Below are 72,089 nucleotides of genomic sequence, written 5' to 3'. Positions count from 1 at the left end.
CTTTACAGACGAATGGAAAAACTGTTAGAAGCCGACCTCGGGGAAGATCAGTTTGGATTCCGTAGAAATACTGGAATACGTGAGGCAATACTGACCTTACGACTTCTCTTAGAAGAAAGATTAATGAAAGGCAAACGAACGTGTCTAGCCTTTGTAGACTTAGAGAAAGCTTTAGACAATGTTGACTGGAATACTCTCTTTCAAATTCTACAGGTGGCAGGGGTAAAATACAGGGAGCGAAAGGGTACTTACAATTTGTACAGAAACCAAATGGCAGTTATAAGAGTCGAGTTCCATGAAAAGGAAGCAGTGGTTGGGAAGGGAGTGAGACAGGGTTGTAGCCTATCCCCGATGTTATTCAATCTGTATATTGAGCAAGCAGTAAAGGAAACAAAAGAAATATTCGGAATATTAAAATCCATGGAGAAGAAATAAAACTTTGAGGTTCGCCGATGACATTGTAATTCTATCAGAGACAGCACAGGACTTGGAAGAACAGTTAAATGGAATGGACAGTGTCTTGAAAGGAGGATATAAGATGAACATCAACAAAAGCAATACGAGGATAATGGAATGTAGTCGAATTAAGTCTGGTGATGCTGAGGGAATTAGATTAGGAAATGAGACACTTAAAGTAGTAAAGGAGTTTTGCTATTTGGGGAGCAAAATAACTGATGATGGTCGAAGTAGAGAGGATATAAAATGTAGATTGGCAATGGCAAGGAAAGCGTTTCTGAAGAAGAGAAATTTGTTAACATCGAGTATAGATTTAAGTGTCAGGAAGTCGTTTCTGAAAATATTTGTATGGAGTTTAGCTATGTATGGAAGTGAAACATGGACGATAAATAGTTTGGACAAGAAGAGAATAGAAGCTTTCGAAATGTGGTGCTACATAAGAATGCTGAAGATTAGATGGGTAGAACACATAACTAATGAGGAGGTGTTGAATCGGACTGGGGAGAATGGTCCGAGGCATCAAGGGATCACGAATTTAGCATTGGAAGCTAGCGTGGAGGGTAAAAATCATAGAGGTAGACCAAGAGATGAATACACTAAGCAGATTCAGAAGGATGTGGGTTGCAGTAAGTAATGGGATATGAAGAAGCTTGCACAGGATAAGGTAGCATGGAGAGCTGCATCAAACCAGTCTCAGGACTGAAGGCCTCAACAACAACAACAGATCCTGAGAAATCAGTACCCAGAATGACCGCCTGTGGCCGTAATAACGGCCTTGATACGCCTGGGCATTCAGTCAAACAGAGCTTGGAATGGCGTGTACAGGTACAGCTGCCCATGCATCTTCAACAGGATACCACGGGTCATCAAGAGTAGTGACTGGAGTGTTGTGGCGAGCCAGTTGCTCGGCTACCATTGACCAGACGTTTTCTATTGGTGAGAGATGTGGAGAATGTGCTGGCCAGGGCAGCAGTCGAACATTTTCTGTATCCAGAATGGCCCGTACACGACCTGCAACATGCGGTCGTGCATTATCCTGCTGAAATGTAGGGTTTCGCAGGGATCGAATGAAGGGTAGAGCCACGGGTCGTGACACATCTGAAATGCAACGTCCACTGGTAAAAGTGCCATCAATGCGAACAAGAGGTGACCGAGACGTGTAACCAATGGCACCCCATACCATCACGGTGGGTGATAAGCCAGTATGGCGATGACGAGTACACGCTTCCAATGTGCGTTCACCGCGATGTCGACAAACACGGATGCGACCATCATGATGCTGTAAACAGAACTTGGATTCATCCGAAAGTTTTGCAATTCGTGCACCCAGGTTCGTCGCTGAGTACACTATCTGAGGCGCTCCTGCCTGTGATGCAGCGTCAAGGTTAACCGCAGCCATGGTCTCCGAGCTGATAGTCCATGCTGCTGCAAACGTCTTCGAACTGTTCGTGCAGATGGTTGTTGTCTTGCAAACGTGCCCATCTGTTGACTCAGGAATCGAGACGTGGCTGAACGATCTGTTGCAGCTATGCGGATAAGATACCTGTAATCTCGACTGCTAGTGGTACGAGGCCGTTGGGATCCAGCAGGGCGTTCCGTATTACCCTCCTGAACACACCGATTCCATATTCTGCTAACGGTAATTGGATCTCGACCACCGTGAGCAGCAATGTCACGATACGATAAACCGCAATCGCTATGGGCTACAATCCGACCTTCATCAAATTCGGAAACGTGATGCTACGCATTTCTCCTCCTTACACGAGGCATCACAACAACGCTTCACCAGGCAACGCCGGTCAACTGCTGTTTGTGTATGAGAAATCGGTTGGTAACTTTCCTCACGTCAGCACGTCGTACGTGTCGCCACCGGCGCCAACCTTGTGTGAATGATGTGAAAAGCTAATCATTAGCACATCACAGCATCTTCCTCCTGTCGGTTTAATTTCGCGTATGTAGCTGGTCATCTTTGTGGTGTTGCAATTTTAATGGCCAGTAGTGTATATTAATTGATTAACAATGCAAGATCAGAGGTTAATGTAAGTGCTAGGTACGCCATAGCAAACGGGAAACTCCGGTACGTTAATGACCTGTATAGCCCCCAGAATATCGAATGAAAGCATGCGAACATTCAAGCAATGTGTGGTAAGGGTGCCGGATGTCAGTCTGTGGGATGGAGTTCCATGCATGTTGCACGTGGTCGCTGGGTATAGGGACGATTACTACTGCAGTGGATCATATTGGAGTTGTTGTCCGATGATATCCGATATTTGCTTCACTGGAGACTACTCTGGTCATCGAGCAGGCCAAAGCAACTTGTAGACACTCTTTACAGCATGTTGGAATACAACAGCGGTATGTTGGCGAGCGTTATCCATTTGGATACTATCACCTGTAATGCGGTTCCTGAATGGCAGCACGTTAAGTCGCGCCACCAGACTGACGTACAGTCTTGCACTCACGGTACGTGGGATAACCACGAGACTGCGCTGCTCTCGCATGAAATCACACCCCAGACCATAGCTCCTGATGTAGGTAACGTGTGTCTAGCACCCAGAAAGGTTGGCTGCAGGTCCTCAACGGGCCGCCTTCTACCCACCACACAAGTGCATCTTGGTGCTTTGCCACATTACACATCTGGCCATGAGCTTTTATTATGCGCAGTATGAATCGAATCTGAATTTCACAATTGGCGGCCTCCCCTTGTAAGTGATTGTAGGTGCTTTTCATTTCCGCGGACGGTTATCTGAACATCTGCCATTTCGACGTACGCACATCTCGTGCCTTCTTTCCGAAGTTTTGAGAAACCTAATGATAGTTTGGTTACGTTCTGAATTAAAAAAGGTGCAAACAGATTGCTCGTTAAAACTTCTGCAGAAATGACTACGCAAACTTCTGGTAGTTTTTAACTTACACATCGATACTGGAAGTTTACGTCGGGGCCAGTTGTAAACTGATGGCTTATCCCGTTGCCACTAGCAAGTGCACGGCACAGCTCGCCTGCTCGTTCACAATCGAGTGGGCGTCTACTGGAGATGAGGGTAACACAGTAGGACAAGGCGTCTGGCGATCTCCCTTTCGGCAATTGTGTTTCTGTGCATAACTGAGCAGCGTACTTCATGTCAAGCGTGTGGCACTGTACCTTTTATATATAAAAGAATTTGGCGTTTGAGTTAATAGACTGCGTTCTACTTGTCATGTCAGCCGGAAGTTGGCCATTATTCACGTGTCTGTCTGGCGTGTTTCACTGAGATGGGTATCTTCCAGGCTATACAGCTTTCGGTGCCTACTAGATTCAAATGGCAGTGACGGGCAATAACGTGTAGAACTTAGTGAATTCATTCTGATCTTGGAGATGGATGATATCAGTTTGGTTTCACATTTAGTATTCAGTGATTACTGATTACTACACGTTCGTTATAAGTGTTTAAGTGAACCGCCTCTATGCAAGCGTATCGCGAACTCAGCAGCCACAAACCATTGTCGAACACGGCAGACACTCTTCGTAGCATCATGAATTTACCATCTCTTCTGAGACTAGATTGACGGCCCATTCTTTTTAGATGCAAAGGTGCTTACAGGAATCATGTACATGGATACGTTCGAGATCTGTCTTTGTCACAGATTTTATGGCGTGGGTATAGCTGCTTTTTAGCCACTTTTACTCTAAACTACAAACACACAGTGGTTGTTGTGTTGTCGTCCAAAGAGTGAAGTTCCACTGTAAGGTTGGTACCTTACGAGGAAACCACAAGGCAAAGCCAGTCACTGCCAGACGCCGGCAGGAAAGAGAGACGTTGACGTAATTACGCCCTCAAGAAGTTCCGTATGCAGCCATGGTATAAAAGTCCACTCACATCAGAACACACTTCAGCTCGCCCCGTATGATAGCAGCCTGATCGTAGTTTATATCCAGAAGCGAGCTAATGTCGTTAGTCAGAACAGTGTACCAAAGTTCAGAGTTGAAAGTAACAAGTGACATCTGACTGTAATTTCAGGCTAAGAACATTTCCCATAGAACAGTTATTCAGCATAACAACTATAAATAGCAGCGACAACAGCAGTACTACTGTCCGATGTAATGAACTTTTTACCTTTAAGTATATTCTGAGACTGTATTATGAATTATTGTCCCACATTTAGACACTAATGTCTTCTAAATGTAAGTCTTCTAAATATAAGTGTTTGTTATTAAATTGCTTTACTGAAAGTTTTCTGATGTCTTAAAATGTTATAAAAGTTTGTCTACCTATTCCAGCAGTTAAATCCGTAGAACTGCCGTCTTGGCTTGTTACGACGCATAATAGTTACTAAGCCCCATATAAAATTCCCCGTTCGAAACTTAGTAAGAACCACATAAATTAATATAAACCAATCTGACTATCCTCAGGTGCGTTTCTTCGGGCATCCGTACTCGAATAGCACAACTGACGTTATATGACGTTATATTTGATACCTGAAATAATTTAATACTGTCTATTAATCAACTTTCTCTTTACTGAAACCAAACTGAATCTTTGTAACCACATTCAATTCTCTTCCGATGAACAAGATATGGACCCAAATTTGTATGTTCATGTATAAAGTGGTTATATTTCGTCGTGGTCAGCTTGCAATACCCCAGTATTACAAAACACATACGAGGAACCAAGATGGGGTACAGTCCCGTGTCTAAGATCTTGAGGCAAACTTACCTTCCGTGATCGGAAAGTAACATCCTAATGGAAAGAGTGGCTTATATCTGTATATTCATTACTAGCAGAGGGATGCTGAGCTAAACATTGATTGAATTAGATGAGAAAATATTTAGTTTCTTCCACATAAGCCATTCGTGCAAGGTCTTATGGTTGCTAACATCTGTTAGCTCACAAAACGTATAATTAATTTAACTGAATTTGTAAAATTAATGGTTTTTTCTTTAAAAAAGAAGCTATAATATTGCCGATAACCTTGCAGTCATTATTATTGTGCCTCAGCTATACAAAAGCTCTGCAGAGACCAAACCGATTAGAGTTACATGAGACACGTGCTGTTGTCAACAAAAGATCAGTTCCTCAACGTATATTTGAAAATAAAATGTGGCGACTGAAATACCGACTTGCTATGCCCGAGCACGATATAATTTCAGTTCGTAAACAAAACGGACAGCTCCCCTTTGAATCGCATTTTTGAGAACCACTTTGCCAAATCAATCGATATGTGAGCCAGATAAATCTCGACAAGCCAACAGGGTTCCATCCGCATTCAGTAACGCAGAATATGTTACCTTTTGTCCAGATTCGTCGTATGAGATGCGCTTTATTTTAATGGAATCTCTCTCACACACACAAAGCACAACTTCTTTCACATACCTGTAGCTTTCTATCTGTGTCTTCTTCAGATTGTATAAATGCAGCGGCTTTCCACAGCACTCCATTGCACACCAATAGATGTCAAATCATATCCCTGTCACAGTCCCGAACAGGACAGAATGTAGACAATGCTTTGCTCTCCTTCGAAACTTGCAAAGCATATCAACATCTGCGCGCCTCTGCACCTCATTGGCTCAGGCCATTAACACCCCAAATAATGTTAGCAGATACATTATCGTAGGAGACGTAGCGAAAGTCGACCAGTGAGTTAAGAGATAAGAAAGAAAGTTTCTCGCTCGTAATGGAGAAGGAATGAACTAAATCTAAGGCAGCTGGCAAGTATACAGACGAAACTCACTACTTTCAAGTTGCGAGAATGAGAAGGAAATTTCATTTTTGAGCAGGACGGAGCACCACCACAAAGGCACCGGTATGTTAGACAACGAGGTGCTTCAGAAATAGATCGGTCACAATGGGCATACATACATCGTATTTCGCCATAAACCTTTAACGGCGCCTCATCTATAAGAAAGAGATTCTCCTTTTTTTTGTGAGGGTTAGTAGAAGACTTCGTATAAGAGACCCGCCGTCCGACAACGTTTGATAAAATATGATGCCGTGAAGCAACAGTTGTGAATACAGTAAGACCTCACATGGTCCAAAGGTATGGGAAAAGTTAACAAACCAACTCGATGTTTGTCGGGCGTCTTGTGGAGAGCAATTGAACAAATTTTGAAATGTGAATGTGACCTTCGACCCTAAACAGAATTGTAAAAAGTACCACAACTTGTATTTGAATGCATACTAAAGATACCGCTTTGTGAATTCGGATGGTTCTCTTGAAAATAGGTATTTGTAATGCTGTGCCCAAGTTGAGATGTATCCCAAGCCTGTATCTTCCTTCATATGAAGTAACTGAAAAATTATAGCATTGTGACATCGGTTGAATCTTTTTGAAATATCCTGTGTTACCCGTAGTTGCAGATTTACAGATAGAGTAATTTAAATATCAGAGTGTTGACCCCGAATCAGCCACCAAGATTTGTATCTACGACCAGATACAATGAAATCAGCGTCGTGCGTGAAATGATGGGACTATGGTTAAGTCTCTTTGAAGAAGTTATTTGTCTGTTGTAATAGGGTGTTAAGATTTCCAGTATAAAAGTGAGGGTTCGTAGTTCCAATTAAGAACTTTCTTTGACTGAATTGACTTTTTGAATTTGGTTTTTGTTTCTGTTATCTATATTTCGGAATATTATGCCACCTTCAATCAAGAAAGAAGGTACTGAGATTACACGTTTGGAACACAGCACTGTACGGCAGCGAATATTAAACTGTGAGCAAACCGGGAAAGAAGAGAATCACGTGTTTGAGAAGCGGTTTTACAAAAGAATGCAGAAATGCAAAATTAAAAGGATTGATGAGTTGTGGTGCGTACACTATTATTATAGGAGAAGGCAAAAGTTGGAATCCGTTCAGCTAATTACGTTAGCTGTTAGTGTCACTTTGAGATAAAAGAATTGAAACATTGAAGGAAACCACAGCGGGCGGATTCAGATAACTGAGTACTTAGGGAAGAGTGAATGCTTTGTGCCATGTGTGACAAACGGTTAATACGGCAACAGCAACTGCAAATATTGCTGACTGGGAAGTTCTTGGTCCGCTCACAAAAGACATTTCTCTCTTTCTACGCAGACAACCACCTTGAAATCGCAGAATTTTTTGGAAAGAAAAATCCTATGACTGATAGGATTTGTGAGACAATCTTGTGTCACGAAACATTAGTGGCAGATTATAACTGTGTGACGGACCGAGACTCGAACTCGGGACCTTCGCCCGCGAAAGGCAAAGATCCCGAGTTTCAGTCTCGGTCCGGCACTCAGTTTTAATGTGCAAGGAAAGTTTCATATCAGTGCACACTCCGCTGCAGAGTGAAAATCTCATACTGAATCTCTTGTCATGTGCCACGATGGATTCAGTGACGCGCAAATAACGGCAAATAGTAGACCTTTATGATTCAGCGATGAAATACTTGGATCAACAGATAAAATGTTCCATTTCTCGTCCTAGAAGTGATCGTTGCGTTGCACAAAAGTCTCCGTTGCGGCTGCTCTTAGAAAGCGCGTACTCTTTGCGAAGTGCGACGCGCGACATGGGAAACTTTTATTGACAGGCCGAAATCAGTTTCCCGTATTACTGTACGAGGGATGCGGGAGAGGTAACGTACAATCAGTCGTGAAATGGAAACCACAGTGAAAATTCGATGATGCTTTGCACAGATATGTTGGACAGTGTCTCTAGTATGCCCGAAAAATCACGTCACGTAACTCTTATCAGGTCTGAGTGCACAGAGAGCATGTAGAGATGCTTGGAAAATATTGTTTCTCGCGAAGAATGAATGCCTGTGATAGATTTCGTCTGATTTCGTGCAGCCCACATAACGTAACAGTCGTGCGTTTCCTTCTTCATGGGAATTCTCGACCACACACTACAGAGGAGGAGGAGGAGGAGATTAGTGTTTAACGTCCCGTCGACAACGAGGTCATTAGAGACGGAGCGCAAGCTCGGGTGAGGGAAGGATGGAGAAGGAAATCGGCCGTGCCCTTTCAAAGGAACCACCCCGGCATTTGCCTGAAGCGATTTAGGGAAATCACGGAAAACCTAAATCAGGATGGCCGGAGACGGGATTGAACTGTCGTCCTCCCGAATGCGAGTTCAGTGTGCTAACCACTGCGCCTCCTCGCTCGGTACACATTATAGATCAGTGAGGACTCGCCAGCAGCGTTTTTGATGGGAAGAGCTGGATCATCCACCTTACAACCCGGACTTGGCTCCCTCTCACGTCAGTCTGTTCTCAAAAGAGCCTGTGGCTATGAAGAAAACGTTCAGGCACAGGCAACAAGGTGTAGATCAGCGTAGAGAACTGGCAGCGGCGACCATGTAGAGAAGTAGCTGGAAGGTGTATCTAACTGTTGCAAATAATACGTATTTGATTTCCGTTGCGGTTTCCATTTCGCGACCGATGGGACCTTATTTTCCCAACAGCTCTCGTACATATAGATCCTGAGGAAAAATTGCCATCCCAGTTTTGAGCCGTGAAACGAGTGTTAAAGTGTCAGTAATCATTTAATAATATCTGAAGGTAGTATCTGTTACCAAAAAAACAGTTACCGTTGATGACCATGCAGCTTTGCTAGACATGAAATGGTAATTAAATGGACACCCTAGTTGCAAACAGGCGTTGATATACTTCATTGGGGACATGTTGAAAATTTGTGCCCCGACCAGGACTCCAACCCGGGATCTCCAGCTTACGTGGCAGACACTCTATCTATCTGAACCACCGAGGGCACGGAGGATAGTGCGCCTGCAGGGACTTATCCCTTGCACGCTCCACGTTAGACCCCCCCATTCTCAACATGCCCACACCACTATATTCGTAGTGTGCCTAATAGATGTTTGCCCATCATACTCATTACTCGTGGCACATTAATCTAGCAAGTCCCGCACGAGTTCGGGCATAGCGTGTGCGTTCGCACAAGAAGGTCAATGGCCTGGAAGCCATATTTTAACTATTTATGAAGGTAGTATCAGTTCCCGAAAGAACAGTTACCGTTGATGACCATGCAGCTTTGCCGGAAATGAAATGATAATTAAATGGACACACATTTTCAACATGTCCCCAACGAAGTATATCAACGCCTGTTTGCAGCTAGGGTGTCCATTTAATTATCATTTCAATCATTTAATACTGTTAAACGCACTGAAATAGGATTTGAATTGCTAAGCAAAAGATTCCGGGATCCGAATACTGGACTGGAACATGTACATCGATAAAAGGTTATACATCACACTCCCTGACATATTAAAACTGTGTCCTGAAAGGAGACTCGAGCTCGAGACCTTTACCTTTCGCAGGCAAGTGCTCTACCGACTGAGCTACCCATGTGTAACTCACGAGCCGTCCTTACAGTTTTACTTCCGACAGTACCTCGGCTCCTATCTTCCAGACTTCACAGTAGAAGCTCTCCTGCTTACCTTGCAAGACTAGCATTCCTGTAAGAAAGGATATTTTGGAGATATGGCTTAGCCGCAACCTGATGGATGTTTCCTGAATGAAATTATCGCTCTCCATCGGAGTATGCGCTGATATGAAACTTCCTGGCAAGCTAAGCTGTATGGATGAGTTTTGACTTGTGCTTGGGTAACTCAGTCGGTAGGGAACTTTCCCGCGAAAAGCAAAGGTCCCTATTTCGAGTCTCGGTCCGGTACATAGTTGTCAGCCGGACACTCTGCTGCAGAGTGAAAATTTCATTCATCTTATACGTCGATAACACGTTACTCCAGTACCATCCTGCTCTAATCTCTACCATAAACGAAACAAGGAATAGTTCGCAGTCATTTGGGAAAAATCACATGAAAAAGTAACCAACGTAATTTACTGGTTGTGTTGATCCTCGACGGGTCAGTCTCGTTCAAGGAACACCACAGGTCAGCTAGCTGATGGCTAAATGTTCTAATATGAGGTCTCTCCTTCCGAGCATGTAGACACTCATTAAACTCCAGCACTCACCTAGGAACCAGCAAAGTAACTAAGAACAATTCCACACTAGCACACTTGCACGCACTGTCGAACTCTTGTAGGCTTCCCACGTACCCCAAACCATAATCCATGTGTAGGTCCAGTGTGCCTAGCAAGTACGCTGGTTTGTTGCAGGCCCTGAACTGGCCTCCTTCTAACCAAAACACGACCATCTGGTGTGGCCGACCGGGCTCTCACCAGAAAACACTACGGACCTCCACCCTGTCCGCAAATGGCGGTGGTTTGGGTTCAGTGGAATGCAAGCTTCCGAGCGTCTGTCATGGAGTTGTCCGTGATTTGAGTCAGTTCGTTGGATCGCTGTGGCCCCAAATGCTGCTCATATTACTGCTGCAGATACAGTACGCTGCGCCAGAGCCATACGCCGTACACGATGGTCTTAACTCTCGGTAGTGCCACATGGCCGGCGGGATACCGGTCTTCTTGCGACAGCACATTCTCTTGACCACCGCTGCCGGCAGTCATGCACAGTTGCTATATTCCTACCAAGTCTTTCTGCTGTATCGCAGAGGCCATATCCAGGTTCTCTTATTACACGACCTCGTTAAAACTCAGTGAGGCATTGATAACGGCGTCTTTGTCGCAGTACAGGCATTCTTGACTGTCGTAGACTCACCACATTCAATCTCAAAGGAAATTAATGCTCACGACCGTTACAGCGTGTATATAAAGCAAACCTGATTTGCATCCTCATAGAGGCGTTACTAGCGCCACTCTTACGCGACACGCGCGAAATTGGAATAGACGTAGTCTTTCATATGTAGAATAACACATACCAACTGTCGATTATGTCGCACAGCTCTTTGGTGTTGCGATTTCCTTTTTCTGTGAGTGAAATAAGGAGATGAATTTTTCATGCAGATATAATGTATTGTACACGAGTCATATTTTTCACTATTAATCTTACAATTATCGACATAGTCACTAAAAATTCATTGTTACATAGTAAAAATTCACAGCTATAAATTTCCAGGACTGTCTGTACGGTCTCAGCAATCTGTATGGGGCTAGGAAAGTTTATTTTATACCCTTGTAAGTAGGCTGTTTATGTTTTCTTATTGGCAACGTTACGTAGCGCTCTGTATGAAAATCCCTGGCTGTGCTGTGTGCAGTCTGTGGCTAGTTTGCATTGTTGTCTGCCATTGTAGTGTTGGGCAGCGGCAGCTGGATGTGAACAGTGCGTAGCGTTGCGCAGTTGGAGGTGAGCCGCCAGCAGTGGTGGATGTGGGGAGAGAGATGGCAGAGTTTTGAAATTTGTAAGACTGGATGTCATGAACTGCTATGAGTTTTCAACACTATTAAGGTAATTTTAAAACTCCGCCATCTATTATATATATATAATTCTTCAGGAAATTTAAAATCAATTGAGATATATCACACAGACAATATAAAAATACAGAAAATAATTATTTAAACATTAAAATATTTGTGGACTATATATATATATATATATATATATATATATATATATATATATATATATAGTCCACAAATATTTTAATGTTTAAATAATTAATAATTAATAATTTATATATATATATATATATATATATATATATATATATATTAGATTTTTACATAGATTTATATATATATATATATATATATATATATATATATATATATATATAAATCTATGTAAAAATCTAATATATATATATATATATATATATATTACTTTCTTACCCACAACTTCACCTACGTTTGTGTATGTCACACATTTTGTATACACATCTCTCTTCCTTCCACTCTCCCCCTCTTCATCTTCTCTTCCAACCTTTCTCTGCTCAGCGTTGTCCGATCACTCACCTGCAACCTTGAATGCGTTCCGACACTACCTACACCACACACTGGTCCTGCACGACAGTCGAGAGGTCAGACATTACCGAAGTTCATCACCCCTGTCCTTACCCCTACCGGACAGGGTGACAAGAAAGCAAGTTAATATTGCACTGCCATCCACTTCTGAGACTTGGTTAAAGTCTCATGTCGCTCACTCATGGGAACGTAGTTTAAAATCGATTGTAAAATTTACACCGAAGAGACAGACAGACAGGAAAACTATTTATTAACAATGAAGTAAAATCGCTGGTCTTTTGCTGCTGCACCTTACACAATTCCCCTGGAGAGTTCTGCTTCAGGGACTGATGACCTCAGATGTTAAGTCCCATAGTACTTAGAACCATTTCAACCATTTGAGTTCTGTTTCCTGCCTCTACTTTTGAAAATATTGTTGCCTCCGGGTACTGGCAAACATCAGCTTTGATCTCAAAGTCACCAGCCATTAAGCTTGTCTAGTAGGTCGCTATTAGAACCATCTTAGGATTACATAAATAACTGATCATTATCTCCAGGTTGGACAAAGCCCTCACCCCCCAGGTAACAGAATTCTGCACTCCTTATAACAGCCTAGATGAACCACTATACCATACGCCTTAGTATTAGAGACCTATGAGACCCCATTCCTTACACAAAGTCTCTGAGAGGAATTACAGTTAACAATAGCAAAATTTCTGGAAGGTAAGGACTTATCTTTTATCACTCTTGTCACAGTTTGTAACTGGAGACTAAATTCTTATTTCACTAGTTTCAAATCTATACTTCCAGAGCTCCCAACGCATCGCTTACATCTGTAAGTCTCGTAAGAATTTGTGGCAGATTTCCCTGACCAGTATAGAGAGACGTACCATTAATGTAGCCAACACGACACAGTGCGACGATAGCTACCTACACAGAGAGGACTTTCGTAGGACCATCTTAGACTGGTTTCCAAACAGAACTATCCTTCTCGCTCTGCTCACAGATATCCAACAACGCCGTGGACACCCTCTGGTCAACAGTGTCACCAGCGAAGACGTCCTCACAAATTGCGTTTCGTCATTTTTAGTTCCACTGAACGTCCCTATTGTAACGGCAGTGTTGTCCCTTATCAACGACCGGTAGACACGTGCTTTATATTATCAGACAGAACTTGTTTCCTTATACCCTCCAGCCATGTGAAATGGCTAATAGCCAATATTACTGCATGACTTTGAACAGAAGTTCAGCCTTTGTTGAGTAAAAGGACATTACGCAATTAGCGAATACGAAAACTCACGAAAGAGAGATTCGTCATAGTTGAAGTTGAGCTGTCAGTTCTACTTCTTTCCCACAAGTCTTCTGACTTCCTCTCCCTTGCCAACCTCTTCTTGTCAGAATGGAATTTGCACCAATCTCATTTATGCTACCCTTCATTAGTTTGGTCTTTCTTTGAATTACAATCAGTTCCTTGCGCGTACTCACCACACTGTACATTTCATTCAAAACGATCAGTCTCTCACTGGGAACAGCAGTGTCTTCAGCGAATCTATTCATTGTAAACTTACACCGCAAATTTTAAACCCACTCCGGCAGGGGCGGTGGCAAAAGGGGGGGGGGGGGGAGGCTATGGGGGCTATAGCCCCTGCCCTAATGGAGTACCATTTTATACTAGATAAAATAACTTCAGAAATCAGCGAATGTATTACTTCAACAGATTCAATCATTTTTTTATAATTATGTAGCAATATGGTTTGCAATGTATTTCAAACACATTTTAACAAAAGAATAAGAGCGGCAAACAGCTCACTATCTAAACCAATAAATATAACTTAACTTAAAATGGGGATCTTATTATTTATTGATATACACTGGATGTATATTAATGTATCACTTACAATAATCATGAAAGCTAAATATGCCAGATATGTGTACCAACACTTAAATTGCAAACCCCAGACCAAAACTTCGAAATCGCCGGACATCTGAGTCAAGTCGTATTATTATCCCGGGCACACACATTCTGTAGACGCGTTGCAGTGCTGGCAACGCCAGCGGGGGCGCGGCACCTACCGACCAGTAGATATAAACTACACACGAGAGTTACAGGAATTTGTGAAAGCGCATTATAGAGATGTTCCTTTTGAGACGTAGTACGCGGTTTGTATTAAGGATTATGAACGTAACTTAAGTCCGTTTTAATACAGCTCAAGAGTAGAAGGCAAATGATATTTAAATTATTCAGTTGTCTGGCGACCGGGGCGACGTCGCAGTGTATACGATCGCCGATTGTTGACGGCTTCTCATTGTCTCAATAAAGAAGTAAGGAAAATACGACCTGTTCCAAAAAGGTCTTTACAGCTTTGATCCTAGATATTTCAGAAACGTGTTAAAAATGGCTCTGAGCACTATGGGACTCAACCGCTGAGGTCATAAGTCCCCTAGAACTTAGAACTAGTTAAACCTAACTAACCCAAGGACATCACACGCATCCATGCCCGAGGCAGGATTCGAACCTGCGACCGTAGCGGTCTCGCGGTTCCAGACTGCAGCGCCAGAACCGCGCGGCCACTTCGGCCGGCTAAAACGTGTTAAAAGGTGATGGTTGATTTATACATACATAAATTTACAGGGCAGCATCTGATATTAAATTTAAAAAACCAACCAAAAATTGATATGATAACCGAAAAGTCCGAAAGAGAATGTAAATAAAATTACTCAAACCCGAGAACTGAGTGTATAATTCATATAACGGCTGCAACCGAGTGAAGAAATCGAGTGGACGAAAACACAATCGACTGACCAATCGACTGTTAAAAACAATCGGTTGTCCTCCCAACTCTCCCAAGTGCTGTCAGCGAACGCTTGTTTTCCGAATACGATTATTGATATTACTGAAGTGTGTGAGTAGTGTGATCGAATCGTGCGTCGTGAAGTGTCAGTTTTTTCTGAAATAATAGTGTATTAGAGACTGGAGTGAGTGATTAAAGACGTTGCTGCAATGAATCGCAAGCTAACGGATTATTTTGGAAAACCTGATCCTGAGCCAAAAACTCTCGTAAGAAATCTGAAGCTTGCACTACAGAATTGGGACCGTCACAGGCTTGTGCATCTAGAGCCTACAATTTCGACAACACAAAACAATTGGTGAAGGTCATTTCTTCTTAATTTTAAATAGTACTTCCTTGATGTTACTGTAGTTTTTACTAGTAGTTATTAGTGTAATTAAGTAAGATTAGCGCTATTATGTTTAATCTATAACTAATGGTAAGAATACAACTGGTTGAAAACATAAAAAGTGAGGTAAATTTTTAAAGACGCCTTCCGTCTGTAAGGAGGTAAAATATTTTCTGCGCAGACCAGTATTATTTAATTAATTTGCACTGAAAAATAACACTTTATTGTTGTATTTTTTTACTACAGCTTGCCATACGTATTTTTGGTATTAATAATATCGACAAAATTTCTGAGATGGTGGTTGCTTATTCTATGACTGAGGACACAACTGAGAATGCTGTAACGACATTTCTTTAATGTTGCAAACTTTTCACAGATATACATGCTTTTACCCAGTAAACAATGTGACAATGTTAAGACAGTTGTGAAAATGACGCATCTTGTCTTCTTAAATTTAACTAATCCTAAACACAAAGATATTAAATTTTAACTACAAGTTTCTTTACAAAATTATTCTTACAATTATGTTATGATGTTGGTTAGTACTACAGTAAATCATCTAATTACAGTTCAAAGCTCAGTACTATTTAGCATGACAGTGAAGTCTACGAAGGATGTTAGTTTTGCAACAAGTTGAGCAAAAGATTACCCAAGGTCGTTCGAGTTTACAGTGGACGCAAGCTGGTGAACCAACAAGTTTACACCTCTGCACGCATTATTTACCATGGCTGTGATGAGCTATCATATACATGGCCGCTCTCGTCCTCTGAAATTCCTATAAACACTTATTAAACCTTTGCTGAATTTTCTAGCAGAAACTCTCCCTATCTTTCTCGTTATGCGAGAAAACAAGTACTCATCCCTAGGCTTGGAACATGGCGATATACACGCACATGGCTGGAGTAGTACGCATATTATAATACCCTCTCAGTTCTCTCAAGAAAAATTAACTAACTGGCTGACTCGTTGCTCCGCTCTTGGAGCTAAACGACGATACAGCTAATTTCCAGCTGGACGTCAGCCGCTGTGAATGCAGTGTTCACATAAATTTCTCCTCAGCGTCGTACAGAGCATTGTACGCCCCATTGTCCACTTGACGACTGTTCAGAGAAGAGACTTCGAAAATATCCGCCTTGTCTTTCTCGTAGCCGAGCTGTCTACCCACCTGGGATCATTCGTTATCTGTGTGATGGCTTTTTCCGACCAATAGAGTCTGAGTCACCTGGTCGGTCAGTCATTGACTCCCGCCTTGGGACATGTACTGAGTGATTTCCGTGGTACCTCCTGTGGTGTGGCCTTCACCTCCCCTCGCGATTGCTTCCAAATCAAAACATTTCCTCTCGCTGCTTGTCTCACCTTCTGCTCACAGACATGCATTATATGATCGGTGTGTTGATACCATCGATTGAGTGTCATCCCTATTGAATTACATACTTATAGGCAAATTTGCTCATTACCACCGAATTAGGTTAGGTGTCATATTCACCTTCCTGTTACGATGTATAAAGCTCTTATGTAAGAAGCGAAATTGACCTTCATTTATTCTGTCTTGCAGCGGTCTCTCCGCGATATTTTCAGAAATTTTATAAATTATATAACTCAGTATATATCTCGAAATATCTCTTCTTATCTTACCGATTATCAATGCAAAGTAGTTTCAAGCCCAATTATTCCTTGGAGCGTCCATTTACTCCATGGAATAGCTTCTCTGCTATCTATGTTTTCTCGTATGGAAAGAGGGATTCGGAATCCTTGCCGATTAGCCGTGAAAGAAAGGAGGATGTATATGTATGTATTGTTGAGCTAGTCGCCATCTTGATGAGATTCTGTATGAGAAGGAATTTAATACATGAACTAAACTAAAGTAAGTGTGTTCGCGTATAATTTAACTGATTATTGACAGTGTCTGCTTACTACGCTGTGTTGCACGGGATCAGTGGGGAACGTCTGATTTACACTGGACGAACCTGCCGTTTTGTATGCTCAAGATATCCAGTTACTTCAAATAAATAGGCTAACACGGTCTTACCAGCAGATCTCCGGTCTTCCCCATGTGATCACCGAAAGTTAATAATTATTACAAATGTTTCCAGGAGATCGACTGACAATTTTCGTCGCACCGAGACTTCGAAATTGCTTCACTGCCTTATGGAATTTAAGTTAAGCTCAATTTAATCAGGATAGAGAAGTATTGAACTGTGTGAATGTGATAAGCCTGCCTTGTGAATGAAAATTCCCTTAACATACGCAAGTTTTTACTATCCTGATCAGTGAAGCTAAATCAGGCCTTACAAATTATTCAAAGCTTTCTTTCTCAACAATATATACCAACTTTCAGTAATAGTCTATAAACATGTGAGAGCATTTCAGAAGTTTCTGAAAGCTTTCAAACTACTAGAAGAAAGCTTATAGGCCTGCAGTGATAATGTGATGCGGAATCTTTCCTGGTTTTGCTGTTATTAATCTGACTGCGACCAACTAATGACACAGGGCGGAACCAAGCAACGACTTTCACTGACACAGATCGATAACGTCATGCTAAAGTTCGAAGCCTATCTGTAGGAACATTTGCAAACAAAACTTCCAGGCAAAGGCCACTACACTGAGAGAAACTTAGATTTTATGTATCTTTGAACTCATAAATACCGTTCACAGACAGGATTCACAAACAAATAAGAGATACAGTGTGTAAACTGCATCTTAACAGTCCTGAATTGGTAGAAGGCAGGTGATGACAGTCACTTGTTCCGGGCTGCTAGTAACATTACGTAGCTGAAACACCATCTGAAGTAGCCATTGTTGTCTGATTTCTTGCTTTTTACTGCTTCACTGTTCTGAGTCTCTTTTCCTTGTGATTACTCTATGGAATTGCTGAAGTTAGTAACTTCATTAATTATGTCAATACACAAGACCATTTCAGTAGTGTTCCATTAAGTTTCGGGTGTGCAGCCGCAAGAAATCCCCTTCTTCTAATATTTCGGCTGTAAAACGTTCAGCCATCTTCAGAGTGAGCCGCAAGACAGCCGCTCCAGTTTTTTTTTTTTTTACTTTATTGTTATTTTAAATCCTGTACAACAGGCAGGCTGTCAGCAGCACACTACGCTGCTCTTCAGCCATAGAATATACAAGCAGCAAAAACAGGAGAAGACACAGAAGTTACAGAACGGTGGAGCCGCTCCAGTACTTGCTTCGTCCCTTTATACTGTTGTACCGGGCGACTGTGCATGCGGCCACAGATGCAAATGCGCCAGAGACGTTGGTCGGCGGCAGAGACGTGCATAATGCGCGAGTTGTATCTATGACTCCGCAGTTGATCTTTGTTGGCATATCGATATAGCATTGTGAGCTGCACTGTGACGACGTCTTTGCGAGTTTATTACAGCAAGTGCCGGATTCCAGGATTTATCAAGATTGAAAACACTATCTCTATTAATTAAGTTCGCCGTCAAGCAAATTTCAATTGCCTCCTTTACTATCGAGTCCCAAAATGACGATGTAGTTGCCAAAATTTCGACGTTGTCATACAACATACTGTGACCATTATCAATACAGTGCTCTGCCACGGCCGACTTGTTAGGTTGTAAAAGTCGTGTGTACCTCTGGTATTCTGTACATCTTTCTTGGACAGTACGAGTTGTTTGTCCGATGTAAGAGAGGCCTCATTCACATGGAATTTTATAAACTCCAGATTTTCGGAGCAGCAAATCATCTTTGACAGTGCCCACGAGTGCAGCTGTCTTAGGTGGAGGACGAAAAATCACTTTTATTTTGTGTCTGCCGAGAATGCGTCCTAATTTTGATGAGAGGCTACCCACACATGGCAGAAAGGCCATGGATTTAAATGATTCTTCATCTTCTTCTGCTTTCTTTGTGAAATTTTGGCAACTACATCGTCATTTTGGGACTCGATAGTAAAGGAGGCAATTGAAAATCGCTTGACGACGAACTTAATTAATAGAGATAGTGGTCTCAATATTGATAAATCCTGGAATCTGGCACTTGCTGTAATAAACTCGCAAAGACGTCGTCACAGTGCAGCTCACAATGCTATATCGATATGCCAACAAAGATCAACTGCGGAGTCATAGATACAACTCCCGCATTATGCATGTCTCTGCCACCGACCAACGTCTCTGGCGCATTTGCATCTGTGGCCGCATGCGCAGTCGCCCGGTACAACATTATAAAGGGACGAAGCAAGCACTGGAGCGGCAGTCTTGCGGCTCACTCTGAAGATGGCTGAACGTTTTACAGCCGAAATATTAGAAGAAGAAGGAGATTTCTTGCGGCTGCACACCCGAAACTTAATGGAACAGTCTTTGCGCCGCCAAAACCTGAAGATTCACATTTCATTACTGTTTACCAAGGGCGCTCATACGAATGTTTGTAGGGGGAGGGGGCAAGACCGAGGGATATGGGGTAATGTTAATGTTTTGGAAGAGAAATTGTGACTTTTTAGTGGTCATAATGAATTAAAATTATTTATATGTGTAAATAACGCTATATACTTTTGTGTTGAGCCACTTGTACGTAATACTGACATTTAAAGCATATTTAATTCACGGGAAGAAAGACCAGAAAGGGCTGAAAAATATTATGACCCATATGATATAGCAAGAGCTGTTAAAGGCGCCTTAAGTGATAATGAGAAGCTTAAATTTTAAAGAATACTTGGGAGCCTCCTGCAAACTTTTCTTTTCCTACTCAATTAGAAGGGAAGCAGAACCGAAGATTGAAGCATGAGTGGATGAGCCAGTACAACTGGCTTTCATACAGTAAAATGTTATGTGGTGGATTTTGCACTGCATATGTTCTGTTTTCTCCTTCAGGTGCCGGAATCTGCTCCCAGGAACTTATTACAGCTTTCCATTATTCTAAATAATTGAAAGCCTTAACTGGCTTGGTGAAAAACATAAATAACTTGGAGGTGTCGTTTTTAATTGGAAGCACTTCAGATACAAAAACATAATTATTCAAATAGTTTTCAGGCTTGGCTTTTCAGCAAAAATTTCTGTGTTACTAACATTTCGAGTGCTTACAAGATTTGGTGTTTGCACTATTTTTCCTTTACTTAATTCTTTACCTAAGGCATTTTTAATTTATTTTTATATGCGTTGAAAACACTGGTGAAAGAACCATTGGTCTAATACAAAAAGGCTACGGAAGATCTTCATCATCATGAAAACACAAAATATCACAAATTTTCCATGGAGAAGGCTATAGAGTTCACCAAGTGTACGGAATCAGGTGAAAAACGTATGGCCGTTGTCCTCGATGCCAAGAAATCTTCAGTTATTGTAGAAAACCGGAAACGCTTGAGGCCTTCTATGAAGACTATAGTCCTGTGTGCTAGAAATAACCTACCTTCACGAGGACATCGTGATCATGGTTTAATTCGTCAGCTAAAAGAAGAGAAAACTGATGATCTTCTAGAGGTAACATATGGACTGTATCAGGGTCTTTTGGCTCTTTGTGTGGATGCTGGAAATGAAGATTTAAAACATCATTTCAGTACATGTGGCCGAAATAGTTCTATGATAAGTAACAAAGTCCAAAACGAGGTCATACATTGCAATGGTGACGCTATTCGCTCCTCAATATAGAGGGGTGTGAAAAAAGTTAAATTTTTTATCATTATGTGTGATGAAACAACTGGTGTCACTACTAAGGAACAGATGACATTTTGTATTAGGTACATTGACACAGAGACCTTTGGTACCGAAGAAGACTTTCTTGGTTTTACTGAGCTTAAATTAACTACTGGCACTTCGATTGCAGAAGCCATCGATGAAGAACTCAAAACACTGGGGCCGAGCTATCAATATCTTTGTGGACAGGGCTATGATGGCGGCTCAAGTATGGCTGCGAATTTAAAGGAGTTCAAGCTCTTATTTTAAGTAAACAACCGTTGGCTATTTATACCCACTGTTTTGTCCACTCTTTGAACTTGTCCATTTCTAAGTCTTGTCATACTCCAATAGTTAGAAATACGATGGAAATTGTAAGATCAGTTTCAGCATTCTTGTCTGCCTCTGAAAACAGAAAGAGTTCCATAGAGGTAGCTATATCACGTCTACCGTTCACAGAAGCCAAGAAAACAAATTTGAAGGCAATGTTTCCAACAAGATGGGTGAAAAGACACCATATCCTTATTACTTTCAAGGAGCTATTTGTCCTGGTCGTGACCTTGCTTGAAGAACTTTCAAGTAGTCGTGAAACCAACGCAGAAATGGCTAGTAAAGCTTGTATGTTTAGTTCTGCTGTCCGAAGAGGAGACTTCGTAGTAGCTTTAGCAACTGCAGCATATTGCTTCTCTTTAACTCTTAAGACTAAGCGAATAGCTGCAACGTCCTCAAATGGATATAACTACTGCCTTAAATCATGTCAGTGTTGTGCTTGAGGTGTTCAACAATATAAGGACGGATTCGGAAATAGAATTTGGAAGTATTTTTGAAGACGCTGTTAAACTGGCAGAAGATATTGGATGTGTAGTAGCAATGCCAAGAAATATTTCAACACAAACCAAAAGAGACAACGTTCCTGCTTCAAACGCCGAGGAATACTTCAGGCGAAAAATTTGCATGTTGTGGATCGTTTTATTGCCGAGCTATAAACAAGATCTCCCGAAGATTTTCGCTCCATATTACCACTTGAAGGTCTTATTGGTGCATACTGTTTAAAATACAGTGAAGATGAAGTGATCCAGGCACCCGAGAAATATGAGCAGTTTTTGGAGAGTTCTTCGCTTTTAATGAAAGGAGAGCTGAAACTATGGAGGAAAAAATGGGCTAATGAAAGTAAAGGGCCCGAAACAGTAACTGAAGCTTTAAAGAACTGCGACAAGCAGTTTTCTCAAATGTATATGTTTTACTTCAAATATTTGGGACTATTCCTGTCACCACAAGCACTCATAAACGAAGCTTCTCTGCTTTGAGACGAATAAAGACTAATTTGCGTAACACAATGGGGCACGTGAGACTAAATGGTTCTTGCAAATATCCATAAAGAAACAGATATGGACATTGAAAATATCATTGACATATTCAGCAAAAAGAAACAGAGGCCAATGAGAATGACAAATTGTGCAGAAGACGGAAATATACAACGAATTTTCTTACAGAATTTTCTTATATTCATATCAAGTTCAAGGTTTTACATTCATGTCACCTTTATATCCAGAATATTAACGAAAACTTATTTGTTGTAAGTTGAACTTTTTCATGGTTTTTGTAATGTATGAAATCTCCCTTGTGAAAATAAGTTTCTTTTACCCTGAACTCCAAAACAGTTACCAAAAACTACATTAAGCAACACCAAATTTTACCAATTTGTCGGCGGAGGACCCCAACTCCGGGACCTGTATTTAATTTCTATCATTGCTCCTTCTGTGTGAGTGTTAAATAGTAGTGACGAAAGACTATATCCGTGTCTTACCCCGTTTCTAATTCGAGCGATTTGTGATGATCCTATTCCCTTCCACATCAGAAGACTTCCTACAGTTGTGATAAATTCTGTGAGCTTATTCGTTAGCAACAGTGCTGATTTTGCTTAGTGTTAATGTGGTGTCACCGCCAGACACCACACTTGCTAGGTGGTAGCCTTTAAATCGGCCGCGGTCCGTTAGTATACGTCGGACCCACGTGTCGCCACTGTCAGTGATTGCAGACCGAGCGCCGCCACACGGCAGGTCTAGAGAGACGTCCTAGCACTCGCCCCAGTTGTACAGCCGACTTTGCTAGCGATGGTTCACTGACAAATTGCGTTCTCATTTGCCGAGACGATAGTTAGCATAGCCTTCAGCTACTTCATTTGCTACGACCTAGCAAGGCGCCATTATCAATTGCTATTTATCTTGTGATGCATGTACCGTCAGACCGATGTTCACCAATTATGGATTAAAGTTACGTATTTCAGAAGCAACATACTTTTTGTAATAGACTCAACTCCTTTAACTGTTCCAGACCTCACGCCAGCCTGCGTGAACTTAAACGCGTGCCTTTCGGCTACCCGTCACAGTGGATTGGCTGTCTTGCCAGTCCACAACAGTTAATCCAACTACCGCTGGTTCAGCAGTTTCCAACTGAAAAGAACAGTATCTGCGACCTGACAATGCTGTTTGATACAGTGACTGTTGCTTTCTGCGTGCGCTTTGCGTGACAGAGCAGCAGCGGGTAGACATATAAGATACTGAGTCGGCATTGATCGCCCGCGTTCGCTAATGTGTTCGGCCTAATTATTCACGCCGCAATCTGTCTTAAGGCTTCTGTGTGAGGTGATTAATGTATTGTGGTGTACAGGACTGTAATTAGAACTGTTCTGGAATGAGTAATAATGTCAGCAACAAATCTTAGAGTCTGTGATTCGCCATTAACTGTTCTGAGCTGATCCTCCGAGTGTCCGCTTCCTAATGGTTACTACCTAAATAAAGCACATGATTCCTTGTTGGGTCAGAGATTTTCTCTGCTCAGGGACTGGGTGTTGTGTTGTATTCATCAACATCTCATCCAGATCGACACGCCAGTCACCGATGAGGCGTCAACTCAAAAGACTTGCACCAGGATACCGGTCTACCCGACGGACAGCCTTAGCCACACGACATTTCATTTCATTCTTGCGGCGAAGAGAAGAGAGTCAACAGCGACAGTTATAGCATATCTGCTGGTCGTGTCAAAGCTTCTTTCTTCGTCCACCGTTACTAAGCCGGCCGCGGTGGTCTCGCGGTTCTAGGCGCTCAGCCCGGAACCGCGCGACTGCTACGGTCGCAGGTGCGAATCCTGCGTCGGGCATGGATGTGTCTGAGATCCTTAGGTTAGTTAGGTTTAAGTAGTTCTGAGTTCTAGGGGACTGATGACCACAGATGTTAAGTCCCATAGTGCTCAGAGCCAATTGAACCGTTCCTAATCTATACAGTTGGGTCTTGTATACTATCCTTCTGTCCCCAAAACTCACATGTGTTTTCTGCGAATTTAGAGCACCTTGTGCAGTTTTAGTTCCTCGACAGATTTTCTTAGATCGACAAATCTTATGAATATGTGAGAATATTTATTAAGTCTTGTTATCAAGTTCGACGTAAGAACTGCCTCTCTGGTTCCTACACCTATCCTAGATCCAAACTGATCGCAATCTAACGTATACTTAAAGTTCTTGCTCATTATTTTGCACGTTAGTTTTCTCACAAAAATGGATACATAGGATATTAACATCATTTTGTGACAGTTTTCGCACTAATTTGCCGTTGTTATCTTCTTGATTTTGAGTATGATATTTTTTCTGAATGTCTGTCCAGACGTATAGATTCTACACACCAACTTGATTAGCTGTTTGACGGCCATTTCTCCCAATGATTTCAAGCCTATCGAAGATAATCTTACAGTTCTACACCCTACAACGTAGGTCCAGAAATCGGCAGCCAACTCTGTCAAAGAATCGGCGGAGCCTATGGTTCAGACTCTCTAAGTGACTCCAAACCAATGTACACACACATATTCTGAGTACCATGGCACAATATCTTAAACTCTTCTCGCATCCTGTGTGCTTGGTCAATAATCTTTACCATTTTCGACAGCTTTCTGAAGTAACTGCCGATAGGCTCAGAAGTCGATCGGCGGATGTTATTGTTACCGCCATAGGCCTCAACCTGCATGTGTCTGAATTCTACTACCTAAAGAGTCGCAGGCAGGATCTCCCCCACTTATCGAATTAGGGAGTCCCAGAAGACATACACAGTGCACACTCGACTTCATTCCAGCCCAGGGAGCTATTGCCCCAAAGGGCTGCATATCTAATCTAAAATTGCAACTCCCAGTACCAAATACACATTTCGCCCCCTGTGCGTGCTCGGACCCTGCCGAAGAAAGTGACCAATTATCCACTTGTAGGACGAATGGACGAGTCCACATGGCCTGTCTCCACATCGGGTCTTGCACATCGAGCCACGCGGACGGGTTACAGCCTGTCTCTTACCCAGAGGTGAGCGCTGTTGCCCTGCATCGGTCCCTCTTCGAGGTGCTTTGGCGTCAGAGCACTTGGGCGAAACAAGCGATACTTCATACATCCGGTGTGATGTGCCAGTCTCTCGGCCGCTGCTACACCCCGACTCAGCAGTCTGCAGACGGCTGACCGTTGGTAATAGCATCTGCAGACTGATAGTCAACTACGGTCAGCTCCTCCTGCGTCTGCACACAGCAAGCATACTCCCTATACATCCTAATATCTCAATCAGAATGAATACAATAAACAAACACGAGCCTTGCCTTTTAGACGTAAATTTGCGCTACAAAATCTCGTAGAATCACTTACGACAAGACAGTGGTGTTATAACTGCATTAGTTGAGTGCACGACCGCTGACAAGAGAATGCAAGGTCGGATGGTAATGCTACTACACTGCTCGACAAAAGTGTGGAGTATTGTCGTATAATGTAGTCTACAATACTAGAGGTCTCACTGACCTAGGCACTTCATGTATTATCCAGTTAGAGACGATATATGGGTGGTGTTTACTACTGGCATACTTTGTGGGCGTTTCCCAGTCATGTAAATACACTCCTGGAAATGGAAAAAAGAACACATTGACACCGGTGTGTCAGACCCACCATACTTGCTCCGGACACTGCGAGAGGGCTGTACAAGCAATGATCACACGCACGGCACAGCGGACACACCAGGAACCGCGGTGTTGGCCGTCGAATGGCGCTAGCTGCGCAGCATTTGTGCACCGCCGCCGTCAGTGTCAGCCAGTTTGCCGTGGCATACGGAGCTCCATTGCAGTCTTTAACACTGGTAGCATGCCGCGACAGCGTGGACGTGAACCGTATGTGCAGTTGACGGACTTTGAGCGAGGGCGTATAGTGGGCATGCGGGAGGCCGGGTGGACGTACCGCCGAATTGCTCAACACGTGGGGCGTGAGGTCTCCACAGTACATCGATGTTGTCGCCAGTGGTCGGCGGAAGGTGCACGTGCCCGTCGACCTGGGACCGGACCGCAGCGACGCACGGATGCACGCCAAGACCGTAGGATCCTACGCAGTGCCGTAGGGGACCGCACCACCACTTCCCAGCAATTTAGGGACACTGTTGCTCCTGGAGTATCGGCGAGGACCATTCGCAACCGTCTCCATGAAGCTGGGCTACGGTCCCACACACCGTTAGGCCGTCTTCCGCTCACGCCCCAACATCGTGCAGCCCGCCTCCAGTGGTGTCGCGACAGGCGTGAATGGAAGGACGAATGGAGACGTGTCGTCTTCAGCGATGAGAGTCGCTTCTGCCTTGGTGCCAATGATGGTCGTATGCGTGTTTGGCGCTGTGCAGGTGAGCGCCACAATCAGGACTGCATACGACCGAGGCACACAGGGCCAACACCCGGCATCATGGTGTGGGGAGCGATCTCCTACACTGGCCGTACACCACTGGTGATCGTCGAGGGGACACTGAATAGTGCACGGTACATCCAAACCGTCATCGAACCCATCGTTCTACCATTCCTAGACCGGCAAGGGAACTTGCTGTTCCAACAGGACAATGCACGTCCGCATGTATCCCGTGCCACCAAACGTGCTCTAGAAGGTGTAAGTCAACTACCCTGGCCAGCAAGATCTCCGGATCTGTCCCCCATTGAGCATGTTTGGGACTGGATGAAGCGTCGTCTCACGCGGTCTGCACGTCCAGCACGAACGCTGGTCCAACTGAGGCGCCAGGTGGAAATGGCATGGCAAGCCGTTCCACAGGACTACATCCAGCATCTCTACGATCGTCTCCATGGGAGAATAGCAGCCTGCATTGCTGCGAAAGGTGGATATACACTGTACTAGTGCCGTCATTGTGCATGCTCTGTTGCCTGTGTCTATGTGCCTGTGGTTCTGTCAGTGTGATCATGTGATGTATCTGACCCCAGGAATGTGTCAATAAAGTTTCCCCTTCCTGGGACAATGAATTAACGGTGTTCTTATTTCAATTTCCATGAGTGTATGCCGCTGCCACAAGGGCAGTCCAGTATCAACAACGCTTGATTCAGTTTGCGTTCAGTACTGCAGTAACATTCCACATAGAGGGATACTACACTTTGACAGGGTCACGATAGTGGATTTACCTTCAGCAGGTCATACGCTGCAAGATGGTGCCCATCGGTTACATGTCACTTAAAGTAGTGTGTTTAAGATGTGGAGGAAATAGAGAGAGATGGTAAACGTCAACGAAACACCTCGCAGTGGTCGTCCTCGTATGACAACATCAATGTAGGATCGTTTCCTCTAACTGACTGCTCCTGGGCAACCAACATCAAATGTCATAAATAGTGGAAATGCCTTTTCCTGGGAAACAGGGATTCGTATCTAAGACCGAAGCATACAAGATTGCATCAGAGTGGTCTTCATTACAGAAGACCAATGAAAACTTGGAGTGAACCAACGGAACCGACGCAACCGACGAATCTCGGCTCTTGTACATCAACAGTAGACTATTTTAGAATAGAGTAACGCCATGTTTGCTGACGAGATCAGGATTGGTTTGCGAGCGGACAATAGACGTGTTAGAGTTTGTAGAAGTGCTAGACGACACCAGAAATGCTGATACGTTAAGGAAGTTCATCCGTTTCGAGGTGGAAGTGTAATGTTCTGGGCGGCAGTAATGATGGGACTGCGGGCCCCTCTAATTTCCATATACAGCAATTCGATGGTCCCCGATACCCCAAAGAGGTCCTACAAATGGTTGTAATTCTCTAAAGACGTGAAGTCGGAGACGACGTGGTCCCAGTCGATGACAATGCAAGACCGAACCGTACCTGCTAGTGTCTCGGTATCTTCAAAGCTCCAAAATCAACCGAATGCACTGGCCAGCACTGTCCCCAGACATGCATGCCCTCGAGAGCACATGCGACCTGTTGATAATGGGTGTTCACAGCGTCCAAATATACCTGACTATCTTCAGGACCTCACTGGAGTTACCATTGAGGAGTTAGACCTCATACCTGAAGATATACTTGATGGTCTCATTCAGAGCACGCCTGACAGAAAGGAAAACCTCACCTGTGTGTGGAGGACATACTAACTACCAAAGAGTGATAATAGTCATTGTGAGACAAAGATTTCCACTGTTTTTGTTTTCAAGATGTACACTTCAGAGAGAGTCTGCTTCGTTTTGCAATGATATTTTTGTAACTAACCTAAATTGTTCTTGTTTTCAGAAGGAACTGTGTTTATTTCGTTAATAATATATTGTGTAAAACTCAATGAGTGCATTATAACAAGTCATTGTAGTACACTGTCTTGCAATTCTAAAGTTTTGTTCAGGTGTGTATATTCAAAACATTGCGACCGTATCACTGCAGATGGTGCAATGCTACATTATAAAGATACGATCTACAAAGAAGGATATCAATAAATGAAGGATCCATGTCATCACCGCTTGTTAGTAACACAAGTAATTGTTATGCCCATTTAGAAATACTTCGTTTCACTGGTCCGATATTTCATGTGTCTGTTCTTGTCATTTGTAGGGTAACGGCAATACAGCTAAACTCACTCAAAGTAGGATATGTAGTGGAAGCTATATGTGTATGGTTTCTATATTACTACATTTCTTCATATTCGTTTATTCTGGTAGGGTCCCTATTCTCCAAATTCTCAAGCTCTCACTGTGACGTTAACAGTATTTTTGAGTCAGCTGCCGTCGAGAACACTCAGGGACTCTAAGCACCATGCTGGCTAATCTATCAGTTTCGAAAATCTAGGAAAAATGTGCCGGATGTTTCCTCCCGTAGCGAATCTGTCCTCACTACATTCAGAAAGAGAAAGGGCAGGGAGCATGAGGACACTCGCGACCTCGTGTGTAACTTGTGAAACTTCCCCTCAGAAAATTTATAAATGACTGTGCTGAAACTGACACACAATATTTTTAGCGCAACGCAATCTGACTTTTAATAATCCCTACAAATGAATGGTCCTGACTAACATTAACCTATACCTTTCACAAATCACTTACCTCACAAAAATCTTCGTTACTCGAACTACTGCAATACAGCGAGCGCCCATACTGCCACCTAAATAAAAGATTCTAACTACTGAAGGCACTAACTACTGATAGGCATAGTTAGCAAATGAAAGATTTTGATAGAGAACAAACAATGCATTTACCTTAATAGTGTTCAAAAGTCATAATATATATAGCAGTTCATGACATCCAGTCTTACAAATGTACTGTCTCTAGAGGACACACGTCCAGATCATCCGCTCTCAAAAGTCCGCCATTTCTCTCCCCACATCCACCACTGCTGGCGGCTCACCTCCAACTGCTCAACGCTACGCGCTGTTAACAGGCAACAGCCCAACACTACAATAGCGAATATTACAACAATGCCACCCAGCCACAGACTGCACACAGGACAGCCAGTGATTTTCATACTGAGCGCTACGTGGCGTTACCAATATGAAAACCTAAACAGCCTACTTACACTTGTTCTTACAAGCAATGGAGCTCCTTCCAGGTAAAGACTGCAGTTTGTTCGAGACCCTCACGTGAAAGAATATTAAATTGGTTAAAATAATTCAATTGTTTCTTGTTATTCCATTTCGGATCATTCCGCAACACTCTGCCAACAGTTTGGCCGTAGTCACTACATTATGCTATCCAAAAAGGCCACGGAACACACACTTGTAGCATAAAGGCTGGAAAAAACTGTGAAATCTCCGACCTGCTTTCGATCTTGTAAAGCTTATATAGTCTCCTCAATTGAGGATCTCTTCTTACATACGGTTAGTTGTAAACTGACTTTGGAAGAATCATAAGAGTTAGTTGAAACATGGTGTAAGCATGTGCCAAGTAGCGCTGATATCGATTGTGATGACAGCGCTATGGTCGCTTGTTGGTTTTTTCGCGCCAGAACGAGCGAGGTAGTCACGTGGTGGCGTTTAACCGTGTGCTTGTTGTGGAGATGATAAGGAATCAGGCTAAGAGAACAGGTAAATTTTGTTACTATAATGGTGTTTGATGCTGTGTAGTCATTCGTGTACCTCACGAGACGTAATGCGCTGTTCGTGAAGTCAAAAACCACGAGAGCAATCGCGAGAACATGATTAGATGCGCGCGAGCATCTCATCCGCGCCGGTAAATGAAACTTGGATTACCTACATTGCCACGAACACCGCATCTAGATTGCAGCATGGGATGATGTATTGTGGTGTAGTGTTACTGTATGTATCAGTGTATCAACATATTTGCTACTTCTGAAGAGTGTAACAGTGCAGCCCTGTGTAGTGCAAGTGGTAAAAAAATTCGTCAATCGACTATACTAGCCTAAAACTTAAATTTAGGCAATTGGCACTCCTTTATTCCCCTTGTTAGTTATCGTTTATTACTGCAATACTCAGGCTGCTCCTGGACTGCAAGGGAAGAAGCGAATTACGATTGGATTTACGAGGTGAGTGGGTACAATTAGCAAACACAGTCGGAACTATAACCCCACCCTCCCCCATTCGCTTACAATGGGACGGAGTTTAACATCTCCTCCACATTGACAACTCTAGAGTGAACTGGGCCGTAACTGAGACAGTTTTTAGTAAGGTATTATCCCGAAGCAGCATGCAGCAACCACTTATGAGAGCCTAAATGATGAACACTGCATCAGCTCTATGAATCCATTTTATTACTGTATGTGGCGGCTCACTCATTATTAAACTGAAATACTTGTATCTGTGAAACGAAACACGTACCGTGACATTCAGTGCTAACAGAAAAAACAATTCTATTGAAACATCAAAAAATTAGGTATGACTTGGCATTCAGTGCGTGCGAGAGCAGCGGTGATTGTGATACTGTACTGAAGAGCCAAGGAAACTGGTACACTTGTCTAATATCGTGTAGGGCCCCAGCGAGCACGCAGATGTGCCGCAGCATGACGTGACATGGACTCGGCTAACGTCTGAAGTAGTGGTGGAGCGAATTGACAACATGAATTCTGCAGGGCTGTCCATAAATCAGTAAGAGTACGACAGTGTAGAGATCTCTTCTGAACAGCACGTTGGAAGGCTTCCCAGATATTCTCAATAATGGTCTTGCTTGGGGAGTTTGGTGGCCAGCGGAACTGTTCAAACTCTGAGGAGTGTTCTTGGAGTCATTGTGTTAGCAATTCTGGACGTGCGGGACGTCGCATTGTCCTGATGGAATTGCCCGAGTTCGTCGGAATCCACAATGCACATGAATGGATGCAGCTGAAAGACAGGATGCTAACGTACATGTGACCTGTCAGAGGCGCGTCTAGACGTATCAGGGTTCCCATATCACTCCAACTGCACACGCCGCACACCATTACAGAGGCTCCACCAGCTTGAACAATCCCCTGCTGACATGCAGGGTCCATGGTTTCATGAGGTCGTCTCCAAACCTGTACACGCCCATCAGCTCGATACAATCTGAAATAAGACTCGTCCGACCTGGCAACATGTTTCCAGACACCAAAAGTCGAATGTCGGTGCTGCCGGGCCAGGGCGAGAAATAAAGCTTAGTGTCGTGCAGCCATCAAGGGTTCACGAGCGGTCCTTCGGCTCCGAAAGCCCACATCGATGATGTATCGTTGAATGGTTTGCACGCTGGTACTTGTTGAAGACCCTGCGTTATCTGCAGTAATTTGCGGTAATTTGAACGAGTCTCTTCAGTCGTCGTTGGTTCCGTTCTTTCAGGATCTTATTTCGGCTGCAGAGATATCGGAGATCTGATGTTTTAGCGGATTCCTGATAAACACGCTACACTCGTGAAATGGTCGTACGGAAAATTCTCCACTTCATAGCTACCTCGGAGAGGCTGTGTCTCATCGCTCGTGCATCGACTATAACACTAACTTCAAACTCACTTAAATCTTGCTAACCTGCCCTTGTAGCAGCAGTAACCGATGTAACAACTGCGTCAGACACTTAGTGTCTTACATAGTCGTTGCTGACCGCAGCGCCATATTCTGCTTGTTTGCAGGTCTCTGTATTTGAATACGCATTGCTGCACCACTTTCTTAGGTACTTCAGTGTATATTGCAAATTAAAAGTATCGATCGGTACCTACATATATAGGACGTTGGACTGTCCACGTCGATTCACCAACATATCTGGCAGCTTCATTCACGGTGTGGTCATGTGCACGTAGAAACACCATATATATTTATTGACACTCTTTTACGTCTCGGCTTCGACCCATCTCATTGCGCTGATTCCATACAAATGACTAGTGTACAAAGTAATTCGTGAACTTACAAGGCTGGTGGAGGTGGGTAAATATACCAGTCTGAGGTAACGGATCCTGGTGCAGTAACAGAGGTGTCGGAAGTTATAAACAAAAATCGTTCTGATGCCTCTGACGGTGGACCTGTTCTACTACAAGCTGTTTGCTTTCTATGTTATGGGCGGAGGTGGTACGGACCAAAACACGGAAAAAATGTCCACTAAACATGGGTTCTAAAGAGGTTAAAGGACTTGTTCATGTTTTCCACCGTGAAACAAATCTATAGTACTGAACAAGTGCTCACAGATCTTCAAGGAAGCATTTTTAGAGTCCATGTTTATCAGACTTCTTTTCTTCATTTGGTTATTACGATGTGCTCCCAAAATATGTAAAGCAAAGAGCTCGCAGTCCAATAGGTCTACTATCTGAGGTTTCACAACGATTTGCGTTTGTAATCTTAGATTCCGAGCAAGGATCCCTTACCTCAAACTGATACATTAGCCCTGTCCTTGATTCCTGAAAATTTGTTACATCTACACGGAATGGCCTTGTGTACATATCATATAAGCACAGGTATCAGTGCTACATCACTTGCAGTGCTCCATAGCGGGTAGTGGGTAGTTGTACCGGGATCAGTAACATTTTGTACTGTGAACGAAGTAAGCACTTGCGTTAACTCAGTCCTTCGCAGACAAATAAACAATTATGACACACAGAATCCTATTGGAGTGATTGCACGGGAAAGCAGAAAGTCTCTCTACCAGAATGGTGCTGTCACTTAACTGACAAGAGGTGTTATTGACAACTATAGTGGAGGACTCGTGAAAAATATTGCAGTGGCTCTTGTGTGCCTTTATCAGGATGCCAGGGTGGGTATCGATTTACCAATTTGCGAACCCGACCAGGGAAACACAGGAGGCTCCTTACTGGAAAGGAATCTGCCGATAAAGTGAGACGCAAGCGTAAATTCCGTTGCACGTTTTACACGCACGCAGGGGTTGACGTCCTCAGGCATGCCAGCGAGTTTCCAGCCGATAGCTCTGGCGGCATTTCCCACGGTCGCCAGTGATTTAGGCGTCCCTTGTTTGCAGTCAACTCCAGCAGCCTGGCTGCGCCCGTCCGCGTAAATTTCATTATGGCATGGCGCTTTTGTATCGGATTACAACGCGCCAGTTTATGGGCCTTTGTGCGTTTTTTCCACCCCCCTCCCCCCCACCGCCCTTCTGCCCTAGTTCACAACCTATGGCTACACTCACTTTTTGCTCACTTGTATGTTGCCGGATGCGTGTGTGCGTGTGCGTATATGTTTGTGTGTTGCCGCGTAACCCGTGTGCATGCAGAATGTATCAATTTATTAACCGCGTAAACGTCGACAAGAAAATCCCGTTATTTACTGGATGGTCCTGCTCGTGTGCTCCGCACCCCTCAGCGCGCGCATCGCTGTTTCTTCAAAGCCGATAACGCCGGTTCAGCTGAAGCTGGAGCCAGAGTTACTCAAAGTGTTCGTCACCCTCCAGGTACTATCAGCTGTGTAGTTCTCAACGTCTGAGAAGTACCTGTCCCAATAACAACACAACAAATATGATAATTTTCAGAGATGAACAATTTGGGTCGCAGCGGAAACATTAATTTTATTGACGTGTTTCGCCTTCTGATGAGCCGGTCGGTGTGGCTGAGCGGTTCTAGGTGCTTCAGTCTGGAACCGCGCGACCGCTACAGTCGCAGGTTCGAATCATGCCTCGGGCATGGATGCTTGTGATGTCCTTAGGTTATTTAGGTTTAAGTAGTTCTAAGCTCTATGGGACTGATGACATGTTTAGTCCCATAGTGCTCAGAGGCATTTTTCGCCTTCTGATGATGCCCCAGGAACATGAAACGTGTCAATAAAGTTATTGTTTCTCCTGCATCCGATTCAGTTTTGCTTTGGAAAAACTACCCACAGCTGATGTGACAGTCACTCCGTGGAGTGGGAGGAACTTTGATTAGTATGATGTTGCTGAAATTTGTTGTTGAAATTTCATAACCACAAAAATATTGTTCAAATGGCTCTGCGCACTATGGGACTTAACTTCTGAGGTCATCAGTCCCCTAGAACTTAGAATTACTTAAACCTAACTAACCTAAGGACGTCACGCACATCCATGCCCGAGGGAGGATTCGAACCTGCGACCGTAGCGGTCGCGCGGTTCCAGACTGTAGCACCTATAACCGCTAGGCCACTCATAACTACATGCTTGATCTATATCGACATCTACATATACTTGGATACTTTGCAAATCATACTTAAGCGGCTGCCAGTGGGTTCATCGAACCACATTCACAATAATTCCCTATTAGTCCAGTCTGTAACAGTGTACGTAGGAAACGAACACCTACATCTTTCCTTATGAGCCCAGATTTCCCCTATTTTATAATGTCGATCGTTTCTTCCTATGTAGGTCGGTGTCAACAAAATATATTCCCATTCGGAGGAGAAAATTAGTGACTGAAATTTCGTGAGAAGATCCCTCTGCGAAGAGGATCCCCTTTGTTTTGATGATGTAACCCCAAATCCTGTAGCATGTCCGTGAGACTCTCGTCCCTATTTCCTGATAATACAAAACGTACTGCTCTTCTTTGAACTTTGTCGATGTATTTCTTTAATCATTTCTTGTGAGGATTCTACACCGCTCAGCAGTACTCCTAAAGAGGACGGAGAAGTGCACTGTCGGCCGTCTCCTTAGTAGGTCTGTTGCATCTTTTAAGTGTAATGCCAATGAAACGCAGTTTTTGGTTCACCTTCCGCACAACATTTTCCATGTGTTCTTTCCAGTTTAAGTTGTCCGTAATTGTAATTCCTAGATATTTAGTTGAATTTATGGCTTTCCGATTTGACTGATTTATCGTGGTACAGAAATTTAACGGAATCCAGGTAGCACTTACATGAATGACCTCATATCTTTCATTATTTAGGTTCAATTGGCTATTTTCGCACCCTACAGATACTTTTTCTAAATCGTTTTGCTATTTCTTTTGATCTTCTGATGACATCACTAAACGATAAACGACAGCATCATGTGAAAACAATCTGGGACGGCTGCTGAGATTAAATCGTCTATATAGATAAGTAACAGAAGAGGACCTATAACACAACGTGAGGGAAAGCAGGAAATCACTTCTGTTTCACATGATGGCATTGCATTGTTTACTACGAACTGTGATCTCTCTGACATGAAATCAGGAATCCAGTTGCATAACTGAGGCAATAATCCAAAAAAATGGCTCTGAGCACTATGGGACTCAACTGCTGAGGTCATTAGTCCCCTAGAACTTAGAACTAGTTAAACCTAACTAACCTAAGGACATCACAAACATCCATGCCCGAGGCAGGATTCGAACCTGCGACCGTAGCGGTCTTGCGGTTCCAGACTGCAGCGCCTTTAACCGCACGGCCACTTCGGCCGGCGCAATAATCCATACTCACGCAGCTTAATTACAAGCCGCTTGTGAGGTACAGTATCAAAATCCTTCTGGAAATCTATAAATTTGGAATCAGTTTGAAATCCCCAGTCAATAGCACTCATTTCCAACCGTGAAGGGTGTAGCTGAGAGAGGCTACAAGGTAATCTGGCCACGAGAGTGCATTAGCGTTGTTTGTGTTTAGTGTTGTTACCATACTTGATAAAGTACGTAAGGAGCCTGAGCAGCGCACAGTGTTGAGTGGTCACTGTGAAGAATATGGAGATGTCACCCGCACGAGTCGGATAACATTATGAGTACTGGTCAATTTTGAAATGGACATATTTGTGCTCTCCATTTGGGCTGTTGATCGAATCGTTGAGTATCTAGTTATGTGGGACATTTATATGTGACAGAGGACCGACGTTGGATTACATGGGCACACATACTCGTCGTCAAGGTCCGTCATCTGGCCACAATAAGCGAGGATCACTGTATTGTCCACCATGCAGATCCTAACCCATACATAACCGTGGTCTCCATCAAAAAACTAGTAACAGACTGCCTTTGACATCTTGTGTCATTCTGCACCATCGGTCGGAGACTAGCAGCCCCCACGATAGATAATTACCATCCCATGCGTGGGCTGCCATTGACATCATAAAGCGGACTGCTCCGTTTGGAGCGGTGCCATGATGGGGAAGCATGGACTGCGGATCGATGGTGTCTCATTGTGAACGGTGAACTGTGCTACTGCGTCACCGTGAAACATCATCGTCGGCGATTATAACGACGAATGGCGACGAGCTGCCATTCTCGCAATGTTCTCGAGAGGTATAGAGGAATTGCTCAAGGCGTCATGATGTGGAGAGTCGTTGGATATGGATCGATGTCACGCCTGGTAGTGACTGAGGGAATTCTGCCAGCAAAGAGGGAAGGCACGTACATCCTGCTTCCTCATGTGCTACCTTCCATGCGACGGTGTCATGGTGCCATTTCTCAACTGTCCAAAGCTCGTCCGCACTTGGCACGTATTTCTATGAGCTGTCTACGTGATGTTGTGGTACTTCTCCAGCCAGCGCGATCCGGGAATCTGTCCTCGGAAGAACATGTGTGGGACCATCTTGGACCTTAGTTCCGTCCCAGTGCCGGGTTGCCACAGCAGAGGACACAACGGCCTTGATACACCCTTCCCAATCAGCGCGTTCAAACAGGCCAGCGGCTGCACCTTCATACTGATAACTGAGTTCAAACTGCGAAGTTGTTCGTAAATCTGGTTAGATTTTGTAATCACTCAGATTAATATCACCTACACTCTTAATCACTGCTGAAAGCAAGGGGAAACTACAGCCGGATGGCTGTACTGTACGGTTAAATGATGATGGCGTCCTCTTGGGTAAAATATTCCGGAGGTAAAATAGTACCCCACTCGGATCTCCGGGCGGGAACTACTCAAGAGGATGTCGTTATCAGGAGAAAGAAAACTAGCATTCTACGGATCGGAGCGTGGAATGTCAGATCCCTTAATCAAGCAGGTAGGTTAGAAAATTTAAAAAGGGAAATGGATAGGTTAAAGTTAGATATAGTGGAAATTAGTGCAGTTCGGTGGCAGGAGGAACAAGACTTCTGGTCATGTGAATACAGGGTTATAAATACTAAATCAAATACGGGTAATCAGGAATAGGTTTAATAATGAATAAAGAAATAAGGGTGTGGGTAAACTACTACAATCAGCATAGTGAACGTATTACAGTGGCCCAGATACACACGAAGCCCTTGCCTACTACAGTAGTACAAGTTTATATGCCAACCAGCTCTGCAGATGACGAAGAAATTGAAGAAATGTATGATGAGATAAAAGAAATTATTCAGGTAGTGAAGGGAGACGAAAATGTAATAGTCATGGGTGACTGGAATGTGACAGTAGGAAAAGGGAGAGAAGGAAACATAGTAGGTGAATATGGATTGGGGCTAAGATATGAAAGAGGAAGCCCTCTGTTAGAATTTTGCACAGAGCATAACTTAATCATTGCTAAAACTTGGTTCAAGAATCATAAATGAAGGTTGTATACATGGAAGTATCCTGGAGATACTACAAGATTTCTATATAATGGTAAGACAGGGATTTAGGAACCAGGTTTTAAATTGTAGGACATTTCCAGGGGCAGATGTGGACTCTGACCACAATCTATTGGTTATGAACTGTAGATTAAAACTGAAGAAATTGCAAAAAGATCGTAATTTAAGGAGATGGGACCTGGATAAACTGACTAAACCAGAGGTTGTACAGAGTTTCAGGGACAGCATAAGGGAACAGTTGACAGGAATGGGGGAAAGAAATACAGTAGAAGACGAATGGGTAGCTCTGAGGGATGAAGCAGTGAAGGTAGCAGAGGATCAAGTAGGTAAAAAGGCGAGGGCTAGTAGAGATCCTTGGGTAACAAAAGAAATATTGAATTTAATACATGAAAGGAGAAAATATAAAAATGCAATAAATGAAGCAGGCAAAAAGGAATACAAACGTCTCAAAAATGAGATCGACAGGAAGTGCAAAATGGCTAAGCAGGGATGGCTAGAGGACAAATGTAAGGATGTAGAGCCATATCTCACTAGTGGTAAGAAAGATACAGCCTACAGGAAAATTAAATAGATCTTTGGAGAAAAGAGGGCCAATTGTATGAATATCAAGAGCTCAGATGGAAACCCAGTTCTAAGCAAAGAGGGGAAAGCGGAAAGGTGGAAAGAGTATATAGAGGGTCTATACATGGGCGATGTACTTGAGGACAATATTATTGAAATGAAAGTGGATGTAGATGAAGATGAAATGGGAAATACGATACTGCGTGAAGAGTTTCACAGAGCACTGAAAGACCTGAGTCGAAACAAGGCCCTGGTAGTAGACAACATTCCATTAGAACTACTGACGGCCTTGGGAGAGCCAGTACTGACAAAACTCTACCATCTGGTGAGCAAGATGTATGAGACAGGCGAAATACCCTCAGACTTCAAGAAGAATATAATAATTCCAATCCCAAAGAAAGCAGGTGTTAACAGATGTGAAAATTACCGAACTATCGGTTTAATAAGTCACAGCTGCAAAATACTAACGCGAATTCTTTACAGATGAATGGAAAAAATGGTAGAAGCCGACCTCGGGGAAGATCAGTTTGGATTCCGTAGAAATGTTGGAACACGTGAGGCAATACTGACCTTACGACTTATCTTAGAAGCTAGATTAAAGAAAGGCAAACGTACGTTTCTAGCATTTGTAGACTTAGAGAAAACTTTTGACAATGTTGACTGGAATAGTCTCTTTCAAATTCTAAAGGTGGCGGGGGTAAAATACAGGGAGCGAATGGCTATTTACAATTTGTACAGAAAGCAGATGGCAGTTATAAGAGTTGAGGGCCATGAAAGGGAAGCAGTGGTTGGGAAGGGAGTGAGACAGGGTTGTAGCCTCTCCCCGATGTTATTCAATCTGTATATTGAGCAAGCAGTAAAGGTGAGGCGTCCCCTTAGAAATATTATACATGACTGGGCTTAAGCTGACACACAATATTTTTTGGTGCCAACGCAATCTGACTTTCAAGAATCCCTACAAAAGAATGGCCCTGACTAACATTAACCTGTACGTTTCACAAATCACTTACCTCACAAAAATCTTTGTTACTCGAACTACTGCAATACAGCGAGCGCCAGTACTGCCAGTTAAATAAAAGATTCAAACTACGGAAGGCACTAACTACTGATAGGCATAGTTAGCAATTGAAAGATTTTAATAGAGAGCAAACAATGTATTTACCTTAATAGTCATCAGAAGTCATAATATATATAGCAGTTCATGACATCCAGTCTTACTAATTTCAAAACTCCGCCATTTCTCTCCCCACATCCACCACTGCTGGTGGCTCACCTGCAACTGCGCAACGCTACGCGCTGTTAACAGCCAGCAGTCCAACACTACAATGGCAGACAACAATGCAAACTAACCACAGACTGCACATAGCACAGCCAGTGATTTTCATACAGAGCGCTACGTGACGTTGCCAATAAGAAAACATAAACAGCCTACTTACATAGCCGCCATGCTCCCCACAAAAAATTTTACAAATTGTTTTGGGCAGTGGCAAATAATGATTTGATAAAATGTTGCATAATTACAATAACAAAGATATCAAATGCACACACTTATGTATACAACGTTGGCCAAAAGTTAAAATTTTCTCATAGTCCATAAAGACAGTCCTGATCGTTCATCACAGTAAAAGAGCAGTGTTTTTCTCAAAGTCTGAGCAGTAAAAGAAAATGCACACGGAAGTAGTGGATTTCCATGCAGTCTTGAAGAAGCAGTGTTTTCCTTCCAACGGAAAGGCAGTGCTGACTCGTGACATGCAGGCAGGTAATGGGCCACAATAGAGCAAACCCAAAGTAGAGTCAGTCGAAGTTTTGAAGAATATTGGTAGGTAGGTCATCACAGAGCATGCCCACTGTAGTTCTGGTAGAGAGTATGGTATTGGTGGGCCACCAGAGGTGCAGACCCACTGCAGTCCTTGTAGAAATAATGGTATTGGTGGGCCATTAAAGATGCAGACCCACTGTAGTCCTTGTAGAGATGGCTAGCAGCCATCCATTGCAACTGTGCAGGTGCACAATCACCATCGAAGAGTCTTGCAGAGAGTATAGCAAGTCCATAAACCACCACTTGTGCACTCACAAATTTTTTTTTCTATTTGTCCTTAGCACAAGCAATGCTGTTAACCAATCCCTTGCTGAATTATTAACACACGTCCAAACACTAACAGTCCCAACTGCTCACATACTGTGCATATATCATGAGCAACAGAAACGTGTGCAGTGAAACGTAACTTACAAGTTACTTAATTTGATGAACTGGTGTCAATTACAATTTTATAACATAAGAATACAATAACAAAGGTACAAAATACATCATTAAAGAACATAACAATACAGATAACATTTGTGGTAATGCAGGGTTTACACAAGAATCGAAATAACATATACATCAGTGTTACAGGAATTATGACATAAATAAATACATAAAAGATCAGAATAATTTTTGAAACATCAACTTCACATGTGAGCATTAAAATAAAATACAATAAATAATGTCTAAACATCTTTACAAAGTAAATAACATAGTATTTGAAAAATTCTACAACATAAATCTTATTAGCTAAACGCTTAAAGACAGGAAAAAGACAAATACATAAGGGTACGTAAACACTTAGCGGAATAATACAAAAGGAAAGACAGGGTTCGTTTTCAGTGGGACATTTGGTACTGCAGTCCAATCCAAAACTGCGTTCAGTAGATCTTTCCCCTGTAATTATTACTACTCTGCCAGTGGTTGTCATATGGGTGGTGTCTGTTTTGGTCACGATTTGTGGTGTGAGAATAGCCTTGTCGTGTCCAGTTATTATTTCTTCCATCGCGGAATTGCGACGGATGTGACCTGTAATTGTTGTGTCCCTGTTTTCGCGTTCCGCGATTGTCGGTGTCAATTTCTAATTCTTGTGAGAGTCTCTGAAAAGCTTCAATGTCGTCTTTGCAACGTCCTGCCAAAATAATATGCCGTAAATGTTCAGGTAATTTGATTAAGCAAATGTGGAAGAGTTCTGAGGGGCTGTATGGGTTTGACAGCCACTGATACTTGTGCAACATGTCTTCAAATTATTTCACAAGACTGGAGAATTCAGATTGTTCGAAATATTTCATAATTATGATGCTATGTTTTACTCGGTGTTGTGTAGCTTGAGACCAATATGCTGAGAGGAAGGCATGATAAAATGCTCCTTCACTGTGACAATCGTGAATGACCGATCGCATTCTTACAGCTGGTTCATTCTCTAAGTAGCCACACATAAATTCTAATCAGCGCTGGAATGACCAGTTGGGGGCGAAACAATCAGAGAATTGATGAAGCCACGCTTGTGGATGAATGTTGTTGCCAGAATTCTTAAATGTTTTGAATTTGCGTGTAGTAATGAACAGCTTACAGTCAAAATCATCCTATCGGCGAGTCGCATGTCGGTCATTGTTGCGTCGTTTCGGCAGTTCCATTTCAAAATTCGGTGCACCTTGCCAATTTCTGTCATAATTTCCCAAATGCGCTGTGTTATTATTTTAGCGGCTTTCCCGTGTTGGAGCGCGAGTGTCCTCTGAAATACGTAATTCTTGTATTACCTGTGTCAGCTTATCTTGTACTTCCCGGATATCTCTTTTGTACTGTGTATTGATTTGATTTTGATTTTGTTTCAGTTTTCTAATTTGTTCATACTCTTCAGTGTCAGTGAAGGCTACAGGTATTGTGCCATTCAGATCATCATCTACCTTTGTAAAAAAATTATTTAGCTGATCCGAAAGTTCGACTACTTTCTCTGATAATGAACTAATTTCCTCCATGTGTCTTTCTGAACCAATTTTCAGAGTATCTACTGCGTTCTTTAAGTTTTCCTGAGTTTTTTCAAGTTGCGTAACCGAATCGGTAGATGCAACTGAGTCAATTTTAGCTTGCAATGTCTCATGATTTTCATGAACAATAGTTTGCAGTTCTTTTATGGCTGCTTGGTGATTCTGTAATGCATTTCAATGCCGCGAAAAAATCGGTTGAAAATGCACACAAATCTGTGTTTTTACGTCTTTACAGACTTTTTGACATTTCGATTCAATGTTATGTAACTCAGTTGTTAAATCTTCACGTGTTTGTTCAAGCGTGGTGTCTAACATCCGAAGATTTTGTTCCATTGTGTCTAACTTTTGAAGCTTTTGCTGTGTTTGTCTCTGATTTTGTTCCAAGGTGTCTAACTTTTGAAGATTTCGTCCCATTTCTTGCATTAATTGTAATAACAATGCACTGGTGTCTGAAACATGTTCCTCAGTGCTTTTCGGCAGTGAATTTGCACCGGCAACATTCACATTTTGACGAGCGGAAAATGTGTCTTGACTCATTTTAGAAAACGGTGAGAACCCAAACTCTGAGTCTACAGTATTTGCAATATTGTGTTCTGTCATTCCCGATTCCGGAGGCGAGCTGTTGCCGACCGATCGATCGATAATGCTTCCCTGTTCACTACCAGTTTCACCGTCTACAACATTATTTGACGCCCGCTCCATTTCACTATGCACAGTTATCAAATTACTACTTTGAATGTCTGTTAATTCATTACACAGTGGTGCTGGTAAGCTAGTCTCGTCGTCACTATTATTTCTCAGTTTACTTTGGAGCCTAGTGTTACGTTTTTCACACGACATTAGTGTCACAATATTTCACACGATAACACAGATAAGCACAATTTGAAAAGCAAAAATAAGAGAACACATTAACATAGCACTGAAAATAATCTCTAGTTAATTGCAAGCGCAGCTGCGAAATACTTGGTGCAAATCTACATGCATGCCACAACTGTTTTACTGTACAACAGTGAAAGACTGCAACTACAAAGGAGATTCTCTCTACAATTACGCGCTAGCAATAAACAAAAGTTACATTAATTACACAAACTACAAGAAAAAATCAGAAGATTCCAGTGAGGTATCCTCGGCTAAGGGTCGACATATGAAATGTCCCCTTAGAAATATTTTACATGAGTGTGCTTAAACTGACACTCAATATTTTTTGGCGCCAACGCAATCTGACTTTCAATAATCCCTACAAAAGAATGGCCCTGACTAACATTAGCCTATACGTTTCACACATCACTTACCTCACAAAAATCTTGGTTACTCGAACTACTGCAATACAGCGAGCGCCACTACTGCCAGCTAAATAAAAGATTCAAACTACGGAAGGCACTAACTACTAATAGGCATAGTTAGCAAATGAAAGATTTTAATAGAGAACAAACAATGTATTTACCTTAATAGTCATCAGGAGTCATAATGTATATAGCAGTTCATGACATCCAGTCTTACAAATTTCAAAACTCCGCCATTTCTCTCCCCACATCCACCACTGCTGGCAGCTCACCTCCAACAGCGCAACGCTACGTGCTGTTTACAGCCAGCTGCCCAACACTACAATAGCAGACAACAATGCAAACTAACCACAGACTGCACACAGCACAGCCAGTGATTTTCATACAGAGCGCTACGTGACGTTGCCATAAGAAAACGTAAACAGCCTACCTACAAAGGAAACAAAAGAAAAATTTGGAGTAGGTATTAAAATCCATGGAGAAGAAATAAGAACTTTGAGGTTCGCCGATGACATTGTGATTCTGTCAGAGACAGCAAAGGATTTGGAAGAGCAGTTGAACGGAATGGACAGTGTCTTGAAAGGAAGATATAAGATGAACATCAACAAAAGCAAAGCGACGATAATTTAATGTAGCCGAATGCTGAGGGAATTAGATTAGGAAATGAGACACTTAAAGTACTAAAGGAGTTGTGCTATTTGGGGACCATAATAACTGATGATGGTCGAAGTAGAGAGGGTATAACATGTAGACTGGCAATGGCAAGGAATGCGTTTCTGAAGATGAGAAATTTGTTAACATCGAGTATAGATTTAAGTGTCAGGAAGTCGTTTCTGAAAGTATTTTTATGGAGTGTAGCCATGTATGGAAGTGGAACATGGACAATAAATAGTTTGGACAAGAAGAGAATAGAAGCTTTCGAAATGTGGTGCTACAGAAGAATGTTGAAGATTAGGTGGGTAGATCACGTAACTAATGAGGAGGTATTGAATAGGATTGGGGAGAAGAGAAGTTTGTGGCACAACTTGACTAGAAGAAGGGATCGGTTGGTAGGACATGTCCTGTGGCATCAAGGGATCACAAATTTAGCATTGGAGGGCAGCGTGGAGGGTAAAAATCGTAGAGGGAGACCAAGATATGAATACACTAAGCAGATTCAGAAGGATGTAAGTTGCAGTAGGTACTGGGAGAAGCAGGAGCTTGCACAGGATAAATTACCATGGAGAGCTGCATCAAACCAGTCTCAGGACTGAAGACCACAACAACAACAACACTCTTAATCCGTGTGGTTTCATTTCGTTTGCTACACTTCTTCTGGGTGTCTTACCATTTTGTCACTTTGTTTGGTTCAAATGTCCCTGAGCACCATGGGACTTAACATCTATGGTCATCAGTCCCCTAGATCTTAGAACTACTTAAACCTAACTAACGTAAGGACATCACACAACACCCAGTCATCACGAGGCAGAGAAAATCCCTCACCCCGCCAGGAATCGAACCCGGGAATCCGGGCGCCGGAAGGGAGAACGCTACAGCACTACCACGAGCTGCGGACCGTCACTTTGTTTACAATGATTTTGAAACCTTACAGTGTCCCAAATCTCTACCACGTATACAAATGTCTTTGACAGTTCCTAAACTAAATGTAAGTCATGGCTAAATTATGCTCTGTATCAAATTCTACTAGATGGCCTCCTATTTCATTCAGATCTAACAGTCTATGTTCTCCTACCTTATTTTTTCCCTCGTCTTCTCCTTACTGCTACCAAATTACTCATTATAATTAAATTTTCATATATCTTAATCATCTGAATAATTTCCTTTATCTCAGCATACCTAGTTCCAATCTCTTCATTACCTGCGGAGCTGGTTGGCATATATATTTGTATTTCTGTGGTGGGTGTTGGCCTTGATCTATCTTGGCTATGATTATGTATTTACCAAGTATTTCATAGTAACTTACCTATTTTCTTATTCATTATTAGGCCTACCCTTGCGTTATCCCTATTTGATGATGTGTTGATAATCCTGTACTAACCTGATCAGTAATCCCATTATTCATGCCACCGCACATCTCTAATTCTTCCTACACCTTGCTTCGACCTATCCATTTCTCTTCTTAAATTCTCTAACCTACCTACCCTAATGCTCTGCTTCCCGAGCGGGAAGGCGTGCCAACCCCGGCACGAATACTCCCGGCGAGTTAGTGTCGAGGTCCGGTCTGGCGGACAGCCTCTCTACAACACAAACGTTAGGGGTTACACTCGTCTGGTATGAGACGTTCCTGGAGAGGGGAGGGGGGGTCCACTGGGGGCGCAACCGCACAATAACCCTCGGTTCGGCGTGGGGCGGCGGTGGGGCGGGTGGACTGCTGTGGCCTGTTGTGGGATAGTGAACCACTGAAGGCTACGGCAAGACGAAGCTTCTCTATCGTTTCTAAGTGTCCGGTTCAATACACACACAGTGCACACGCCTACCCATTTAAGGGGCCCATCATTCCACGGTCTGGCCTGTAGAATGTTAGTTTTATTTTTCTCGTCATCAACAAAAATAAAGCTGGCATTCTAGAGTCCAAATGGAGATGCCATCATCATCAGGCGATACAACAGTGCTGTATGGCCTCGGGAAGAAAAAAATAACGGCTGTAGTTTATCCTCGCTTGCAGCTGTTCGCAGACCAACACAGCTACGCCATGTTGGCTAATTTTACGAAGCCAGTTCAGTCAGTCATCCATAGTGTTGCCCCTGCCAGTAGAACAAATGCCGGTACCCCTTTTCAGGAATCACAGGTTACTCTGACATATCCACACATGCATCACCGTGGTTGGATCTGCAGTACAGCTGTCTGTATCGTCGAGGCACGCGTGCCACATCACCTGAAGACTACATCTAAGGGACAACTTGGAGAAAAAATTGCAGTGTGAACGAATTTAACGTGACACTTAGGGAAAGAAGACGAAACTATCCTATCAACAATACTACGGTGCGGTAAAAGTTTGAAAATATCCTGAAATTGAATCTAGATGTGTATATTTTCCACAAGATAGAGAGAAAGGTGCGATCCCTACCTCTCGACAAATATTTCAGTCAAAAGCACTCAATATTGTGAATAGCGTATACATAGTCCAAACAGAAGTCCTCGGACGTATTTGTTGTAAGCACCAGAGGTTTTATTCATGGTAGTAGTCTCTCTGTTAAACGAAGTACTTCACTAGTCCAACTACAGCAGACGATTTTTTCGAGCAACACTTCCACTTATGCGGGCTCTTAAAGCAAATACGTTGGGGGTACTTTTACCCTCTATAGCAGATCGCCAATGCAGAGTAGACGAGCTATATCACTAAAAACAACAGTAAACGAATAAATTAGCAAGTTGAAAAGTGGCGAAGTGGTGTGCACGAATGACTACGCTTCAGATAATCAACAGTTTTAAGAACTTCATGTGATACCGAAGAATATGAGGTGGCTTCAGAAAGCAACCTGGGTGTTGTAAGGGCAAGAAAACCAAAGCGGTAGCCTTTTAATTAAGTGAGCGCCGATTGGAATGCAGTGGGATGGCAGACTGACGGACGGTCAGAGCGGAGGTACAGTGGCGAAGAGTTACGATAGGAGCCGAGTCGGGCGCGGTTGGCCACGACAGTCACTGAACACGGTAAGTCAGCCGCTGTGCTCGCTTCTGATGTTGAAATTCCCTTCTTATTTTCTACCAGTGATCATTATGACCAATTAGTTATGATCATTCTAATTTTTATTTGGAGTATCAAGTACAAACAGAGACTGAGTTCCGTGGCAGCCGACCATACAAGATCCTGGCATTGTGCACTAAAAGACTCGCGTGGCAGCTGAATGAATGATATTAAAACTATCATAATTGGAATTAGCCTCATTGAGACTACAACTAAAGGCAATCGGTATCCGGCAGTGGTCTTAAACCCACTTAGAGGGGTAGATCCGTCTGACCGCTAACTGGCTTGATTCTGGCGTGTTAACTACGATTTTTCAACTTGTTTGTAACAAATCATATCAAAGGATTTTGAGGCCTACGAGTGTCTAGAATATAATTGCTTTAAGCAGAGCTGCGTTGCATTATTTAGTAGCACCGAAATTCCTCTCCAAAGCCGTAGCTACATCTACATTTACAGCTACATACAAACTCCGCAATCCACCATACGGTGCGTGGCGGAGGGTACCTCGTACCACAACTAGCATCTTCTCTCCCTGTTCCACTCCCGAACAGAACGAGGGAAAAATTACTGCCTATATGCCTCTGTACGAGCCCTAATCTCTCTTATCTTTGTGGTCTCTCCGCGAAATATATGTTGGCGGCAGTAAAATTGTACTGCAGTCAGCCACAAATGCTGGTTCTCTAAATTTTTTCAGTAGTGATTCACGAAAAGAAGGCCTCCTTTCCTCTAGAGACTCCCACCCGAGTTCCTGAAGCATTTCCATAACACTCGCGTGATGATCAAACCTACCAGTAACAAATCTAGCAGCCCGCCTCTGAATTGCCTCTATATCCCCCTCAATCCGACCTGATAGGGATCCCAAACGATCGAGCAGTACTCAAGAATAGGTCGTATTAGTGTTTTGTTAGCGGTGTCCTTTACAGATGAACCATATATCCCCAAAATTCTACCAATGAACCGAAGACGACTATCCGCCTTCCCCACAACTGCCATTACATGCTTGTCCCACTTCATATCGCTCTGAAATGTTACGCCCAAAAATTTAATCGAGGTGACTGTACAAATTTACTAAGTCCAGAATCCACAGGCTGCGGAATAACGTACGAGGGGCTGAAATGCAGGTAAGGGCAGGTAACGTTACTGGTCGAGAAAATGCGTAAGCTGACTACGCTGCCACTGCACAGGTAAGACACAAAGAGGACCGACTTGACACGCACCCCTGTAAATCTACCGCTTATTGTACCAGACTGTCCAAGGGGCCCAGTACGCTATAAGTTAGGGTTTGCCATTCCGAAGAGGGGATGTTACAAAGCGGTATATAGGCATAGTGAATGTTACAAAAGGTGCGATCGTCCCTGAAACGGGTAAATGGAGAAGTACGTAGAAATTCATGCAAAAGGACATACGTTATAGTAGGGTACTGCACTGTAAGTAACTGCAGCAGCAGACCGGTTCGGTAGTCTATCTCTTGCTTGGTTGGTACGTGGAGGTAGTACCGGTCGAAAAGGGCTGCGTAGTAGCTGTGAATCGGGTTCTCGTTGCTGAAGCGGGCGCCGAAGTTGGGCAAGCTTTGCTGGGCGCGACGAACAGCTGCACAAGGCGAACGGGGCCAGCGCGTTGTGGGCGCAGAAGACCAACGGACAGCACACTATGTGAAGATTGAGCTGGTGCAGAAGCACCGCAGAAAGAGGACGGCGCTAGCAGAACAGCGCGGTCGAGCGCAGCAACCAGGCAGTACTTCGGAGAAGTCGTGGAAAGCTAAGAAACCGAATTCTACACCAACTGTTGAAGAGTTGAACTTTAGAAAGGAGAATGACTGAGCAGTTCACAATGGAAATGGAGAAGGATGGACTACTTCAGTTTTTGGATGTTCTAGTGAAGAGAAAGGCAGATAGCACTTTTGGACACAGTGTGTACCGCAAACCTACGCACACTGACTTATACCTACAAGCCAGCAGTTGCCACCATCCGGCAAAGAAGAACGGAGCGCTCAAAAAACTGGTCCATAAAGTGTGGAGTGTCAGTTCCTGATAGTTTGGCCACAGAACACTTACGATCAGTGTTCAGCAGGAATGGGTACTCCTCTAGAGATATCCAGAAGGCACTTCAACCTGCCAATCAGCTAAATGATCCAGAAGAAGAACCAGAAGAGGCAAAGAAGATGGCATACCTGCCATACGCTGGACCTATCTCTGCCAAGATCAGCAGGATTCTCCAGAAATATGACATCAAGGGCACATTTTGCCCACCCACCAAAATTGGGGCTATCCTGGGGAATGTAAAAGATGACCTGGGGCTACGCAAGACAGGTATTTACAACATACCATGCCAGTGTAGGATGTCATACATTGTCCAGACCACCAGAACTGTGGACATCAGGTGTAAAGAACACCAGAGACACACCAGACTCAGACAGGCAACTAAATCTGCCATAGCAGATCATTGTCTGGAAGTTGGTCACTCAATGGATTGCAATGACACCAAAACTGTGACACAGACCTCAAGATTTTGGGACAGTGTCATAAAAGAAGCCATTGAGATGAAGTTTACAGATAATCTAATCAACCGTGACTCGGGATACCAAATTAGCACTGCCTGGAATCCAGCACTTGAGCTTGTGAAAACTCAACGCAGGACACTCCGGGATTCTACAAGAAATAGAAGCGGAGACCGAGAGAACAGCTGTGAGACAAGGAGTGGAACTCACCCCAGAGCATGAACTCGACTTCAGAAAACGGCCACGCCGGGCGCGGACGGCGGTCTGAACACCGGCGACCAGAGAGGGACAATGTAACCGCATTTGGCGGGCGCGGACTGCAAACGGAACACACAACACGGTTAGGATCGATTATGGAGTGCCCAGCACGAAACACAAGTGGAAATCATAGTAACAGTCATGAGACAGCGTACCCAACATCTCAGATCGGGTCTGACACTCCTCAGATGACGTCCACAACCGTTGGGGACGGCCAAAACGGGTGCGGACGGCCGTCGGAACATCCGTGACTGCGGAAGTCCATTGAAGCCGAATCTGGCGGGCGCGGACCACAGAGGGAACACTCGACTCGGCGCGCACAACGACGGAACGCCCAGCTCCTCCCAGGCATAAATACTGGACTCGATCAACCCAAGGACCAATCTCAAGTAGCACCTAAAGAAGACAGCGAGGCACGCTGTTGAAATATCGTACCAGAACGATGCGAATATCCGGCTGGATTCCCGAATATGTCAACAGATCGCCAGGAAAACATGAAGAATAACCCGTTGAAAGTAGCATATCAGGGAAAGCCAAGAGTGATGCTGAGGAGGTTGTTAAAATGGGTAGTATAACGAGGGAATCAGGCAGCCCAGAGGTGTTTAGCCCAGATCTGCATTCAATGAGAATTTTAATGGTGGTTGATAGCAAAGAAGAGACCGAACTGACATTAGAGGTGCCACTAAACTTGGGTGTTTCAATCTCCGAAGGCATTGAGGCTACTCAAGGCAGGTCAGAATCAGTAGTAGACCAGATGATTTCGGCTGTACCAGGGGAAGAGAAAAATGTCTTCTTGCTGTCACTTCTTGCAACTATGATCCAATTTTGGGAAGATATCAATAAATATATTAAGCAAGTTAATGAACAATTAAGATCCAGTACTGCATTGGAAGCGTCAAATTTTCCTGAGGAGGTGAAGGAAGACATTGCTGAGTAGTTCACCCAGTGTAAGTTGCAACTGGGACAGCAAGTAGACATTAAACTACTACAACTAGTAAATAAAGTGGCTACTGAGCTCGACCAAGTGAATAAGGGATGTGCTAAGGGGTACCAGGAGGGGTTAGACAAATTGACCAAAGCACTGGATGAGCACGCTACTGCATATCACAACTTCACAAAACTGAGACGGAAGATAAACTGACGGATTTTGAAACGAAAATAAATACTGAAGTAGGTAATATAAGTTGTAAGATAAGATACTGTAGTTTTCAGTTTCATGTTAAGGATACGAGTCAGGCTTTGGTCACTAGTCGAGCAACATGTGACTCGTTTGAGAGACATCAAGAGGTCCATGGACACACGAATAATGCAAAATGAGCAAGCAGTTACTAAACTGGTCACAAGGCCAGGCCAGGGTTCGTCGATCAATTCAGCAGAAGCAGCGTTTATTCAGTGTCGTAAGTTCAGTGCCTTTGAGCCACAGAGAACCTTTAATCCTAAAGTATTCCTTAAATACTTAGATGAGGCAATGCCAGAGTACTGGACGGAATGAGAGCGGATTTCGTATTAGTGGGTCACATAAGGGGTGATGCCTTTCAGTGGGCTAACGAGGTGGCTATTGACTGCAAAGATTTCGCAGATTTTAACAAAAGTTTTTAGAAGAATATTGGTCTGGAGAAATTCAGCAACAATTATTAGTGGAGTTTTGGGGAGGCACGAAGTACCAAGCAGTGTGTGGCATGATGAAACAGTTTTGTGACTGATGGTGGGGCCACAGAAAGCATGTAGATGGGGGAATGGCGGTCGAGTAGTTTGCCGCTGCGACAGAGCGGATGTTGCCTTTTTATGTTAGGAAAGAACTGGTAGCAGCACCACGGGACAGCTACGAAAAATTTGTGAGTTTCTTAGGCACACTCGAGCGTTTACATTTGCGCGATGGGAATCAGCGACAGCAGCCTTTGATGCGAGAAGATATACAGCCGGTAAGATTTGTTAAGAGAGGTGTTCGTGCTCGGAATGCGAGAGACAGGGGTAGGGAAGAGAGAGGAGAGAGTTGGAACTAAATAGTGTCTCAGTGATGGGTTGACTGCAGGCAGCTCACAGGAAGGGCCCATATAGTAACAGGTGTTCACATCCGAACCGACGGGGGAAGAAAGTGAAAGAAAAGAGCAAGGAGGCCGTAAGAGATGGCCTTGACGTTCGGCAAGGTGCACAGGAGGGGACAGAGTCAGCTGGTGCTGGCTGGACGCAGGTGACACTGGAGTCGCGCGGAGCGAATATAGAAGTAGAGCGCGAGAGAAGAAAGGTACTGGGGGTCCCGCGCACAAGCTGACAGGCAATCGGCAGCGTCATGAGCGCGCCGGAGATAATGCCAACACCGCGTTAAGTGCAGGAGGCGGGCGAACTTACGGAATAGATCGAGTGTTTGAAGAGACGACACCCACACCTGAGGGCAATAATAATAGTAAATCTCTTTTTGTCAAAGAGTGTGGGAACTACGGCATGCAAGAGAAAATGAGGAATCTGGCTGTATGGATAGTAATGCTAATGTTCCAATAGCGGAACCATTAGAGGAAAGTGCCAGCAGTGAAGAGCGAGAAAGCGACATTGTTTTTGAGTTCATGTTTGATGGAGATAAGCAACATGGACTACCTTTAAGGTTAAACAACGGAGAAGTTCAGCTCCTCGAATCTCGCACTGAATGGGCAGAAGTTGAGCGCATGTGCGAACTGTCGCTTCACGACAGATTGCTTCATGGTTCTTTGGTTTGGCAGGTAGGATAATTTCAATCTGGAAATGTTACAGTTGTTCCAGAATTTGGCCGACGAGATATAATTGACGATTTGATAGCAGAGGAGGAAGCCACTCCCATGGTCGCAGGTAGTGAACCTTTGTCGAGGTGCAGGTTGGACGAGTGACAAGTCAGGTGTTAGTGGGCAGCGGATCAGAAATTTCCGGAATTTTGGAAGAGTACTTCGTGAGTTTGCCATAACAAGAAAATATGGCAGTGTGGCCAGTGTCCACAGTGAAAATATTTGGTGCTACTGGAATGTTGTCAAAGGATATTCGCCAGCAAGTAGTGATACCAGTGCAGTTAGGGGGATTAACGGTAGAACATTCATTTCTTCTCATTCCTGGGTTGAATGTAGTGTTATTAGTGGTTGTGGATTTCCTGAATGCGTTTAGAAGCAAACAAAATTTTGAAGACTGTGAGTTGAGATTCCAAGTAGTAGGTAGAAAACTAGTGGTCCTCTTTGTTAAGAGAAAGGATGTATTTAATAGTCCTAAGGAGGCACCGTACGTAGGAGATGGTGGCTTTGCAGCAGAGGTGAAATTAGTAACGATACATAGCTTGAGTCGCGGTAAGGATGTGATGGAAACGATTCAAGAGAAAATACGAGAAAGGGTGTCAGAGGTGAGGAGTTTGTCTGAACAACAGAAAAAGGAACTAAGCGAAATTTTAAAACGGAATTGTGGAGTCTTTTCTGATGCACCAGGTGAGGTACCGAATTTCGAGTGCAGTTTAACTATTAAGCCTCATGAGATCTATGCCCCCAAGACTTATGTAATACCGTTTGCCCAGAGAAAAGCAGTACAAGAAGAGATACATCGCATATTGTCATAAGGCAGAGGAGGGGCTTAATTAAAGAGCAAGTAGTTAACACTTGAGTCCGTTGTGTGTAGTACCCAAGAAGGATGGAGGTGTGCGACTTGGCTTGGATGCGAGGAGATTGAATGCAATTGTGGAACGAGAGACCGATATCGATAGACGAGCTTTTCCAGAAGTACCATAGAATAAAGTTTTTTTCATCCATGGATGTGACTTGTGGATATTGGAACGTACGGTTTGCATAACAATCTAGGAAATATACAACATTCCTGCATAAAGGAAACTGTTATCAGTTATGCGTCTTGCCATTGGGTCTTAACATTTCTGTGTGTGTCTTTGTAAGAGCCAAGTACCAGGTGTTGGGACCTGAGCTAAGCGTACTGTGTATGTTGATGATGTGTTAATAGCCACAGAGACGGGAGAGCAGCATTGTGCATTATTTGAAAAAGTACTGGTGACCGTGCAGAAAGGGGATATGAAAATTAAATTTAGTAAGACAGATTGGCTGAAGGAAAAGATTAAATATAACAAGAGAGTGGAAAACGTAGGGCCATCGAGGAGTTTCCTCAGCCAAAGAATAAGAATGATTTAAGATATACATATGGCCTGTTTGGGTTCCTTCGACGTTTTGTGTCCTCACAAGCATTTAATAACCCAGCGTTGAATCAATTATTGAAAAAGAATGTGCCCTGGAAGTGATCAGAGGAATCTGCGGTGGCTTTTCAGAAACTGAAGACGCAACTCTTAAATATCAAAATTCCATATCATCCAGATTTCAGTAGACCTTTCTACATCTCTTCCGAGGCTTGTGGCTAAGGGATTGGTATAGAACCATTTCAGGAGGGAGAAAAGGAGGGAGAACAACGCTGTCAGATCATCGCATTCGCTAGCAGAACGCTTACGTCAGCTGAGAGGAACTACTGTGTGGCAGAACAGGAAGCCCTGGCTATATTGTATGGGTCTCAGAAATTTTAGGGTTATTTCTTGGGTCATCACACAATAGTGCTTACTGACCATCGGTCGTTAAGCTTTATGAAGAGATGCGTAATATTAGGCTGGGGCGTTCGGTGCTGTATCTACAGCAGTTTGATAAGGAAATTAGAAAACATTATCGCAGATGCATTATCCAGAATGCCGGTAGGGGGCACAGCGCTTGAGAAAAAGGGAAACTTGGATGGTTTGCGGGTGTGGATGATCAGAGGATTGAAGCTTGAGGCCGTTATTAGGAGAGTATGTAATGATATAAGACCACAGCAGAATCAGGACGAACATTTACGATATGTTAAGCAAATTTTAGGATCAATGCAATATCGCAAAGTGAAAATATTTTATAAAATTTATCAAGCGGTGTTACTGAGGACGAGGAGAGAGGATCAGGAAGAGCAGAAACTCTGTTTCCCGCAGCAATATGTAGATGAATTAATAGACCTAGTGCATGAATGTTATGGACGTTATGGGGCACGAAAGTACATTGCTAAGTACAAGAAGCAGTAATATTTGAGAACATGTGGTGAAGGATGCAGAGACTAGTCCAAGCTTGTGATCAATGTCTAAAGATGAGAGCAGTTACGGTTCCCATTCAATGTTTGCGACAGAATGAGCGAGTAGAAGGACTTCGAGAATTGATTGCAGTGGACTTGTTTGGACCTCTCCCAGTATCCAGGGGTGGTTGTACTTATATTTTTGTAGTGTTGGATACTTTTGCGAAGCACGTAGAGTTATACTCAATCAGGAGGGCTAATGCCCAGATATTGACTGAGAAACTGGACGAAGATTATTTTGTGGAGGTGGGTAAGTAAACTTCTTTATTGTCAGACAACGGTCCTCAGTTTACAGCCCACAAGCTTACAGAAATGTTGGAGCGAACATATTAACCTCAACGGAATCCCAGTGAGTGAGTCACGAAAGAGTTGAACCGATTATGTAATTCTTATTGTCACAGGATAAATACAACTTGGGCTAACTTTATTTTTGAAGAGTTAATCAATAAAGTATGGCATGAAGCAACTGGTTTTATGCCACGTGAAATAATGTTTGGGCATTAAAAAACGAATGTTAGTGGGGTTGAAGTAGTTTTTCTGGTGAGCAAAGCTATAACTAAAGACTGAATAGAAAAGTTGGATAGAGAAAGAATGCGTCGACAGGCTGATCAAAGAAAGGAAAGACATGATACTAGGGCTCTGGCAACTGTGTTGAAACCAGGGGATCTGGTACCAGTTAAGACCAAAGAGCGATCGAAAAAGGTGCCCCAAGAGATAAGGAAATTTTTGCTAGTGTATCATGGCCCATTTTTGGTGGAGAGTTCACTGCATATTAATGCATATCGACTCGTCTATCCTGATTACAAACGAGTTTTTGGACTAAGGAATGTAATAGAATTGAAGAGGTACGTGAGTGCAGAGGGTGCTAATTAAGCATAAGGAGACTCTCAGTCATGGGGAGACTTCACAGTTTGCGACTGTGAGAACCTTAGCGATCTGAAGTAATTCTTCCATTCTGTGCTTCAGTGTCTTCTGCTAACCATTAGTCTATCAAAAAATTAATCACAGAGCTGCAAAAGCAGGGAGGCCATAGAAAGCAGAGCCCATAGAAAGCATTAACTATTAAAGAAGGATTACATTTAAGTTTTTCTGTAGTAGTAGTTAAGTGAGCAAGACGTGTTGATGTAGTTGTAAGATGTGGAAGGGGAGTCCTGTAAGACGTGTGGAATGGACTGAGCAGCCATAAGCGCTAGTCATTCATTAGAATAACCTTGTATATACACTCCTGGAAATGGAAAAAAGAACACATTGACACCGGTGTGTCAGACCCACCATACTTGCTCCGGACACTGTGAGAGGGCTGTACAAGCAATGATCACACGCACGGCACAGCGGACACACCAGGAACCGCGGTGTTGGCCGTCGAATGGCGCTAGCTGCGCAGCATTTGTGCACCGCCGCCGTCAGTGTCAGCCAGTTTGCCGTGGCATACGGAGCTCCATCGCAGTCTTTAACACTGGTAGCATGCTGCGACAGCGTGGACGTGAACCGTATGTGCAGTTGACGGACTTTGAGCGAGGGCGTATAGTGGGCATGCGGGAGGCCGGGTGGACGTACCGCCGAATTGCTCAACACGTGGGGCGTGAGGTCTCCACAGTTCATCGATGTTGTCGCCAGTGGTCGGCGGAAGGTGCACGTGCCCGTCGACCTGGGACCGGACCGCAGCGATGCACGGATGCACGCCAAGACCGTGGGATCCTACGCAGTGCCGTAGGGGACCGCACCGCCACTTCCCAGCAAATTAGGGACACTGTTGCTCCTGGGGTATCGGCGAGGACCATTCGCAACCGTCTCCATGAAGCTGGGCTACGGTCCCGCACACCGTTAGGCCGTCTTCCGCTCACGCCCCAACATCGTGCAGCCCGCCTCCAGTGGTGTCGCGACAGGCGTGAATGGAGGGACGAATGGAGACGTGTCGTCTTCAGCGATGAGAGTCGCTTCTGCCTTGGTGCCAATGATGGTCGTATGCGTGTTTGGCGCCGTGCAGGTGAGCGCCACAATCAGGACTGCATACGACCGAGGCACACAGGGCCAACACCCGGCATCATGGTGTGGGGAGCGATCTCCTACACTGGCCGTACACCACTGGTGATCGTCGAGGGGACACTGAATAGTGCACGGTACATCCAAACCGTCATCGAACCCATCGTTCTACCATTCCTAGACCGGCAAGGGAACTTGCTGTTCCAACAGGACAATGCACGTCCGCATGTATCCCGTGCCACCCAACGTGCTCTAGAAGGTGTAAGTCAACTACCCTGGCCAGCAAGATCTCCGGATCTGTCCCCCATTGAGCATGTTTGGGACTGGATGAAGCGTCGTCTCACGCGGTCTGCACGTCCAGCACGAACGCTGATCCAACTGAGGCGCCAGGTGGAAATAGCATGGCAAGCCGTTCCACAGGACTACATCCAGCATCTCTACGATCGTCTCCATGGGAGAATAGCAGCCTGCATTGCTGCGAAAGGTGGATATACACTGTACTAGTGCCGACATTGTGCATGCACTGTTGCCTGTGTCTATGTGCCTGTGGTTCTGTCAGTGTGATCATGTGATGTATCTGACCCCAGGAATGTGTCAATAAAGTTTCCCCTTCCTGGGACAATGAATTCACGGTGTTCTTATTTCAATTTCCAGGAGTGTAGATCAGAGTATTAAGGTGATTCACAAATTTAATAGCACAAGAGAGTAACTGGAAGTGCGATTCTGGTAGACATACAAATGTAAAATGACATTGTTTTAGTGGCAACTTCTGCCACCTAATGTAACAGCAACACCAAATGTAGTGGGAAGAGGTAGAAGGCACCGTATTAAAACTCATCTGAGCTTTCCAAGTGATTTATTGTTTCCAACTACAGTGCCCCTGTTCCTCTCGAACTGCATCACTGGGGCCCGCCATGCTGAGGACACCACTTCACTGTCAGTGAAACAGCTTGGCATGGAATGGCTGCCTCAGAAATCTGTGCATGCACTGCTGTGTGTCAGCCTTGTAAGGCAGCTGAGTTGCGTCGTCATCAGGATGCCGGCAGTTGACTCAATGGCCTGCATCCCTGCTGACTCGGTGCTGGTCGGTGTGAGCTGCAGGCGGCCAGGTGCATGCTTCTCACCGGTGTGGCTAAGTTTGTGGCGACAACTAGCGCCTGTGATCCGAAGTCCGATTCTGCAGCCCTCGCCTTGGGATGCCTCCAGCGTGTGTTGGAAGCCAGGATGGCTACCTGCGGTAGCGAGTCATGGAGTGGCCTACCGCTGGCCGCCTGCAGACCCAGTGTCAGCCTCACAGGGTCGAACCAGTGACCAATAGTGGACTGGTACGCTGGCGCCCCATCTGCTGCTGCCTGAATGAATCTCGGTACAAACCCGCACCTATTTATATGTGACTGTGCACCTCTGTTTTGCCATACATGCCGCGTCGCATCATGTACCCATAACGCGCTAGGTTGGCCAGTGGACCCCTCCTGCCTGTGACTTGCGACATGCAAAACCACTATGAATACTCTTCCAGTAGTTTAATGGCCCTGTGGCCTCCATTCTACTTCGCAACTGTTGGTCTGCATAACTCACTGCAATCCACCCTTCACCTGGCTGTAACTTGTGTTAAGAATATTGCACAAAACTAAATTTCCCTATCCTAAACGGTGGTGGCACTACATTACTCCTCTCTTTGGGAAGACCCGGTTCCCAGGTCGACCCATAACTAGGTCTTAACTTGTTTGGGTCGGCACCATGGCATATTTCCTTACTATTAGAGAACTTGAATGTGGTTTAGTGCCCCTTAAAACCATGATATGAAACAAAACGTAATGCTCCATCAACCTCTTACCAACTCGTCTCACGCCCTCCGTATCCAATCCAATGGGACTTGGACTACTCTTGGATACCTCTTGAAATTAGCTCTCCGCCTGATCAGAAAGAAAAGAACATATAACGAAGTTAAGGCTGCAATGACACTTGGCACAGAGGTGCTCAAAATGATCGTTACTTGCCGTTGCCTTTCCCTATACTGAGCGACATGTTGCACAAGCTGTTTGGCTGATATGCTCCCTTCTTGCTCTAAAATGAACCGGTTTACGGATCTCAACAGACCTGGCTCCAGAGTTTGATTTAAGAAGGTCAGATTCTGCCTTGGCAAAAACTCTAAAGTGGCTTCTGGCCAGTACAGCTGTGGCTGCATAATATTCAATTGTGTGACTCCTGAAACTGACGCTGGCAGGTGGAAGGTTGGTCCTATTATGTTATACTTGCTTCCATCAATTAAAATTCAGCTTCGCTTGAGCTCTATACGTTTCGCTTCCAAAAATATTCCCCACTCAAAACAACTTTCTACTACTACCAAATTCTCGTATATGGAGAAGATCCAGTGCATCTCGACCCGTTTCAAGCTAAATTTTGGCTCCATGATGTCCTTTGGACAGTCTATCCTTTCCCCCTGGCTAAAAATAACTGCACCGTGCATGTGTCCAGGTTGGTACTTACCGCCCTGGCTGGACATACCATTACCTTCCCTCTATGACAGCTTCATAATTCCTCCCTTCACATCTCGGCATACTGGTTTCTAGTTGCTGAGATCAGCAATACCTCTTTAGTTTTCACTTCCACAAACTTGCTCAACGCTCCCCATTTCACTGGATATGGATGGACTGTGGGACACTGAAACCTCGCGTTCTTCAGCATAACCGGGAATTGGACCAAAATATACACTCATGCGTTGTCGGTTGTTACCCTTACTTTGCAACATGGTAGAAATACAGCAAATTTTGCTCGCTAGGCTCCATTATTAAATGTAACGCAGACGGTAGTTCCTTCTACGCCTTGTGCAACCTGCGTAAATATTGATCTGTAGGTAACAAATCGGTACTCATCTGGTCTTGCTATGCGTGATGCAGTGTTTCTTGCAGATTCCTTATTCCTCCCTGAACATCCCACTCACTGTCAGCTACTCCTTGCAAAAGTTTGGTTTACATCACCCTGCTATCTAGCACTTCTAGATGCCCCTGTAGGGTTCCCAGGTTACGATTTATTTCGTCTTCCGACGCCTTAGTGTATCCCTTTACCTGACCTGCAAATGCACAGAGCAAACACGCGTTATTCAGAACTTCCCCTTTCAATATACCTGTCTGAGTAGCATGCCAAGCTTACGTTGCCCTCCTCTCCTCTGCGAATGGCCTCACCGCTCCCACAATATTGTTCAGTTCTTTTATATAGCTTTCGCCTGCGGTTCCGAAAACTGTCTTTAAAATTTTCCCCCCTGCACTCAGCCATCCTCGTTTCCGTCTTACCCATGGAACCGCTTCCTCCATCCATCCTACCTGCATCCGTAGCGTCTTATAAGCCTCATGCTATTTCTTATACCCCCCTGCAACTTTCTTCAGCATTCTCTTGCTCTCTGCTGCACATTGCCCAAGCTCCTCGAACACTTCCTCAAGCCTCCTTACTACATTCCGCATTTCCCATACGTTCCATAACAACCTTAATGCCCACTGGTGACTTGACACCACCACATCTTCCTATAATGAGTACAGCACACCGCCATACAGGTGCTGCCCCCATTCCGATGATGAAGAGATGAATCACTGCCAAAGTTCCCTCTTCACTCTGTCTTTCTTTCTCATTCCTTCCCGTGATAAGCCTGGAATCATATCTGGGCAGCCCTTAAATGGCCGTAAGCGCCCTTGTGTACCATGGTTGTTCTAATTGGCAGCTGAAGCTTAACATTAACGGGGGATGTGGTTTCAACAACTTGGCATGGCCCTTGATACTTCGTGAGGAACTTCTTCGTTTTCACTTTTTGCCCCATTGCCCCACTCTATACTGTGGTAAACTTCCTTTCTCCTTTACTGCGTCTTATTGCCTTTCCAAAGCCTTTGAATTCGCCTTTTTTACCCGTTTCCAAAGATACTGGATTGTCTTTGCGAATTGACGTACAGATTCACCGGCCTTTCCTTTCTTTAGCCCCTCCAAATGAAATGGTGATAGCATTTTTCGCCTTTACACTACCTCATATGGAGACAAACAGGTATTTGTATGGACTTTTGCATTGTACACACATACAATATGCTTCAAATACTCGTCTCACTAATGGTAATGACAATCCACATAAAAACTCAGCATCATCGTGATTGTTCTGTGTACCCGTTCTGTCCTTCAGTTGGCCTGTGGATGCAACGCACTCGTCCTCAACTTCCTTATGTTCAACAATTCACACAGTTCCTTCATTAAATCTGTCATGAACTTGGTCCCTTGGTCAGTAATTATAGTCTCCGGTCCGCCAAACTTCAAAACCCAGTTGTTTACTAATGCTTGTGCGACCATTGCTGCCTGTTGATTTCGCATAGCCACCATCTCCACATACCTCGAAAATGGTCTTTTATTGTCAGAACGAATCTGTTCCCTGATGGTGTTCGCCTGAAAGGTCCTAAGACATCGATCCCCAGCATAGAGAAGGGACATGTCGCTTCCAGCAATCGTTGTAGCTGTATCCGTTTACGGCTCAAATCCGCTCTCTGTGCACATGGTATACAATTCTTGACATACTGATCAACCTCTAATTTCGTACCTCTCTACCAATATGTCTCCGCCACTCTCTTATTCGTCGCTCTACACCCTCCATGACCAGATAACACATGATCATGTGCTTCCTTTAAAACCTCATCCCTCAACTTTGCTGGCACGACTACCCTTGGCCCTAACTTCGGTTCCCTGCACAGAAGACCGTTGTACATATTAAATTGTGACTGTGTCCGATACAATTTACAATTGTTGTCCGCATCCTGTAATTCTTGCCATACTTCTAAGTCATAACCTATGACTTCTTCTATTGTCACCTTCCTACTTAGTGCATCCGCATTACCGCGGTTCTTCCCAGGTTTGTGCACCACCTCATAGTCGAATTCACTAAGCCCCACAGCCCGTCTAGCGATTCTAGTGGATGGATCCTTCAACCCCAGCAACCACTTCAATGCCGCATGATCTGTCACTCCTGAAATCTTCTCCCATGTAAATAACAATTAAAACATGTAATTCCATAGATTACGCTAAGCATCCCCTTTTCAGTTGGTGAGTTATTCCTCTCTGCTGCATTCAACTTCCTGGGCACATAGGCTACAGGATGTTCTTTCCCATCAATTTCCTGACAAAAAACGCACCCTAATGCTTGATTCGATGCATCACATGCTAATATAAACTCCGAAATCTGCAAAACCCTTCACGAACTTTCGATAAAAACTGCAAATTAGGATAAATGACAGCACTTCCTTAACTGTTTTCGGTCCCCTAAATTCCTTACAGCCTGTACCAGCCTCGGATCAGTTCGCACTCTATCCTTACTGATAATATAACACAAATATTTGACTTCTTCTAATGCAAAATGTCATTTCTCCAGGCGCAATGTCAAACGAGCTGCTCTTAACCTCATAAAGACTTCCCTTAACTGCTGTCTATGTTGCTCCATACTACTTGAAAGCGCTATAATGTGATCCAAATAGGGCAGACACTGCTGTGGTTTCAAACAGCTCAAGACACTGTCTAGCAACCTATGAAACGTTGCTGGAGCGTTTTTCAAACCTAATGGCGTTCTAATGTACTGGTAATGGCCTCCAGGGGTAGAGAAAGCAGTTTTTGGACGGTCCTCTGGAGCCACCTCTAATTGATGATAACCACTTGTCAAATTCATCGTAGAAAAGTACTGGCACTGTCATAAGCCATCCACAGTCTCCGATATGTTTGGAATGGGGTACGCGTCCGTTACTGTCTTATTATTGAGGTATCGGCAGTCACAACGGAACCTGTACTTCTTAGTTCCATCCATAGATTTTTTAAGCACAACGACAATGTCCACTCCCCAGCAACTGTTACTATGGTCTATAATACGGTCTGCAAGCTGCTGATCGATGAAATCCTCCACAATCGGCTGCAAATACCTCGGTATTCTGGTACACAGGTGCTTCATTCCCTGTTGGTACCCTATGTTGAACTAATGGAGTTGCTAGGAACGGGCCTTGTGGAAAAAACAAATCCTTAAATTCCCACAATAACTCTTGCATATGCTCTCTTTCTTCTCCTTTCAAATGCTTAATTTTGTCATGTAATGCAGTTCTATCGGCAGTTAGTGGTTGATCGCTTCGCCTACCTCTCAAACACCATTCTTCATCATCTGGCACAGCCAAATTTGCTGCTAAGACTCCTTTCCAAGAATTCGCGTCTGCAGCGCAAAAATTATCCACGTTCACGGGAGCTACTCGCCCGTCGTTCCCCTCCTGTACGTGTACAACACTACGTTTCACAAAACAACACAATGGACCCAAGACTTAATTATCCTCCAATGGTTCAATAACACATACTGTACCCACAGGTAGATTTGACTCCACACTTACCCAAAGCGACCTCCCAGTGCCACTAAACACACAATCACGCGAATTAAGCCTTCATGCTAATGTACGCAGTTCAGTTTGTTTGTTCATTACGTTGAAGACCCCTCGCGACAGCTCTGCATTGAAAACAGTTTTCCCTAGCTGAACTAACATTCCCCCAAGTTTCACAGTTCGTTGTCGAAGATCAATTTTGGCATGATGTTGATGCAAGAAATCTACCTCTAGGATCATGTCGTAGCCCTGGCATACCCATGGTACTACCTCCATTCATGCATTAAATCGGACTTTCTCTATTCGAAAGTCAACAGTCACCGATCCCAAAGGTGTGACCTCCTTATCCCCCACTCCACGCAACCTATAATGGGGTGGTCTAGCTACCTTCATCTCATTATATTTCTAGTAGCCACTGAAACTTGCGCCCCTGTGTCCAACAAATTCTTAAACTTTTTAGTTCCTATGGATCCTACCACTAAACATTCCACCTCTACATACGTATTCGTAGCATTGAAACTAAATGGGAGCTCGCTTAGGTGGGTCTTGGGGCCCCTCTGCCATTTAACCCTTGTTCACCTCCTCTATCTCCACTCCTCCATCCTCCCGCCACCGATTTCTAACCATTCCTTTATTGCTCGGTGACTGAGTACGTTGCTTCTGCACATGTCCCATACCACCACACTTAAAGCATTTCACACCTACTGTAAACACTGCTAGCCTCTCACGTAGCTCTGTTGCCACGTTTATTTCCTCACATTGAATTTCCAGCTGAATGTTCAAATACTAATCTTTCAGTTTCCCTTCACGCACTGACATATGCGCCGACAACCCTCACAAAAATGTATCAAGTGCCCTTTGCTCGGCTTCCTGCAATAGAACACTAATCGCTTCATCGCTCTGACCCAACTCGTAAGTACACTCATTAATTTCCTTTACCTGTCCGAAAATTTCTCCATCGTCTCCCACCGTCTCTTTGACATTGTACTTAACCACTCTCTAAAGTACCAAGCGCTATTCTGTTTTTTGTACCTTTGTTAAAGCACTTCCTTTAACTCCTTAAACTGTCCTGCATTCCTTAAGGCTTCAGAACACCATACATGTGTTATCGCTTCACCCGTTAATCTGATCTTGGCTATATGTAACAACTGCTCATCAGACCAACCATTCGTCACCGCTGAAGTCTCAAACCCTCGACGAACAAACGCACATCCTCAGATGCCTTGCCATAAAACGAAGTAATCAAACCCGTGGCAACAAAATCCATACCGCTTCTGGTTCCGACAACCCTCGCGTCCCTGACTCTGTCATTGTGTTGCTTTCGTTCCCAGTTAGTCACTAAACAAAACATTTAAGTGCTAGAATAACCCGACACCTTACAACTCGGTATCATCATACTCGGTCGCATCATACTCAAAAGAATTCAAAAGTAATTAAATGCTACAAAAGAAAAAATAATAAATCTTACTACCCCAAATAAACCAACATTTATTCTGAAAAAAAATGACACGCTTAGGCAGAACATCTAAAATATCCTGCACTGAGCAATACTCAAAAACATGGAAATGAAACAAAACATCCAATACTCAAAAGAAAACTGGTCAAAACTCACCACGTCTTGTGAATGTAATGCGGTCGGTGGGCTCGAACGTCGTACTGGAAAGACGTCATCCGTTATTCTGACACCAAATATAGTGCTAACTTCAGCCACTGAATGTAACATTAACACGAAATGTAGCAGGAAGTGGTTGAAGGTACGATATTAAGACTCATCCGAGCTTTCCAAGTGATTTATTGTTTCCAACTATAGTGCTTCTGTTCCTCTCGATCTGCGCCACTGGGTCCCACAACGCTTCAGATAAGCAATAGTTTTAATAACTTCATGTGATACCTAAGAACATGAGGCGGCTTCAGAAAGCAACCCGGTTGTTGTACGGGCAAGTTGTTGCCTTTTTAATTAAGGGAGCGCCGATTAGAATGCAGCGTGATGGCAGACAGACGGAGGGCCAGAGCGAAGGTAGGGTGCCGAAGGGTTACGATAAGAGGCGAGTCGCGCGCGGTAGGCCAGCACGGTGACTTGCAAGAACGTGAAGGTGGAAGGACACAGAAAAACTACGGGTAGCTTACAAATACGATGCAGCATCCACAGGCGGGCACTCCTTGTGGATGCAGAAAGTGGATTGGTCCGTCCCGAGGCTGTCGAAGGGTAAAAAAGTAGTTCGTTTGAAAAAACTTAAAATTAGAGCAGAGAGAGAGAGTGTATCTGCACAAAAAGCAACAGTGAAAATATAGGGTAAAATGTGTTCGCGTTCTGGGCAGAGATGGTGGCTGACGTTACAGATGGTTTAGTCGGGGAGACGGAGCGCACAGCTCGCGATTGTTGAGAATCAGCGGTTAGGCTGGGGAGCAGTACGGAGGGCCGGCAGTTGCGCTCCCACAAGATTACCAACTGCATATGACCGTGACAAAGCAACCTGCGCGTATGTGGTGATGTTATGTTAGCTGTGTATGACTGTTTACCTTAATTGGTGTCAATTACTGAGGTATAGACGCAAATAGTTAATTGAGCAAAGCTTAGTTCAGGCAACAACAGGACAATCTCTGATCACGGTAAGTGAGCTGCTGTGCTCGCTCCTGCTGCTGCAATTTTGTTTTCGTTTCCTGTCAACGATCATTTGGCCCAATTGGTTTTGATCATGCTTATTTTTATGTGGGGTATCAAATGTAAGAAAAGACTGGGTTTCGTGGCAGCTTGTAATACAAGATGCTGGCCTTGTGCGCTACCTCGTGGCAGCTGAGTGAATGATATTAAAACGATCACATTTAGGATCAGCCTGATTACGACAACAACGAAGGGAATCGGTATGCGACACTGGTCTTAAACCCACCTAGAGGGGCAGATCCGTCTGAACGCTATCTGGCTGTCTTCTGGCGTGCAATCTACGATTTTGCAACTTGCTTGTAATAAAATGTATCAAATAATTTTGGGGCCAATGAGTCTCTAGAATATAGTTGGTTTTACCATTACTTTGTAGCACCAGAATTCTTCTCCAGAACCGTACTTTTACGTGTTTACTAACAAGGAGAGGCCGCCAATTGTGAAATGTAGATTCGATTCATACTGCGCTTAATAAAAGCTCATGGGCACAGGTGTAATGTGGCAAAGCACCAAGATGCACTTCTCAGTCGTTGTCGAGAAAATCGACAGTTAAAAGAAACCGTTGCGGTGAAATACTCCCTACGAATAACAGTTTTTCTGCAGCGTCGTGGCGCAGCGGTAAGCGCCCGGGTTCGTAATCCGAAGGTCGCCGGATCGAATCTCGCGCTATGCGATTTTTTTTATTATAATTTTTTTGTAATTCAAATATATATATATATATACATATAAACTATTAATGAATTGCTTATGCATGTTGGTGAAGGCGGATCGCTCTCCAATTGTACCGCCTCCATTTTTCCGTTTGTTTAACAGGGTGTGCCAAAGCTCTCACGTCCGCACTGGTTTTCGACGATGTTATAAGTTGCGCTAGGGACCGCATCTACCTTCTTTCGAAGTTAGCAGGCAACTACGCTGTTCTGCGGCGGCTCGTTTCGGCCCATTCAACATCTGTCCTTCAAGTGTAACGAGCGAGTATCGGAGTTCATATTTCATACCTGCCACAGCAAATTTGTGTTCGTGGGATCTCTATTCTAATTCGTACGTTTGACTTACGCTATACGTATTCGTTTTGGAATATCGTTTCTACGTCTTCCGTTAACTATACGTGGTTAACATTATGAAGACAATTAATAACATTTGTGAAATACAACTTTGTTTGCGGAAAACATAATGATGTTCGAAGTCGCCAGTTTTTCCACGACTAACGACTTTCAACAACTTATTATATGCATAATTGTTGCAACTGATTGCCGTATATATATATATATATATATATATATATATATATATATATATATATATATGTGTGTGTGTGTGTGTGTGTGTGTGTGTGTGTGTGTGTGTGTGTGTGTGTATACACACACATTTGAATTACAAAAAACAAATACTAAAAAAAAAAGGTTGCATGGCGCGAGATTCGATCCGGCGATCTTCGGATTACGAATCCGAGCGCTTACCGCTGCGCCACGACGATGTAGAAAATGATTAATCATAGAGAGAATTTCACGGCAACGGTTTCTTTTAACTGTCGATTTTCTCGACAACGGCTGAGAAGTGCATCTTGGTGCTTTGCCACATTACAGCTCTGGCCATGAGCTTTTATCATGCGCAGTACTAATCGAATATGAATTTCACAATTGGCGGCCTCCCCTTGTAAGTCCAGAATTACAGGGGGTCGAATATCGTACGAGGGGCTGCTGAACTGCAGGTAAGAGCAGATAAGATTACAAGTCGAGAAAGTGCGTAGGCTGACTTGGCTGTCACTGCACAGATAAGTCACAAAGAGGACCTGCCACGCACCCCTTTATATCTACCGCTTACCGTACCGGACAGTCCAAGGGGTCCAGTACGTTATAAGTTAGGGTTTGTCATTCCGCAGAGGGGATGTTGCAAAGTGGTACATTGCTGTAGGAAATGTTACCAGGTATTCCGAAGCGTAAGACTTGGCGTAAGGAATTGTGGGCTAAGAGATCAGAGAGACATTGCCAAGAAAAAGGCTGGACACAACAAAGTTAATGGTGCACTGGCTAGCACTCATCTGTAGTTATAGACTTGGTGTGCAGCTGTATAAAAAAGACACACCAGTGTTGAACGCTTTTAGTGGTCATCTCACGTCGGAAGTAGTTATTAAACTTGATCCACTAAAGACGGACTCAGTAATCGCCACCTAAAACACTACTCCCAATGTTATACAGGCAGTGAAATGAAAACGAGACAAATGGAAGAAAGTGACTACGCCATTTAATATTTCATAAGTAATCGCCGTAACTGTTTATACATTTATTCCACTGTTAAACAAGACAGTCAATGCATTTATGGAAAAGCTGCAAAAGCTTCTAGCGGATCCATGATTTTACCCAGGCGAGCATCCCCTCTTCTGAAGCTTGTATACGACCATAGACGTCTTTCTTATGGGCTCCAAGAATGTGAATATTATGTGGGCACCGATCGTAAGCGTATCGAATATGTCTAAGGACACCCCAGAGAAACTTTTGTAATGCATTACATCGCGATATCAGTGTGTCGTGTTCATTGTCCATGTGTATATTCCAGAGCATAAACAGTGCACGTAATTTGCTATGGACACTCATGTGCAGATCCGGAAAGAGTCGCAGTTGAAAGATGACAGTTCTGGGTCATCTAGAAGAGGCCTCAATGAAAAGTTGACACCTCGTATAATATGACTCAGCCAAGGAGTATTTATTACATATCACTTAAATTTTATGTATTTGAGTTAGGTATTTACAAAATTTATTAATGTAATGTCGTTATAGTGATACTTGTATGCTACTTCTTATTTCTATAGATTTATTAAAATGACTAACTTGTTCGAAAATGGTTTCTCCATTCAAATATATACGTGATCATTTTACCACAGTAAATGCAGTTTTGTCGCTGACTCTCTCTGACAATAAAACACTCTGCAACAAAACTGAAGGATCGCTTTCCAGAAACCTCGTAATTGCTTCCCATTACAACACAGAAGTTTAAGTTTTTGCCCGACGTAGATAAACTTCCTCTGTAATGGTGCAAAAGGGTGGCATCTTTCGCTGCCGCCTTCGGGCTCGGCCAGTCTTCGAACAGCAAAATATCGATACGTGTGAAGAAAAGGCCACAGCTCAGCAGATCACATGAGCTGTAAGGTGGGTTAGTGATGTTACATAGGAACGAAATTTCACAATAGAAATGCCCTCCACCACTGCGGACGTGTCACACGAGGAGGAGGTCGTCACACCTTCCCTCCTATTCAAATTTACATAGACATCTACATCTACATCTACATAGATACTCTGCAAATCACACTTATTTGCCTGACAGAGGATTCATCGAACCACCTTCACAACAATTCTCTACTATTCCAATCTCGAGAAACGCCCTTGTTTTAATGATGACCGCCCCAAATGTTGTATCATGTCCGTGACACTCTCTCCCCTATTTCTCGATAACACAAAACGTGCTGCTCTTCTTTGGACTTTCTAGATGTACTCCGTTAATCCTATCTGGTAAGATTCCCACACCACGCAGCAGTACGAGTACTGCAAAAGTGGACGGGCAAGCGTAGTGTAGGCAGTCTCTTTAGTAGATCCATTGCATCTTTAAGTGTTCCGCCAATAAATCGTAGCCTGTACTTCGCCTATGAGTACTTTCCAATTTAAGCTGTCTATAGTTGTAATTCCTACGTATTTAGTTTATTTTACAGTACTTAAATTTGACTGATTTATCGTGTAGTCGAAGTTTAACGGATTCCTTTTGGCACTCGTCATTATTTAGGGCCAATTCTCAATTTTTACACCATATAGATATGTTTTCTAAATAGTGTTGCAATTTATTTTAACCTTCTCTGTCTTAACTAGACAACAAACGACAGCATCATCTGCAAACTACCTTATACTGTAGCTTAGATTGTCTGCCAAGTCGTTTATATAGATAAGGAACAGCAGAGGGCCTAGAACACTACCTTGGGAGCGCCAGAAATCACTTCTGTTTTACTCGATGACTTTCTGTCAATTACTACGAACCTTGGCCCCTCTGACAAGAAATCACGAATCCAGTCTCATAATTGAGACGATATTACATAAGCAAGTAATCTAAATACTAGCCGCTTGTGAGGTACAGTGTCAAAAGGCTTCTCGATATCTAGAAATACTGAATCAATTTGAAATCCCTTGCCAATATCACTCAACATTTCATGTGAGGATAGTTTCTAATTCTGTTTCAAGAGAACGATGTTTTCTAAATCAATGTTGACTGGGACTTCATAAAGTCTTAACACAATATATGTTCCAGATTCCTGCCTGATATCGGCATTAATGATTTGGACCTGTAATTTAGTCGATTATTCCTATTGCATTTCTTGAATATTGCTGTGACCTGTGCAAATGTTCAGGCCTTTGGTAATGATCTTTCGATGAGCGGGCGGTTATATATGATGGTTAACTATGGAGCTGTTGTATCAGCATACTCTGAAAGGACTCTAATTGGTATAAAGTCTGGAGTGGAACACTTGCTTTTATTAAGTGATTTAAGCTGCTTCACTGCTAAGGGGACATCTGCTTCTAAGTTACTCATGTTGGCAGCTGTTCTCGATTCGAATTCTAGAATATTTACTCTTCTTCTTTGATGAAAGAGTTTCGGAAGGCTATATTTAGTACCTATGTTTTAACAGCACTTTCATCGATAGTATTTCCATTGCTATCGCGCAGAGAAGGAGTTGAGAATTTCTTGCCGCTATCATACTTCACATGCTACCAGAACCTCTTTGGATTTTATGCCAGGTTTCAAGAGAAAGTTTAGCATTGGAAAGTACTATTATAAGCAACCTCGCATTGAAGTTTGCGCTAAGTTTCGAGCTCTTTTAAGACATCGACAAATATGGGGATTTTGTGTTCGTTTAAGTTTGGCATGCTTTTTTTGTTATTTCTGGTTCGATGTTCTGACCTGTCTAGTGTACCAAGGGGGATAAACTCCTTCGTTTGTTAATTTATTTGGTATTAATATCCCAACTTCTGTAGATACTATTTCTTTGAATTCGGGCCACATTTGGTCCACGCTTATATTGTTATTTTGGATGTAGAAGAGTTTACGTCTCAGAAAGGCGTCCAGTAAATTTTTATGAGCTTCTTTGAATGGTATGTTTCCGTTTATTTTCGGAGTATTTGGGAGTCACAACATTGAATCTCGCTACAACCCTGTGTTGACTAATCCCTGTGTCCGTTTTGATGATCGTTATTACCTCAGGATTATTTATAGCTAAGAGGTTAAGTGTGTTTTCACAACCGTTTACTACTATTCTGGGCTCATGAACTAACTGCTCGAAATAATTTCCAGGCAATACGTTTGGCACAATTTCGGATTATGTCTTATGGGTACCTCCGGATTTGAACACGTATTTTCGGTAGCATATTGAGGGTAACTTGAAGTCACCAACAACATTAATTGTATGAGTCGGTTACGTGTTTCATTTGAGTCGGAAGGTAAATAAAAGAATCATATTATTATTTTATTCTGCTTACCAAGAATGACCTCTAGCCATACTATCTCGCAGAACTGACTATTTCAATTTCGTTACTAGATAAACTACCTCCAACAGCAACGAACGCACCTCCACCAACTGTGTTTGGCTTATCCTTTCCGAACACCGTTAGGTCTTTCGCAAAAATTTAGGATGAACTTATCTCCGGCTTTAACTAGCTTTCAGTGCCCATACCGAATTGAGCATCAGTGCATTCTGTTAGCGCTTGGAGCTCTGGTACTTTCGCAACACGGCTGCGACAATTTGCAACTGTTACAACGATCTACGTTCTTACGGTG

This window comes from Schistocerca americana, chromosome 5, assembly GCF_021461395.2.
Source record: "Schistocerca americana isolate TAMUIC-IGC-003095 chromosome 5, iqSchAmer2.1, whole genome shotgun sequence".
Taxonomy (NCBI): domain Eukaryota; kingdom Metazoa; phylum Arthropoda; class Insecta; order Orthoptera; family Acrididae; genus Schistocerca; species Schistocerca americana.
Note: the sequence above shows the minus strand (reverse complement) of the source record.